Source organism: Anas platyrhynchos, chromosome 17, assembly GCF_047663525.1.
Source record: "Anas platyrhynchos isolate ZD024472 breed Pekin duck chromosome 17, IASCAAS_PekinDuck_T2T, whole genome shotgun sequence".
In the NCBI taxonomy this organism is placed as follows: domain Eukaryota; kingdom Metazoa; phylum Chordata; class Aves; order Anseriformes; family Anatidae; genus Anas; species Anas platyrhynchos.
The window spans coordinates 535,590-605,768 of record NC_092603.1 but is presented as its reverse complement, the minus strand read 5'-3'; the positions used below and the strand labels follow the sequence as shown (position 1 = coordinate 605,768).

Here is a 70,179-nt window from a genome sequence, read left to right as displayed (position 1 = left end):
AGTTTGGGAGGCCTGGGGGAGGGCTTCCGGGGGGAAGTTAGATTGGGGATTTCTCTCTCCCCTCAGGGGATCCTCTCTCCCACCTCCAGATCCTTCCCACCTCCACGGGACCCCTCCCACCCCCACCGGACCCCCCCCACTCCCGGGACCCCTACATCACGGGACCCCTTCCCGGGACCCCCCCCCCCCATCTCCACGGGACCCCCCCCACTCCCATGCATTCCATTCCATTCGAGTCCTCTCCATTCCGTACCATTCCATTCCATTCCATTCCATTCCGGATTCCATTCCATGGAATGCCCCCCCCACGCGACCCCCCCATTCCAACCCCCCCCATTCCACCCCATTCCATGGATTCTCTCCATTACTGCACTCCATTCCATGGATTCCATTCCACACGGATTCCATTCCATCCCCATCCATCCCATCTCCAGCCCCCCCCCCATCCCCCCCCCACCCTACTCCCCCCTCCCCCTCCCTCCCCACCCCACTCCCCTCCCTCCCCCGCCTCCCATCTCTCTGGGTCAGGCTTCTTCCGGCGCAGCCCTCGGGCGGGGGGGCTGCGGCGGCCCCGGGGCCGGCCGGGGCTCTTCGCGCCGTCACCTCTTCTCGGGCAGGAGGAGGCGGAAGCCGGAGCGGCAGGGCTGCGGCGTCTGGCAGCATGGACCTGGGCCGACCCCCCCCCACAGCCCTGATAGAGGTTTGGGGAGTTTTGGGTTTTGGGAAATTGGGGGATTTGGGGATTTGGAAGAAATTGGGGGGTTTTGGGGATTTAGGTTTTTTGGGGGATTTGGGGTATTTTGGGGATTTGGGGATTTTAGGGTTTTGGGGATTTGGGGTTTTGGGGATTTGGGGATTTTGAGGGGTTTGGGATTTGGGGATTTTTAGTTTTTTGGGATTTTGGGTATTTTAGGGGATTTGGGGTTTTGGGGATTTGGAGAAGGGTTATGGATTTGGGGATTTAGGGGTTTTGGGTATTTGGGGGTTTTGGGGTTTGGGGATTTTAGTTTTTTGGGATATTGGGGTATTTGGGGATCCGGGGTTTAGGGGTTTTGGGGATTTGGGGGTTTTGGGGATTCGGGGGATTAGGTTTTGGGGATTCGGGGATTCAGGGATTTGGGGGTTTTGGGGATTTGGGGGATTTGGGGGGATTTTAGGGGTTTGGGGATTTGGGGGATTTGGGGGAATTTTGGGGGAAATTTGGGGAATTGGGGGGGTTGGGGGATTGGGGGGTTGGGGGATATTGGGGGTTTGGGGGTTTGGGGGAAATTGGGGGTTTTAGGGGTTTGGGGGATTTGGGGGATTTGGGGATTGGGGGTTTGGGCAATTGGGGGTTAGGGGATTTGGGGGATTTGGGGAATTTTAGGGGTTTTTGGGAATTTGGGGATTTTGGGGATTTGGGGATTTGGGGGATTTGGGGGATTTTAGGGGTTTTTGGGATTTGGGGTATTTGGGGATTTGGGGAAATTGGGGGTTTTAGGGTTCGGGGAATTTGGGGGTTTGGGGGATTTGGGGGTGTGGGGAAATTGGGGGATTTGGGGGGGTTTGGGGGGATTGGGGAAATTGGGAGGTTTGGGGGATTTGGGGGGATTTGGGGGGATTTGGGGGGGTTTGGGGGGATTTGGGGGGATTTGGGGAAATTGGGGGTTTTAGGGGTTTTGGGGGATTTGGGGGATTCGGGAAATTGGGGGATTTGGGGATTTGGGGTTTCGGGTCCGGGGATTTGGGGATTTCGGGTTTTGGGGATTCGGGGTATTCAGGGGATTTGGGGGTTCGGGGATCTGGGATCTGGGACTCCAGGGGTTCTGGATCCGGACCGGGATCTGGGGTTCGGGGGGGATTTGGGGGGTTTTAGGGGGTTTTGGGGGGGATCGAGGGGGATTTAGGGGGGATTCTGGGGTTCGGGGGATTTGGGATTTGGGGGAATTGGGGGATTTGAAGGATTCGGGGATTTAGGGGTTTTGGGGATTTGGGGTATTTGGGGATTTTGGGGATTTAGGGGTTTTGGGGATTTGGGGGATTTGGGGATTGAGGGGGTTCGGGGGATTTGGGGCTGCGGCGTGGCACCGACCGGGCCCTTACCCCCTCTACAGCCCCGACGCAGGAGAAGGTTTGGGGGAAATCGGGGGGTTTTGGGGTTTTTGGGAGTTTGGGGGATTTGGGGGATTTGGAGAAATTGGGGGGTTTTGGGGGATTTTGAGTTTTTTGGGGGATTTGGGGTATTTTGGGGGATTTTGGGGATTTTAGGGATTTTGGGGGATTTGGGGGTTTTGGGGAATTTGGGGGATTTTAGGGGTTTTGGGGGATTTGGGGAATTTAGTTTTTTTGGGATTTGGGGTATTTAGGGGATTTTGGGGTTTTGGGGATTTTGGAGGGTTTTGGATGGATTGGGGATTTTAGGGGTTTTGGGTATTTGGGGGGTTTTGGGGGTTTGGGGGATTTTAGTTTTTGGGGGATTTGGGGGATTTGGGGGATTTGGGGAATTTTAGGGGGTTTGGGGATTTGGGGGTTTGGGGGATTTGGGGATTTTTAGGGGTTTTGGGGATTTGGGGTATTAGGGGGATTTGGGGGTTTGGGATTTGGGGGATTTGGGGAATTGGGGAATTGGGGATCGGGGGTGGGGGATTTGGGGGTTGGGGAATTGGGGGTTTGGGGGTTGGGGGTTTGGGGATTTGGGGGTTCGGGGATTTGGGGGATTTGGGGTTTTGGGGATTTGGGGGTTTGGGGATTTGGGGATTTGGGGGATTGGGGCATTTGGAGAAATTGGGGGATTTGGGGAAATTGGGGAATTTGGGGGTTTGAGGGGATTTGGAGGGTTTGGGGAAATTGGAGGATTTTAGGGGGTTTGGGGATTCGGGGATTTGGGGAGTTTTGGGGGAAATGGGGGATTTGGGGGAATTGGGGAAATAGGGGAATCGGGGGTATTTTAGGGATTTGGGGATTCGGGGGTTCGGGGGATTGGGGGATTTGGGGGGTATAACCCTGTGCCCCCAAGACCCATAACCCTTCGGGGGTCCCCCCAACCCCATAACCACTACCTCCTCATCCCATAACCCCGGGGTCTCTATGGTCCCAGGTTCTCTCTACCCCATAACCCTTGGGGTCCCCCTGACCCCTATAACCCCTGTGACCCCCCCTGACCCCATAACCCCTGGGGTCCCCCCGACCCCATAACCCTTGGGGTCCCCCCCGACCCCATAACCCTGTGGTCCCACCGGGGTCGCTGTGCCCCCCCCCTGACCCTGTAACCCCCCAGGGGCTGCTCTAGCCGGCACCAGGGGGCGCCCCCACCACTGGGGTGGGGCTGTGCTGGGGACCCCCAGAGGGGCTGGAAGCTGGGCCGAACGGCCTCCGGAGCTCCTGGTGAGTGGGGGGAGGAGGAGGAGGAGGAGGAGGAGGAGGAGGAGGAGGAGGGAGGGAAGATGAGGGTGGGGAAGGGAGGAAGATGAGGGAGGGAAGAGGAAGAGAGGGAGGGAGAGGAGGAGGGAGGGAGGAAGATGAGGGAGGAGGAGGAGGGAGAGAAGGAGGAGGAGGATGAGGAGGAGGAGGAGGAGGGGATGAAGGAGGAGGAGGAGGAGGAAGGGGAGGAAGATGAGGGAGGGAGGGAGGGATGAAGGAGGAGGAGGAGGGGGAGGGATGAAGGAGGAGGAGGAGGATGAGGAGGAGGAGGGAGGAGGAGGAGGGAGGGAGGAAGATGAGGAGGGAGAGGGAAGGAGGAGGAAGGAAGGAGGAGGAGGAGGAGGAGAGGAGGAGGAGGGAGGAGGGAGGAAGAGGAGGAAGGAGGAGGAGGAGGGAGGAAGATGAGGGGGTGGGAGGCGAGAGGGAGGATGAGGAGGAGAAGGAAGGAGGGGAGGAAGGATGGGGAGGGAGGGAGGAGGAGGAGGAGGAAGGGGAGGAGGAAGATGAGGGCGGGGAGGAGGAGGAGGATGAGGAGGAGGAGGAGGAGGAGGAGGAGGAGGAGGAAGGAGGATGAGGAGGGGGAGGGGAGGAAGGATGGGGAGGAAGGAGGAGGAGGAGAGGGAGGAAGATGAGGGAGGGAGGAAGGAGGAGGAGGAGGAGGAGGAGGAGGATGAGGAGGGGGAGGGAGGAGATCAGGGTGGGAGGAAGGAGGAGGATGAGGAGGGAGAGGAGGAAGGAAGGAGGAGGGAGGGAGGAAGATGAGGAGGGCGGGAGGAGAGAGGAGGAGGGAGAGGACGGGAGGAGGGAGAAAGGAGGAGGAGGATGGAGGAGGATGAGGACGGAGGATGAAAGGCTGGAGGATGAAGGCTGGAGGCCAAGGGGGATGGAGGCCGAGGGAGAGAGAGGAGGATGAGGAGGGCTGGGGATGAAGGCTGAAGGAGGAGGAAGGCTGAGGAGGGCTGGAGGATGAAGGCTGAGGCTGAAGGCCGAGGAGGATGAGGAGGAGGAGGATGAGGAGGAGGAGGATGAGGAGGAGGAGGCCGAGGAGGCTGGGGGTCCGGAGGCCAAGGAGGAGGAGGATGAGGAGGGACTCAGAGGCTGAAGGCTGCAAGAAGGACCTGGAGCCCAAGGACCGGGAGGCCGAGGGTGGAGGCGAGGCGGAGGAGGATGAGGAGGATGAGGAGGAGGAGGATGAGGAGGATGAAGGCCGCCCCACCCCCTTCTCCGCCCCAGGTTCCAGGTGCGGGGCCAGGCCGAGGGCGCCCACCCTGGGGGCGGGGGAGGTGGGCACGGGCCAGCTGCGCCTGCGACAGTTGGTGGATCTGCGCCAGACCGGCAGGCCAACGCCGGCCCATGGGGCCGGCACCAGGTGCCCACGCCATAAGCACCGACCCATAGAGGTCAATCTAATAGAGACCACCCACAGAGAGACCATTAATAGAGACCACCCCAGTGGGAGTGCACCCATCACAAGGTTGAACCCATCAGAGTTGACTCATTAGAAAAGTTAATCCTAATGGAGGTCAAATCCAGAATAATATTTTACCTCATTAGAGGGTTCACCCTATTAGAAGAGTTAAATCCTGAATAGAGATTTTTAATCTTATTAGAGGTCACCCCAATAAGGGGCCTTCAACTAGTTTTTTAATCCCATCAGAGGGTGCACCCATATCAGAGATGCACCCTATAATAACTCACCCTAATGGAGATGATCCCATAGTAGGCGACCCATATTAGAGTCGGCCCATAAGAGCGGACCCCTATAGCCGACCCACGTTGACCCATAATACGGCCCATAAATATTTACCCATAGTATTAAAGGACCCATAATAGATTAGCCCATAGACCACCCATAATAGGATCAATCCTAATAGGGGATCAACCCTAATAGGGACGGTCCCATAAAAGGTTGACCCCATAGAGGTCGGCCCCATAAGAGTTCACCCCATGGGTAAGGGTCGACCCCACAGAGGATGACCCCATAGAGGATCAATCCCATAAAGGTTGATCCATAGAGGTTGATCCCATAGAGCCTAACCCTGATAGAGGATTATCTAATGGAGAGTTTCTGATAAAGCTTTATCCCATAGAGGGTTGATCTGATGGAGGCTTTAACTCATAAAGGCTTGACCCATGGAGGACGCACCCTAATAGGGGATGGGTCTGATGGAGGATTGACCCTATAGAGGCCGACCCCATAGAGGATGCACCCATAGAGGTTGATCCCATAGAGGCTGCACCCCATAGAGGTTCAATCCCCTATGGAGGCTGACCCCATAGAGGTCTACCCATGGGCTACCCCATAGAGGTGCAAACCCCATAGAGGTTCAACCCCATAGAGGGATGGGTCCCGAATGGAGGCTGACCCCATTAAGAGGCCGACCCCATTAGAGGCCGACCCCATTGGAGGCCGACCCCATTAGAGGTTTAGACCCCATTAGAGGCCAACCCCAATAGAAGTCTACCCCAATGGAGGCGGCCCCCTAATGGAGGCCAACCCCATTAGAGGTGAAACCCCAAGAGGGTGCAACCCCAATGGAGACCGACCCCAAGAGAGTCCACCCCATTAGAAGTCTTGACCCCATTGGGGCTGACCCCAATGGAGGCTCACCCATAGAGGCCGACCCAATAGAGTCGACCCCATAAGACCACTGGATAGTAGACTTGACAACCCAATGGGAGGCCAACCCATTAGAGCCGACCCATTAAGTCGAACCCATTAGAGTCCAACTCCACCGGAGGCTTTATCCTAAGCAGACTTTAATCCATTAAGAAGCCTACCCCAATAAGAACATTCACCCCATAGCACAATTCACCTGCACACAGAGACTTGAACTCCTGAATATAATAGACTTCAGACTGAGCAAGGACACCTATTAGAGGCTTGAACCCAATATAGATGGACCCAAATATTCAATCTAATAGAGACCAAACCCCAATGGACTATTGGGAGGCTTGGCCCCCATTAGAGGGTTAATACCCAATAAGAAGCTTTTACCCTAATGGACACTAACTGCATAGAGCTTCTGCCCCCATTGGGAGTCTGCACCCATTAGAGAATCTAACCCATTAGAAGAGTTTTAATCTAATAGAGAATTTTACCCCATTAGAGGCTTAATCCTAATAGAGTCTGACCCCAATAGAAGCTGACCCTAATGGAATCTGACCCCATAGAAGCTTTAACCCCATTAGAAGGTGAACCCATTAGAGGCTGACCCCATTAGAGACCAGTCCAATAGAAGCCGACCCCAATAGACTTGATCCCAGAATACTATCCTAAGATACCACCCCACACACACCACCAACAGAGTCGACCCCATCAGACCATCCTATACTGATGGAGTTGACCCCATACAGAGAACTTCCACTCTATACCAACCCCATAGAGTCCGAACCCAATAGAGTCTGGAACCCATTAAGTAGACTCTAAACCCAATAGAGACTTGAACCCATTAGAGGTGTTAATCCCTAATAAGGGCTTTTCAATGAGTTTTCACCCATTAGAGGCTTTTACCCATTAGAGGCTGCTAAAACCCCAATAAGAGCTACTATACAGAGTCGACTGCAGATAGTTTACTGATAGGTGACTGAATATAGATTCACCCATCAGAGGCCAATCTAATACAGAAGTGAACCCTGAGATAGTTTATACCTAATACAGAGTCGACTGATACAGGTGATCCTATATAGATGACCCCATCAGAGGCTGACCCCAATGGGAGGCCACCCCCATGAAGACCAACCCCAGCACAGAGACCACCCGACCAGACCACCCAATACAGACCACCCATCAGCAGGTGACTGAACCGACCCAATAGAGCCACCCAATGGAATCTGACCCCATAGAGCAATCAACCCAGTAGTAGATTTACCCATAAGAGATCGATCCTGAGACAGACTTGAACTGACAGAGTTGAATCTGAGTAGGCTACTGAATAGAGCAGGCCAACCCCATCAGAGACCAGTGTGAAGAGGCTGACCCTAATGTACAATTGACCCATAGAGACCAGACCCGAATAGAATATACCACCCTAATAGACGGACCCCAACAAAAGATTCACTCATAGAGACTATCTTATAGAGACTATCCTATATATCTCATCTATAGAGACTATCCTATATAAGATTTACTCATGCATAGATTTACCCCAATAGAGCCGACCCCTTATAAGAGCCGCCCCCATCGGGGGTGATCCATTGGAGTTTTACCCCATAGAGACTCACCCCATAGAGGCTGACCCATAGAGGACCGACCCCATAGAGTTTGACCCCTTAGAGGCTGACCCATTAGAGACCACAAACCCTAATAGAGTCTAACCCTAATGGAGACCGACCCCATAGAGTTTGACCCCATAAGAGCCTGACCCCATAGAGCTGGACCCCATAGAACCGGCCCCATATGAGGAGGGCGTCCCCTGCGGCAGTTCACCGGAGCCCGGCCCCGCAGCTCTCCAGCGCCGTGCGCCCGCCGCCTCCAAACCCACAGCCGCCGGGGCCCTGGGCCCGGCGCTGACCCGGCCTGCGGGACAACGGGGTCGGGGTGGCCATTAGGACCCAAATGGGGGGACCCAGCAGCGGGGTGCTAAGGGTGGGGAAGGGAGCTGAAATGGGGAGGGAGGGGGAAATCTGAAATGGGGGAGGGGAAATCCTAAAGGTGGGGGGGGAAATCTAAAAGGTGGGGGGGAAATCTGAAATGGGGGAGGGAAATCTTAAAGGTGGGGGGGAATCCTAAATGGGGTGGTCCTAAATGGGGGGGTACTGAAATAGGGGGGGGTGCTAAAAGGGTGGGGTAGGGGGTAATCCTAAATGGGAGGAGGGGGTACCCAAAAGGTGGGGGGGAGTCTAAATATGGGGGAACTGAAATGGGGGGGAAGCCCAAAGGTGGGGGGGGAGTTCTAAATGGGAGGGCTGAAAGGTGGGGGGAATCCTAAAGGTGGGGAAGGGAAATCCGGAAGATGGGGGGGGGTATCCGAAGGGTGGGGGGGAGTCTAAAGGTGGGGGGTATCTGAATGGGAGGGGGGATCCGAATGGGGAGGGGGTATCTAATTGGGGGGGAATCTAATGGGGGGGATGTGGCGAGGGTGGGAGGGGGAACTGAATAGAGGGGAGGGGGAAATCCTAATGTGGGGGAGGGGGATCCTAATGGGGGGGCCTAATATGGAAGCCTACCCAATGCGGGGAGGGTAAACCCAAAGGTGGGGGGTACCCAGTTAACAAGGAAATGGGGTGAAGCCCAAAGGGTGGGGAAGGGGACCCAAATTGGGGACCGAATGGTTGGGAGGGAAAACCTTAAAGGGTGGGGAGGGAAACCTAAAAGTGGGGAGGGAAATAAGATGGGGAGGGAAACCTAAGATGGGGAGGAAACCCTAAAGGTGGGGAAGGGGATCCTAATGGGGGGGGGGACCCCAAATTGGGGACCTAAATGGGGAAGGGGATCCTAAGGGTGGGGGAGGGAAACCCTAAGGCTGGGGGAGGGAGACCCTAAAGGATGGGGGAGGAAACCTAAAGGCTGGGGGAGGAGACCCTAAGGGCTGGGGGAGGGGATCCTACAAATTGGGGGACCCCAATGGTTGGGAGGGAAACCCTAAGGGTGGGAGGGAAACCCTAAAGATGGGGAGAAAAACCCTAAATATGGGAGGGAAACCCAAAGGCTGGGGGAGGAAACTCCTAAAAAGGCCCCCACCCAAAAAAAAACCCCCAAACTATGGGGCTTGCGGGAGCCGTCGTCAGGCCAGAGCCAGGGGCGTGGGCTGAGCGGAGCCCCGAGCCAGGGTTGGGGGTCGCGCTTGTCACCCCCTCCAGGAACCCTAAAAAAAAATTAAAATGGGGGAAAAAGACCATGGGAGTGCTGGTATATACAAGGCCCTAAAATGAACTGGGGGCGGCCAGACCTCTGTGAAGGGCGCGGGTCCCAGACCCATGCCTGAAATCGTCCCAGACGGGTCTTCCGGGCGTGGTCAAACGCCTCAAATCCCAAATCAAGCCCACATTCGATTCTATTCTATCCCTCTAATATCTCTTAATTCCCCCAATCCACCCAACATCCCCCAAATCCCCTGAATTATCCCACACCCCCACCCCCCCCACCCCCCCACACCCCCCCACCCATCCCCCCAACCCCCCAAATATCCCCCCAAATCATCTAACTACCCCCACTCCCCAAATCCCTAAATCCCTCCCAAAATCCCACAAATCCCTTACATTCCATTCCATTCCATTCCTCTCTATTCCATTCCATTCCATTCCATTCCTCTCCATTCCATTCCTCTCCATTCCATTCCATTCCATTCCATTCCTCTCCATTCCATTCCATCCCCACACCCCCACACCCCCAATTCTCAATTCCAAATCTCCACACCCCCAAATCCCCCAAATCTCCAAATCTCTAAATCTCTAATTCTCCGAAATCCTCAAAATCCTCAAATCTCCTAAAATCCTCAAATTCTCAAAATACTGGACCCCCCCCCCACTCCTATGACCTTGTGGGACCCCCCCCCCCCCATTAATCCAGGAGTTGTGGGACCCCCCTCAGCCCCTCCCCCCACCCCACACGCGTGGGTGTCCTCTCATCCCTGGGACCTCCCTTCAATCAGGACCGTGGGACCTCCCCCCCCCATTAATCAGGACACGGCGTGGGGATTCCCCTAGCCCCCTCTACCCCCCAAACACGTGTGGGTGTCCCCCCACCGTAACCCCCCAAACACGCGTGGGTGCCCCTCCCACCCCCCCAAACCCCCCAACCCCCTCACGCCCCCCGAGCCCCCCTCCACCCGTCTTCTCCAGGTACGGGGGCGCACGCAGCGCCCCTTCTTGCAGATCCGGTCGGCTCCGTCCCACCCCGGTGGTCGGTCGCGGGACAGGAGGTACAGGAGCCCCCGGGGGTCGGAACCGGGGGGCAGAGCCGCAGGGCCCCCCCGGCCCCCCCCGGGAAAGCCCCCCCTCAGCGCTCCGCCGCCAGCTCCGCGGCGCTCCCCGTCCCAGCCCCCGCGGGGGCACGAGCCTGAATCCCCGGGGGGCGGCGGGGGGCTTAAATCGAACCCGGGCACGGACAGAGCAGGGGTTAGACCCCCCCCCCAAAAGCCCCCCCCCCAGTTTTTACCCTTTTTCACCAATTTTCCCATTTTTTCCCCCATTCGTCCCCCGACAATTTTGTGCTTTCTTACCCATTTTCGTGTTTTTACACCATTTTGCGCTCTTCTAACCCATTTTGCGCTCTCTCAACCCCATTTCGCCCTCTTTCTACCCCATTTCGCCCTTTTACCCCATTTCGCGCTTTTACCCCATTTTTGCTCTTTTTACCCCATTTCGCCCGTTTTACCCCATTTCCCCAGCCTTGCCCCATTTTCACCATTTTCTCCATTCCACCAACTTCTCCCCCTTCTTCCCCATTTCACTTCCTTTTGCCCCTTTTCCCCGTTTTAAACAATTCGTCCCCTCCACCCATTCGCCGTTTTTACCCCATTCGTGCTTTTACCCCGTTTTGCCTCTTTTTCCCCATTCGTCCCTTTTTTCCCCTATTTTCGCCCTTTTCTCCCCCATTTTGCCCTTTTTACCCCATTCCACCATCCTTCTCCCCTATTTTCACCCATTTCACCCTTTTTACCCATTCGCCCTTTTCTAACCCATTCGACCCATTTTCCTCTCCCTCTTTTCCCCATTTTCCCTATTTCTCTTTCTCTTCCCCATCCATCCCATTCTCCCCAAACCTCCCACCCACCCCCCCCACCTCCTCCTTCCTCCTATCCTCCCCTCTCCCCTCCCTCCACCCATTCGCCCTCTTTCTAACCCCATTCGCCTGTCTCTTTCTCCATTTTACCCTTTTTTAACCCCATTCGCCCTTTTTAACCCCATTTTTACCAACTGATTCTAACCCATTCCACCCCTTTTTCCATTCCTCCATTCTCTTCATCCCATCCCTCCCACTCTCCACCTCATCTCCACCATCTCCCACCCAATTCCGCCCTCATCTCCCCCACCTCCCCCCACCCCCCCCCGCCCCCCCTCCACCCACCCCCACTCCCACTCTCCCCTGTCACCTCCTCCCTCTCCCCTGTCACCCACCGCCCCCTCCCACTCATTCGCCCATTTTCCCTCTCCATCCCTCCCTCGTTTTCACTCATCTTCCCATCTCCCTCCTTTCACCTATCATCCCATTCCCCCAAAATTCTCTCTTTCTCCCCATTTCACCCCTTTTCACCCATTTCCCCCATTTCTCTCCATTCTCCCATTTCACCCCATTCCACCACTTTCCTTCTTTCTCCCCCATTCCACCTCCCTCCCCCCACCCTCCCCATTCCCCCACTTCCCTCTCTCCCTCCCTCTCCCTCCTCCCTCTCTCCCCCACCTCCCTCCTTCCCCCACCTCCCTCCCTTCCCCCTCCCTCCCACCTCCTCCCCTTCCTCCCACTCCCCCTCCCTCTCCATCTTCCCTCCCCCCATCCCCTCCCCTCAGCCCCACTCCGGGAGCCCCCGCAGGCGCCAAAGGGTGCCGCGACCTTCTCCGCGGCGGCGTCTGGAAACCGTGATCAGGGCCGAATGGGCGCCCGCAGGGACCCTCCGACCTTCACAGGATTTCCCCCCAAACCACCCCCACACTCTCACAGGATTCCCCCAACCCCCCCCCCCCCCCCAATTTCCATAGGATTCCCCCAAAACCCCCCCAAACCCCCCTCAATTTTATAGGATTCCCCCAAAACCCCCCCAAATGCCCCTAATTTATAGGATTCCCCCAAACCCCTGACCCCCAGACCCCCCCCCCAATTCATAGGATTCCCCCAACCCCAATTCATAGGATTCCCCCAAACCCCCCCCCAACCCCCCCAATTCATAGGATTTCCTCGAGTCCCCCCAGGACCCCCAATTCCAATAGGATTTCCTAGAGCCCCCCAATTCATAGGATTTCTCTAAACCTCGAGACCCCCAATTCATAGGATTCTACTCTTGAACTCCAATTCATAGGATTCGAGTCCAACTCCAATTGATAGGATTTCCCCCAATTCTCTGAGTCCTCTCAATTCATAGGATTTCCTCTAAACTCCCCCAACCCCCCCAATTCATAGGATTTCCCTCAAATCCTCTCAAATCCCCAATTTATAGGATTTCCCTGAAATCCTCTAAATCCTCTAATCATAGGATTTCCCTGAAATCCCCCCAAACCCCCCCAAATTATAGGATTTCCCCGAAACCCCCCAAATCCCCCCATTTTATAGGATTTCCCCCAAACCCCCACCAAAAACCACCAATTTTATAGGATTTCCCCCAACCCCCCTAAATGCCCCTTTATAGGATATTTCCCCCAAACCTAATTTTATAGGGATTTCCCCCAAACCCCCCAATTCTATAGGATCTCCCCCTATACCCCCACTAAACCCCCCAATTCATAGGAGGATTTCCCCGAAACCCCCAATTCTATAGGATTTCCCTAAACCCCCCAAAACCCCCAATTCTACAGGATTTCCCCGAAACCCCCTTTCTAGAGGACCTCCCCCAAACCCCCCCATAACCCCTCCTTCCCACAAAACTCCCCCAGAACCCCCCCCTCATCCCCCCCAATCCTGATACCCCTCCCATCCCCCCACCAGCACTGAGTGCTCCCAGTGCTCCAGCACGCTCCCAGGCCACCGCCAGAGCCAGGGGCGGGTGGGGCAGCGGGTGCGCGGGGGGGTGGGGGGTGAGGGGGGTGAGGGGGGCGCCGGCAACCCCCGGCCCTTCACTCCCTTTTTCTTTCTCCCCCCAAACCTGGGGGCCGGGGGTCGGGGACCCCCAGTCTCCGTGCAGCACGACGGCTCCCCCCCTTGGTGTCCCCCCCCCTGGTGTCACCCCCCCCCAATTTGTCACCCCCCCCATGTGTCACCCCCCCATGTGTCACCCCCCCAATTTGTCACCCCCCCCCAATTTGTCACCCCCCCCCCCCAATTTGTCACCTCCACCCCCCCCCGGTGAATCACAGTCCCCAAAACCAGGGGGATTTACCCCAAAACGGCCGTTTCGCACCTTTCCACCCCAAAATAAAGGAAGGGGGGGTGGGGGGGGGGGGGGGGGTGAGTCACAGCCACGGGGCTTTAATTAACCGTTAGGGGTTAATTAGCTGCTGGGGGGGGGGTTAATTAAGTATTTGGGGGGCTTAATTAAGCATTAGGGGGCTTAATTAACAAATTTGGGGCTTAATTAAGTGCTCTGGGGGGCTTAATTAACAAATTTGGGGCTTAATTAACAATTTGGGGGCTTAATTAACAAATTTGGGGCTTAATTAACTACTCTAGGGGAGCTTAATTAACCATTTGGGGGTGATTAACCATTTTGGGGTGCTTAATTAACCATTGGGGGCTTAATTAACAAATTTGGGCTTAATTAACTGCTTTAGGGGGGCTTAATTAACCATTGGGGGGGTAATTAACCATTTGGGGCTTAATTAACCATTTGGGGGGCTTAATGAGCTATTTGGGGGGCTTAACTGCTTGGGGGGGGTGTTAATTAACAATTTGGGGGCTTAATTAACTGTTTTAGGGGGTCTTAATTAACTGCTTTGGGAGAGCTTAATTAACTGCTTTAGGGGGGCTTAATTAGCAGGGTTTTGGGGACATTTTAGGGGCTTTGGGGCACTTTTAGGGCCCCTTGGGGACACTTTTGGGGCCTTAGGGGCACTTTTGGGGGTTTTTGGGCACTTTTAGGGCACTTTGGGGACAATTTTAGGGCCTTAGGGACACTTTTAGGGCCTTTTGGGGACATTTTGGGGCCTTGGGGACACATTTAGGGCCCCTTGAGGACACTTTTGGGGGCTTTTGGGGCACTTTTTAGGGCCATTTGGGAACATTTTGGGCTTCAGGACACTTTTAGGGCACCTTGGGGACACTTTTGGGGTTATGGGGACACTTTTGGGGCCTTGGGGATAATTTTGGGGCCTTAGGGGCAATTTGGGGGCTTTTGGAGCACTTTTAGGGCCCCTTGGGACACTTTTGGGGCCTTAGGGTCACTTTTGGGGCCCTTTGGGGACACTTTTGGGGACTTAGGGGCACTTTTAGGGCCCTTTGGGGACATTTTGGGGCCTTGGGGACACATTTAGGGCCTTGGGGGCACATTTAGGGCTTTGGGACACTTTTGGGGCCTTAGGGGCACTTTTAGGGCCCTTTGGGGACACTTTTGGGGCCTTGGGGACACTTTTGGGGCCTAAGGGGCGCTTTTAGGGCCCCTTGGGGACAATTTTGGGGTTGTGGGGACACTTTTGGGGGCTTTAGGGGCACTTTTGGGGCCTTGGGGACACTTTTGGGGCCTTGGGGACAGATTTAGGGGCCTGGGGACACTTTCGGGGCCTTAAGGGCATTTTAGGGCACTTTTGGGGCCTTAGGGCACTTTTGGGGGCTTTTGGAGCACTTTTAGGGCCCTTTGGGGACATTTTGGGGCCCTAAGGGCACTTTTGGGGCCTTGGGGACACATTTAGGGCCCTTTGGGGACACTTTTGGGGGCTTTGGGGCACTTTTAGGGCCATTTGGGAACATTTTGGGGCCTTCAGGACACTTTTAGGGCCCCTTGGGGACACTTTTGTGGTTGTGGGGACACATTTGGGGCCCCTGGGGGACACATTTAGGGCTTTGGGGACACTTTTGGGGCCTTAGGGGCACTTTTAGGGCCCTTTGGGGACATTTTGGGGCCTTGGGGACACATTTAGGGCCTTAGGGACGCTTTTAGGGCCCCTTGGGGACAATTTTGGGGTTGTGGGGACACATTTGGGGCTTTAGGGGCACTTTTGGGGCCTTGGGGATACTTTTGGGGCCCTTTGGGGACACTTTTGGGGCCCTAAGGGCACTTTTGGGGCCTTGGGGATAATTTTGGGGCCTTAGGGCACTTTTGGGGGCTTTTGGAGCACTTTTAGGGCCCTTTGGGGACATTTTGGGGCCTTGGGGACACTTTTGGGGCCTTAGGGGCACTTTTAGGGCCTTTTGGGGACATTTGGGGCCTTGGGGACACATTTAGGGCCCCTTGGGGACACATTTAGGGCTTTGTGGACACTTTGGGGTTATGGGGACATTTTGGGGCCACCTCCTGCCCCCTCAGCCCCTGGGGTCTCCCCGTGTCCCCCCCACCCCAAATACCCCAAACGACCCCAAAAAAAAACACCGGGACCACGTCCGATCCTTTTTGTCACCAATTTATTGTCACCTGTGGGGGCAAAAAAACGGCAAAAAGGTTGAGCCGAGACCCCAAAATCCCCTTTTCTCACCCCAAAACGGCGTCCCCGTGTCGGGACGTCACCCCAAACGGGGGGGGGGCTGCGTTTTGGGGTCGCGGCCGTCCCCAAAATGGGGGTGTCCCCGGGGTCCCTCTGCCTCCGGCTCTTACGTGGGGGGCCACGGGGGGGGCGCCCACGCCTTTGTGGTGGGGGGGGGGCCCAAAATGTCCCCAAATCACCCCAAAATGTCCCAATCCCCCCCAATATCCCAAAATCCCCAAAATATCCCCAAATCCCCACCAAAACGCCCCAAATCCCCCCCAAAGGACCCCAAACCCATCACCGATGCCCCCAACCCCCCCAAAACATCCCAAATCCCCCCCAAAATGTCCAAATCCCCACCAAAACGCCCCAAATCCCCCCTAAAATGACCCCAAATCCCCACTGATGGCCCAAACCCCCCCAAAACAATCCCAAATCCCCCCAAAATGACCCCAATACCCCAAAAGACCCCAAATCCCACCCCAAATCCTCCCCCAATGTCCCCAAATCCCCCCCAAAATGACCCCAAACCCACAACCGATGCCCTCAAACCCCCCAAAAATGCTCCCAAACCCCCCAAAATGTCCCCAAATCCCCCAAAATTACCCCAAATCCCCCAAAATTACCCCAAACCCCCCAAAATGTCCCCCAAACCCCTCAAAATGTCCCCAAATCCCCCCAAAATTACCCCAAATGACCCCAAATCCCCCCCAAATATGACCCCAAATCCCCCCAAATGACCCCCAACCCCCCAAACATCCCCAACACCCCAAAAATCCCCCAAACCCCCAAAATTGTCCCCAAATTGTCCCCAAATCCCCCCACAACATCCCCAAATCCCCCCAAAATATCCCCAACCCCCCCCAAAATGTCCCAAAACCCCCCAAAAATGTCCCCAAATCCCCCCTGAAATGACCCAACCCCCCCACAACACCCTCAAATCCCCCCAAAATATCCCCAACCCCCCCGAAATGACCCCAAACCCCCCAAAATGTCCCAAAACCCCCCAAAATCCCCCCAAAACCCCCACCCCATAACCAGCCCGACCCCATAACCCCCCCCCCGAAGACCCCCCCCAATTTACCTGCCCCCAGCTCCGCTTCCCCCGGCACCTATAGGGGCAAAACCAAACCCATATGGGGAGGGGGCCCTATAGGGCGGGGGGGGGGGCCCTATAGGGGACGCCCCCACCCTATAGGGGCTGTGGGGGCTGTCGTATACCGGGGGGGGGGGCAGGGGGGCGCCCCCCCCCGGCCGTAGGTCGCCCCCTCCTCGCTCTGGCCCCGGCCCCCCATGGGGGGGGCGCATGGGGGGGCGCCGCCCCGGGGGGGGGGAGAGGGGCTCTATAGGGTCCGTCCCCTATATATATCCCCTATATAACCCCCCAGACGCCCCTATACGCCCCCAAATCCCCCCCAGACGCCCCCATACCCACCAAGCCCCCTATATAACACCCCAAGACACCCCATCCCCTATAGATCCCCCCTTTTCCCCTATAGATCCCCCAATTTCCCTATAGATCCCCCAATTTCCCCTATAGATCCCCTATATTTCCCCTATAGATCCCCTATTTTCCCCTATATTTCCCCAAATTCCCCCCCAGCCGCCCCTATATACCCCCATACCCCCCTATATAACCCCCCATCCCCTATAGATCCCATGTATTTCCCCTATAGATCCCCTTTTTCCCTATAGATCCCCTTTTTCCCTATAGATCCCATATATTTCCCCTATAGATCCCTTTTTCCCCTATAGATCCCCCATTTTCCCCTATATTTCCCCAAATTCCCCCCATCCACCCCTATACACCCCCATACCCCCCATATAACCCCCATCCCCTATAGATCCCCTATATTTCCCCTATAGATCCCTTTTTCCCCTATAGATCCCCCTTTTCCCCTATAGATCCCCTTTTTCCCCTATAGATCCCATATATTTCCCTATAGATCCCCCATTTTCCCTATAGATCCCCCATTTTCCCCTATAGATCCCCCCTTTCCCCTATAGATCCCCCCTTTCCCCCTATAGATCCCTTTTTCCCCTATAGATCCCCCTTTTCCCCTATAGATCCCCCTTTCCCCCTATAGATCCCCCTTTTTCCCCTATAGATCCCCATTTTCCCTATAGATCCCCCTTTTTCCTATATCTCCCCCTTTTTACCCTATAGATCCCCTTTTTCCCCTATAGATCCCTTTTTTCCCCTATAGATCCCCCATTTTCCCTTATAGATCCCTCTTTTTCCCCTATAGATCCCCCCTTTTCCCCTATAGATCCCCTTTTTCCCCTATAGATCCCATATATTTCCCCTATAGATCCCTTTTTTCCCCTATAGATCCCCCATTTCCCCCTATATTTCCCCAAATTCCCCCCCATCCACCCCTATACACCGCCAATTCCCCCCATCCACCCTATATACCCTATACACCCCCCTATACCCCCCATCCCCTATAGATCCCCTATAGATCCCCTATATTTCCCCTATAGATCCCCCATTTTCCCCTATAGATCCCCCATTTTCCCCTATATCTCCCCAATTTCTCCCCCATTTTCCCCTAAACACCCCCAAATTTCCCCCCCAGCCCCCCTATATCCCCCCACACCCCCCTATACCCCCCATCCCCTATAGATCCCCTATAGATCCCCTATAGATCCCCCATTTTCCCCTATATTTCCCCCAATTTCCCCTATTTTTCCCCCAAAATTCCCCCCCATCCACCCCTAAACACCCCCAAATTTCCCCCCAGCCCCCCCATATCCCCCCCACACCCCCCTATACCCCCCATCCCCTATAGATCCCCTATAGATCCCCTATAGATCCCATACATTTCCCCTATATTTCCCCCATTTTCCCCTGTTTTTCCCCCAAATTCCCCCCAGCCGCCCTATACCCCCCAGTTCCCCCCCAGTTCCTCCCCACGCCCCCATTTCCCCCATTTTTGCCCGATTTTCCCCCTATTTCCCCCATATTTCCCCTACAGCCCCCCCCTCACCTGCCCCTGCCCGCTCCCAAGATGGCGGCGGCCGCGAGGCGGCCAGGCACGCCCCCGCCCTAATCCCCGCCCACCGGCGCCTCCCATTGGCTGAGCGGAGAGAGATTGACAAGGAGAGGGGTGGGGCTTGGGGATTGGGGGGCGGGGCTTGGGGGAGGGGGCGTGGTCTGGAGGTAATGGGGTGAAAGTGGGCGAAATTGGTTAATGATGGGGTTAATTAATTAGGGTTAGTAATGGGGAATAATGGGAATAATGGGGGAATGATGGGGGAAAAATGGGGAAAAATGGAGAAAAACGGGGAAAATGGTGAAAAATCAGGAAAAAATGGGGAAATAAAAAATGGGGGAAAAATGGGGAAAAAATGGGGGAAATTGGGAAAAATGGGGAAAAATGGGGAAAGATGGGGAAAAATGGGGGAAAAATGGGGAAAGATGGGGAAAAAATGGGAGGAAAGATGGGGAAAAACTGGGGGAAAATGGGGGATAAATGGGGGAAAAATGGGGAAAAATCGGGAAAAATGGGGAAATAATGGGAAAAATGGGAAAAAATGGGGGAAAATTGGGAAAAGATGGGGAAAAATGGGGAAAGATGGGGAAAAATGGGGGAAAATGGGGGAAAAATGGGGGAAAAATGGGGAAATAATGGGAAAATAATGGGAAAATGGGGAAATAATGGGAAAAATGGGAAAAATGGGGAAAAAATGGGGAAATAAAGGGGAAATAAGGGGGAAAATGGGGAAATAATGGGGAAATAAATAAAAAACTACTAATAATGTGGAAATATAAGCTAATAATGGGCAAAAACTGCTAATAATGGGCAAAAACAGCTAATAACTGGGAAATAACTGCTAATAATGGACAAAAACTGCTAATAATAGATAAAAACTGCTAATAATGGACAAAAACCTGCTAATAATGGGGAAATTGAAGCTAATAATGGGGAATAACTGCTAATAATGGGCAAATAACTGCAAATAATGTAGAAATAGAAGCTAATAATGGGCAAAAACTGCAAATAATGGGGAAAAATAAGCTAAGAATGATCAAAAACTGCTAATAACAGGCAAATAACTGCAAATAATGCACCAAAAGCACCCAAAAAGCGTTGAAATTAGGGCAAACGGTCGGGAACCTGACTCCAAAATCTGGAATTTCCCCCCCCCCCGCCTCCCATCCCCCCCCCCAGCTGTTCCCCCCCCTGCAGCTGTTGCCCCCCCCCCCCCCCGACAGCTGTTGGGGGGGGGGGGACAAAAAAGGGGGGGGGGGGCACAAAAAGGGGGGGGGACACAAAAGGGGGGGGGGTGACAAAAAAGGGGGGGGGGCACAAAAAGGGGGGGGGCACATCCTAATTGTCCCCCCCCCCCGGGTATTTTTAGCCCCCCCCCAGACGTGCGCTCATCGCTCAGCCACGCGAAAAGGGGGGGGGGGGGAGGCGCCTGGAGCCCCCCCCCCCCAAAAAAAATTTTTGGTCCCCACCCACCCACTCCCAAAAAGGAGCCCCCCCCCCCCCCCCCCCAGGCAGCTGCTTAAGGGGGGGGGGCAAAAGGGATTTTCCAGGGGCCCCCAAAAAGGCGGTTTCGAGGGGCCCCAAAAAGGGCGGTTTCAGGATTTCCCCAAAAAAAAGCAGTTTCCAGACCCCCCCAAAAAAGGTATTTTCAAGGGGATTGCCCCAAAAATAGCAGTTTTAAGCCCCCCCAAAAAAATAAAGTTGTTTCAAGGGGACCCCAAAAATGAGGGGTTTCCCCTGAAAAAAGTGGTTTCAGGGTGCGCCCAAAAAGCTCAATATCCCCCCAAAAAATTGGGTTTTGAGGGAGTTTTGGGGGAACCCCAAAAAAGAGTTTCAAGGTACCCCAAAAAAGCACAATATCCCCCCCAAAAAATCGGTTTTTGGGGAGTTTGGGGGGAACCCCAAAAAGAAGGGTTTCCCCTGAAAAAGGTGGTTTCAAGGCGCCCCAAAAAAGCTCAATATCCCCCCAAAAATAGGGTTTTGGGGGAATTTTGGGGGGAACCCCAAAATGAGGGGTTCCCCATGAAAAAGGTGGTTTCAAGGCGCCCCAAAAAAGTACAATATCCCCCCAAAAATAGGGTTTTGAAAGAATTTGGGGGGGGAACCCCAAAAATGAGGGGTTTCCCCTGAAAAAGGTGGTTTCAAGTTGCCCCAAAAAAGCTCAATATCCCCCCCAAAAATTGGATTTTGAGGAGTTTTGGGGGGAACCCCAAAAAAGAAGGGTTTCCCCTGAAAAAGGTGGTTTCAAGGTGCCCCAAAAAAGCTCAATATCCCCCCAAAAATTGAGTTTTTTGGCAAATTTTGGGGGGAACCCAAAAATGAGGGGTTTCCCCTGAAAAAAGTGGTTTCAAGGTGCCCCAAAAAAGCACAATATCCCCCCAAAATATTGGGTTTTGAGGGAGTTTTGGGGGGAACCCCAAAAAGGTGGTTTCAAGTTGCCCCAAAAAAGGGCTATATCCCCCCAAAAATAGGGTTTTCGGGGAGTTTTGGGAGGAACCCCAAAAAGGTGGTTTCAAGATGCTCCAAAAAAGCTCAATATCCCCCCCAAAAATAGGGTTTTGGGCAAATTTTGGGGGAACCCCAAAAATGAGGGATTCACCCAGAAAAAGGTGGGTTCAAGGTGCCCCAAAAAAGCTCAATATCCCCCCAAAAAATTGGGTTTTCAGGGAGTTTTGGGGGGAACCCCAAAAAAGAGTTTCAAGGTGCCCCAAAAAAGCACAATATCCCCCCCAAAAAATCGGTTTTTGGGGAGTTTTGGGGGAACCCCAAAAAGGTGGTTTCAAGTTGCCCCAAAAAAGGGCTATATCCCCCCAAAAATAGGGTTTTGAAAGAATTTTGGGGGGGAACCCCAAAAATGAGGGGTTTCCCTGAAAAAGGTGGTTTCAAGGCGCCCCTAAAAGCACAATTTCCCCCCAAAATAGGGTTTTGGGGGAATTTTGGGGGGAACCCCAAAAATGAGGAATTCACCCAAAAAAAGGTGGTTTCAAGGTGCCCCAAAAAAGCGCAATATCCCCCCAAAAATATGGTTTTGAGGAAGTTTTTTGGGGAACCCCAAAAAAAGAGTTTCAAGGGCGCCCCCAAATTGCGGAGAATTAAACCCAGCAATTTTCAGGATTCCTCCCCAAAAAATTGGTCCCCGAAAGAGGGGCGCCCCCAAAATTTTGGGGCTGAGGGGTGCAAAAATTGGGGTGAAACGTCCCCAAAAAGGTGTTTTCAGCCCCCTCCCCCCAAAAAAAGGTTTTTAGGGTCCCCAAAATCGCAGCTTTTAGGGTTTTAAGGGGATTTTTGAGGCGCACCCCAAAAAAAGGCAGTTTCAAGGCCCCCCAAAAAAGCCAGAAAAGGGATTTTGGAGGCAATCCCAAACGGGCTTTTTTTGAGGGGCTCCCCCCAAAAAAGAGGAGATTTTGGGGACCCCAAAATTCACTTTTTTTTAGGGGGGGCGCTTCGGGGCTCCTAAAAACTGAAAAAAAATCCGTTTCGAGGCCCCCCAAAAATGGGATTTTTTGTAAGGGGCGGGGGGGGGGAGTTTTGGGGACCCCCCCCCGAAATTTTGGGGGGGTCCCCATGGGGGTCGCCCCCCCCCCCCATAGGGCACCCACGCGCCGGGCTCCCGAGCCCCCTTTTGGGACCCCCGCCCCCTGGGGGGGGGGAGGGGAGGGGGAAGGGGGAGGGGGGGGGGAGGGTCCAGGAGCCGGGGGCTGCGGCGAGGAGGAGGCGAGGAGAGAGGTGGGAACTGGGAGGCACTGGGAGGGACTGGGAGGGCACTGGGGGGGACTGGGGGGCAACTGGGAGGCACTGGGAGAGACTGGGAGGTCACTGGGAGAGACTGGGGGGCACTGGGGGGTACTGGGAGGGCACTGGGGGGGGACTGGGGGCGACTGGGGGCAACTGGGAGGCACTGGGGGGCAACTGGGAGGGACTGGGGGGACTGGGGGGCACTGGGAGGCACTGGGGGGCAACTGGGAGGGACTGGGGGGACTGGGGGGCAACTGGGAGGCACTGGGGAGGCACTGGGGGGAAATGGGAAGTACGGTAGGAGGCACTGGGAGGGACTGGGGGCAACTGGGAGGCACTGGGGGGCAACTTGGAAGCACTGCGGGGGACTGGGGGGCAACTGGGATGGACTGGGGGAAATGGGAGGGTACTGGGGGAGACTGGGAGGGCACTGGGAGGGACTGGGGGGCAACTGGGAGGCATTGGGAAGGCACTGGGGGGAAATGGGAGGGTACTGGAAGCCACTGGGGGAGACTGGGAGGCACTGGGAGGGACTGGGAGGCACTGGGAGGGACTGGGGGGCACTGGGAGGGACTGGGGGGAAATGGGAGGGTACTGGGAGTCACTGGGGGAGACTGGGAGGGACTGGGAGCGACTGTTAGGCACTGGGAAGCAACTTGGAAGCACTGGGGGAGGGACTGCGGGGGACTGGGGGGCAACTGGGAGGCACTGGGGGAAACTGGGGGGGCAACTGGGAGGCAGTGGGGGTGTACTGGGGGGAACTGGGAGGCACTGATGGACACTGGGTCACACTGGTGGGCAACTGGGAGGCAACTGGGAGGACTGGGAGGGGCACTGGGGGCATTTTGGGGTGGCTTCAGGGGATTTGGGGTCATTTTGGGGTGGTTTTGGGAGCCCCTTATAGGGAGCCCCTTCCCCCCCACACCCCTCCCAGTTCCCTCCCAGTGCTCCCAGTAACACCTCCCAGTGCCCCCAGTCCCCTCCCAGTGCTTCCAGTCCCCTCCCAGTGCCCCCAGTCCCCTCCCAGTCCTCCCAGTTCCATCCCAGTCCCCCTCCCAGTGCTCCCAGTGCCCCTCCCAAAGCCCCCACTCCCCCTCCCAGTACTCCCAGTGCTCCCAGTGCCCCTCCCATTGCTCCCAGTCCCCCTCCCAGTGCTCCCAGTCCCCCTCCCAAAGCCCCCAGCCCCCTTCCCAGTGCTCCCAGTGCCCCTCCCAGTGCTCCCAGTAACCCCAGTTGTCCCCCCCCCAGGTGCCGGGGGGCCATGGGGGGCTTCCCGCTGCCCCTCCCCCTCCTGCTGCTGGCGGCGGGGGTCCGGGCGGGGGCTGGGCTGCACCTGGACCTGGGTGAGACCCCGACCCTATAGGGGCTATAGGGGGCGGGGGGGGGGCTATAGGGGGCGGGGGGCGCTATAGGGGGCGGGGGGCGCTATAGGGGGCGGGGGGGCGCTGGGCCCTATGGGGTGTGTGGGGACGGGGGGGGTTTTGGGGGTGGGAGGGGGTCCCGTGGGCTGTGGGGTCCCCTATAGGGTCCCTATAGGGTGGGGGGGCTCCTATAGGGTCCCTATAGGGTGGGGGGGCTCCTATAGGGGTACAGGGGCTGTGGGGTCCCCTATAGGGTCCCTATAGGGTGGGGGGGCTCCTATAGGGTCCCTATAGGGTGGGGGGCTCCTATAGGGTTACAGGGGGGCCGTGGGTCCCCTATAGGGTCCCTATAGGGTGGGGGGGCCCCTATAGGGGTACAGGGGGCTGTGGGTCCCCTATAGGGTCCCTATAGGGTGGGGGGGCTCCTATAGGGGTACAAGGGCTGTGGGGTCCCCTATAGGGTCCCTATAGGGTGGGGGGGCCCCTATAGGGTCCCTATAGGGTGGGGGTCTCCTATAGGGGTACAGGGGGTGTGAGGCCCCTATAGGTTCCCTATAGGGTGGGGGGGCTCCTATAGGGGTACAGGGGGCTGTGGGGTCCCCTATAGGGTCCCTATAGGGTGGGGGGGCTCCTATAGGGGTACAGGGGGGCCGTGGGTCCCCTATAGGGTGGGGGGGCTCCTGTAGGGGTACAGGGGGGCCGTGGGTCCCCTATAGGGTCCCTATAGGGTGGGGGGGCTATAGGGGGGCTATAGGGGCACCGTGGGACCCACGCAGGGCAGGAGCCCTATGGGGGATATAGGGGGGCTATAGGGGGCCTATAGGGGATGTGTAAGTCCTATATAGGGGCCGCATGGGTGTCCCCTCTGACTGTTGTCTGGGTGTCCCTCTGTCCCCATATGTCCCCTATATGTTCCCATGTCCCCTATATGTCCCCATATGTCCCCATGTCCCCTATACGTCCCTATATGTCCCCTATACATCCCCTATATGTCCCCTATATGTCCCTGTGTTCTCTATGTGTCCCCTATACGTCCCCTATATGTCCCCCATACGTTCCCATGTCCCCTGTACGTCCCCTATACGTCCCCTATACATCCCCTATACATCCCCTATATGTCCCCCATACGTTCCCATGTCCCCTATACGTCCTCCATATGTCACCGTGTCCCCTATATGTCCCCTATACGTCCCCTCTACATCCCTATACATCCCCTATATGTCCCCGTGTCCCCTATATGTCCCCCATACGTCCCCATGTCCCCTATATTTCCCTATACTTCCCCTATACATCCCCTATACGTCCCCTATACGTCCCCATACGTCCCCTATATGTCCCTGTGTCCCCCATACGTCCCCTATACGTCCCCATGTCCCCTATACATCCCCTATATGTCCCCTATATGTCCCCCATACGTCCCCATGTCCGCTATACGTCCCCTATACGTCCCTATACATCCCCTATATGTCCCCTATATGTCCCCTATATGTCCCCGTGTCCCCTATACGTCCCTTATACATCCCCTATACGTCCCCTATATGTCCCTGTGTCCCCTATACATCCCCTATATGTCCCCTATACTTCCCCTATACGTCCCCTATATGTCCCCATGTCACCTATATGTCCCCTATACGTCCCCATGTCCCCTATATGTCCCCTATACATCCCCTATATGTCCCCGTGTCCCCTATACGTCCCCTATACATCCCCTATACATCCCCTATATGTCCCTGTGTCCCCTATATGTCCCCTATACGTCCCTATATGTCCCCATACGTCCCCTATATGTCCCTATACATCCCCTATATGTCCCCTATACATCCCCATATGTCCCCTATATGTCCCCCATACGTCCCCATGTCCCCCATATGTCCCCTATACGTCCCCTATATGTCCCCTATATGTCCCCCATACGTCCCCATGTCCCCTATACGTCCCCTATACATCCCCAGCCCGCTGCCGCTTCGCGCTGGGCATGGAGGACGGCTCCATCCCCGACAGCCGCCTCTCGGCCTCCAGCGCCTGGTCCGACTCCACCGCCGCCCGCCACGGCCGGTGAGCCCAGTATGCACCAGTACAGACCAGTATGGCCCAGTACAGCCCCATGTCCCCCCCCCTGGCAGCCCCTCCCCATGTCCCCAGTGTCCCCATAGGGTCCCCAGCGTCACCGCTGGGTCCCCGTCCTGGAGCTGTTGCTGCTCACCTCTAGCCAGGGAGCCCCAGTATGGACCAGTACGGACCAGTATGGACCAGTGTGGCCCAGTGCACACACCCAGCGCTGCCCCGTGATGCCCTGGGTGTCCCCATGTCCCCGGGTGACCCCACAATGTCCCCAAATGTCCCCAAGGTGTCCCCACGCCCCCCAAATGCCCCCAAGAGGTCCCCATGTCCCCAAGGTGTCCCCACGCCCCCCAAATGCCCCCAAGATGTCCCCATGTCCCCAAGGTGTCCCCACACCCCCCACATGTCCCCATCCCCAATGTCCCCAACACATCCCCGTGTCCCCAAGCCCTCCCCATCCCCAATGTCCCCATGTCCCCACGAGGTTCCTGTGTCCCCAAGGTGTCCCCATGTCCCCAAGATGTCCCCAGGAGGTCCCCATGTCCCCAGGACATCCCCATGTCCCCAAGGTGTCCCCATGCCCCCCAAATGTCCCCAAGAGGTCCCTGTGTCCCCAAGCCCTCCCCATCCCTGGTGTCCCCATGTCCCCAAGGTGTCCCCACGCCCTCCCCATGTCCCCAGGATGTCCCCAGGAGGTCCCCATGTCCCCAAGACCTCCCCATCCCCAGTGTCCCCATGTCCCCCACATGTCCCCAGGACATCCCCATGTCCCCATGGTGTCCCCAAGTCCCCCACATGTCCCCAAGAGGTCTCCGTGTCCCCAAGACCTCCCCATCCCCAGTGTCCCCATGTCCCCAAGACGTCCCCAAGAGGTCCCCGTGTCCCCAGAACATCCCCATGTCCCCAAGATGTCCCCAGGAGGTCCCCATGTCCCCAAGGTGCCCCCATCCCCGACGTCCCCACGATGTCCCCACGATGTCCCCAGGCTGGGTCGCAGCGACGGGGACGGCGCCTGGTGCCCGGCGGGCCCGGTGTTCCCGGCCGAGGAGGAGTTCCTGGAGGTGGACCTGGGCCACCTGCACCTGGTGACACTGGTGGGGACACAGGGACGTCACGCGGGGGGACACGGCCGGGAGTTCGCCCGCGCCTACCGCCTGCGCTACAGCCGCGACCGGCGCCGCTGGATCAGGTGGCGCGACCGCTGGGGCACCGAGGTGACACTGGGGACATCGGGGACATCGGGGGTGTTGGGGGCATTTGGGGATATAGAGGATATTGGGGACATTAGGGACATTGGGGATGTCGGGGACATTTGGGGACATCGGGGGCATTGGGGGTGTTGGGGACATTTGGGGACATTGGGGGAGTTGGGGACATTTGGGGATATTGGGGACATTGGGGACGTTGGGGACATTGGGGGTGTTGGGGACATTGGGGACATTGGGGGTGTTGGGGACGTTGAGGGTATTGGGGACATTTGGGGGTGTTGGGGACATTTGGGGGCATTAGGGACATTGGGGACGTTGGGGACATTTGGGGATATTGGGGATAGAGGGGATATTGGGGACATTGGGGATGTCGGGGACATTTGGGGACATCGGGGGCATTGGGGACATTGGGGGCATTGGGGATGTTGGGGACATTGGGGACATCAGGGACATTGGGGACACCTTTGGGATTTGGGGATATTGGGGACATTTGGGGGCGTTGGGGACATTTGGGGGTATTGGGGATGTTGGGGACACCTTGGGGACCTTGGGGCTACCTTTGGGATTTAGGGGCACGTTTGGGGGATGGGGACACCTTGGGGTTTTGGGGACACTCTGGGGGTCTTGGGGAACATCTCGGGGGACTTGGGGATGTGTTGGGGATTTGGGGACACCTTGGGGACATCTTGAGGGTCTTGGGGACACCATTAGGGTTTTGGGGCCACCTTTGGGTTTTGGGGTCACCTTTGGGATTTGGGACCACGTTGGGGCATTTGGGGGCTTTTGGGGCCACCGTGGGGGTCTTGGGGCCACCTTGGGGACCTTGGGGACATCTTTGGGATTTGGGGTCACCTTTGGGTTTTGGGGCCACCTTTGGGTTTGGGGACCACATTGGGGCATTTGGGGGGTCTTGAGGCCACCGTGGGGTCTTGTGGCCACCTTGGGGTCTTTGGGGCCACCTTGGGGACATCTTTGGGATTTGGGGACACTTTGGGATTTGGGGCCACCTTTGGGTTTTGGGGACACCTTTGGGTTTTGGGACCACATTGGGGCATTTGGGGGGTCTTGAGGCCACCGTGGGGGTCTTGGGGCCACCTCGGGGTCTTTGGGGGCACCTTGGGGACATCTTTGGGATTTGGGGACACTTTGGGTTTTGGGGCCACCTTTGGGTTTTGGGGCCACCTTTGGGATTTGGGGCCACCTTTGGGTTTTGGGACCACATTGGGGCATTTGGGGGGTCTTGAGGCCACCGTGGGGTCTTGTGGCCACCTCGGGGCCTTTGTGGCCACCTTGGGGACCTTGGGGACATCTTTGGGGTTTGGGGCCACCTTGAGGGTCTTGGGGACACCATTAGGGTTTGGGGACACCTTTGGGATTTGGGGCCACCTTTGGGTTTTGGGACCACATTGGGGCATTTGGGGGGTCTTGAGGCCACCGTGGGGTCTTGTGGCCACCTTGGGGACCTTGGGGCCACCTTGGGGACCTTGGGGTCATATTTGGGATTTGGGGACACTTTGGGTTTTGGGGCCACCTTTGGGATCTGGGACCACATTGGGGCATTTGGGGGGTCTTGGGACCACCATGGGGGTCTTGAGGCCACCTCGGGGTCTTTGGGGCCACCTTGAGGGTCTTGGGGCCACCTTTGGGATTTGGGGCCACCTTTGGGTTTTGGGACCATATTGGGGCATTTGGGGGGTCTTGAGGCCACCGTGGGGGTCTTGGGGCCACCTTGGGGGTCTTGAGGCCACCTTGGGGACCTTGGGGCCACCGCAGGAGATCGGGGGCAATGAGGACCCGGCGGGGGTGGTGCTGAAGGACCTGGCGCCCCCCCCGGTGGCGCGGGCGCTGCGCGTGTACCCCCGCGCCCCCCGCGCCATGAGCGTCTGCCTGCGCCTCGAGCTCTACGGCTGCCCCTGGGACGGTCAGTGTCACCTGGGGGCACCTCGGGTCACCTCATGTCACCATGGGTCATCTCGGGTCACTTCGGGTCACTTCGGGTCATCCCAGGTCACCTTGGGTCAACTTGGGTCACCTTGGGTCATCTTGGGTCACCTCGGGTCACCTCATGTCACCTCATGTCACCTTGGGTCATCTTGGGTCACCTTATGTCATCTGGGGTCATCCCAGGTCAACTTGGGTCACCTCATGTCACCTCATGTCACCACGGGTCACCTTGGGTCACCTCATGTCACCTCATGTCACCTCGGGTCACTTCGGGTCATCTTGGGTCACCTTGGGTCACCTCGGGTCACCTCATGTCACCTCATGTCACCTCGGGTCATCCCAGGTCAACTTGGGTCATCTTGGGTCACTTTGGGTCACCACGGGTCACCTCATGTCACCTTGGGTCATCTTGGGTCACCTTGGGTCACCTCATGTCACCATGGGTCACCTTGGGTCACCCCGGGTCATCTTGGGTCACCTTGGGTCACCTCGGGTCACCTCATGTCACCTCATGTCACCTTGGGTCATCCCAGTTCAACTTGGGTCACCTTGGGTCATCTTGGGTCACCTCATGTCACTTCATGTCACCTCATGTCACCTCGGGTCATCTTGGGTCACCTTGGGTCATCTTGGGTCATCTTGGGTCACCTCATGTCACCTTGGGTCACCTCATGTCACCATGGGTCACCTTGGGTCACCTTGGGTCATCTTGGGTCATCCCAGTTCAACTTGGGTCACCCCAGGTCATCTTGGGTCACCCCGGGTCACCTTGGGTCACCTCATGTCACCACGGGTCATCCCAGTTCAACTTGGGTCACCTCGGGTCACCTCATGTCACCTCGGGTCATCTTGGGTCATCTTGGGTCACTTTGGGTCACTTTGGGTCACCTCATGTCACCATGGGTCACCTTGGGTCACCTCAGGTCACTTCATGTCATCCTGGGTCATCCCAGGTCAACTTGGGTCATCTTGGGTCACTTTGGGTCACCCCGGGTCACCTCATGTCACTTCATGTCACCTTGGGTCATCTTGGGTCATCTTGGGTCACCTCATGTCATCTTGGGTCATTTTGGGTCACCTCGGGTCACCTCATGTCACCTCATGTCACCTCGGGTCACTTCGGGTCATCTTGGGTCACCTTGGGTCACCTCGGGTCACCTCATGTCACCTCATGTCACCTCGGGTCATCTTGGGTCACCTTGGGTCATCTTGGGTCATCTTGGGTCACCTTATGTCACCTTGGGTCATCCCAGTTCAATTTGGGTCACCTCATGTCACCTCGGGTCACCATGGGTCACCCCGGGTCACCTCATGTCACCTCGGGTCATCTCAGGTCAACTTGGGTCACCTCATGTCACCTTGGGTCATCCCAGTTCAACTTGGGTCACCTCGGGTCACCTTGGGTCACCTCATGTCACTTCATGTCACCTCATGTCACCTCGGGTCACCTCATGTCACCTCGGGTCACTTCGGGTCATCTTGGGTCACCTCATGTCATCTTGGGTCATCCCAGGTCAACTTGGGTCACCCCGGGTCACCTCATGTCACCTCATGTCACCCCGGGCCACCCCATGTCACCCTGTGTCACCCCAAGTCCCCCTGTGTCGCCCCATGCCACCCCGTGTCACCCCGTGTCACCTCATGTCACCCCGTGTCACCCCACGTCACCTCAGGTCACCTCGGGTGTCCCCAGACCACCCCCCCGCGGTGTCCCCCCCTTGGTGGCCCCGCGGTGACAATGTCCCCGTCCCCAGCCGGGCTCCTGTCCTACGCGGCGCCGCGGGGACACGTCATGGCCCTGGGCCCCGCGCCCGTCGTCCTCAACGACTCCACCTACGACGGGGACAGCGCCGGCCCGTGAGTCCCCAAATGTCCCCAAATGTCCCCAAATGTCCCCAAATGTCCCCAAGGACCTCCACCCTACCCCGGTCCCATAAATCTGGCCCCAAAGTGGCCCCAAAGTGGCCCCGGGTCCCCTCCCGGTGGCCCAAGTGGTCTTCGAGTCGTCCTCAGTGTCCCCAAATTGTCCCCAAATTGTCCCCAAGTGTCCCCAAATTGTCCCCAAATGTCCCCAAGGACCTCCACCCTACCCCGGTCCCATAAATCTGGCCCCAAAGTGGCCCCAAAGTGGCCCCGGGTCCCCTCCCGGTGGCCCAAGTGGTCCTCAAGTCATCCCCAAATTGTCCCCAAGTGTCCCCAAATTGTCCCCAAGTGTCCCCAAACTGTCCCCAAGGGTCCCCAAATTGTCCACAGTGTCCCCAAATTGTCCACAATATCCCCAGATTGTCCCCATGTGTCCCCAAAACATCCCCAGTTGTCCCCAGATTGTCCCCAAATTGTCCCCAAGTTGTCCCCAAATTGTCCCCAAGTGTCCCCAAACTGTCCCCAGAGGTCCCCAAATGGTCCCCACTGTCCCCAAATTTTCCCCAAGGGGCCCCAAAACATCACCAAGGGGCCCCAGATTGTCCCCAATGACTCCAAATTGTCCCCAAGGGTCCCCCAAATTGTTCCCAGTGTCCCCAAATTATCCTCAGGTGTCCCCAAACTGTCCCCAAACCAACCACAAGGGTCCCCAAAACACCCCCCAGTGTCCCCAAACTGTCCCCAGACGTCCCTGACCGTCCCCAGTTGCCCCAGTCACCTCCAGGCAGGCTCCAACTGGGTGGGATGGGGGCACCCCACATCTGGGTGTCCCTTTTGGGGTCCCCAAATGTCCCTTTTGGGGTCCCAATGGACATAATGGGGTCACCCCCACATCTGGGTGTCCCTTTTGGGGTCCCCAAATGTCCCTTTTGGGGTCCCAATGGGCAGAATGGGGTCACCCCCATATCTGGGTGTCCCTTTTGGGGTCCCCAAATGTCCCTTTTGGGGTCCCAATGGATGTTATGGGGTCACCCCCATATCTGGGTGTCCCTTTTGGGGTCCCCAAATGTCCCTTTTGGGGTCCCAATGGGTGTTATGGGGTCACCCCCCTATCCGTGTGTCCCTTTTGGGGTCCCACCGCCTGTCCGGGAATCCCCCCCACCCCGGGGTTCCCTGGGGGTGACGGGGTGCCCCCCCCCCCCCGGTGTCCCCAGGTTGCTTTTTGGGGGCTGGGGCAGCTGGCGGACGGGATTTTGGGGCTGGACGACTTCACCCGCAGCCGGGAGCGGCGCCTGTGGCCCGGCTACGACTACGTGGGCTGGCGGCGCCCCCCGGCCCCCGCCCCAAAATGGAGCTCGAGTTCGAATTCGAGCGGCCCCGAAACTTCCACGCCATGCAGGTGGCCGGGAGGGGTGGGATTAGGGGGTGGGGGGCGGGATTAGGGTGAGGAGGGGTGGGATTAGGGTGGGATTAGGGCTGGGGGGGTGGGATTAGGGCTGGGGGAGTGGTATTAGGGCGGGGAGGGGTGGGATTAGGGGGTGGGGGGTGGGATTAGGATGGGATTAGGGCTGGGGGAGTGGGATTATGGTGGGGAAGGGTGGGATTAGGGTGGGATTAGGGCTGGGGTGATGGGATTAGGGCTGGGGAGTGGGATTAGGGTGGGGAGGGGGCGGTATTAGGGTGAGGAGGGGTGGGATTAGGGTGATATTAGGGCTGGGGGGGTGGGATTAGGGCTGGGGGAGTGGTATTAGGGCGGGAGGGGTGGGATTAGGGGGTGGGGGGTGGGATTAGGGTGGGATTAGGGCTGGGGGGGTGGTATTAGGGCTGGGGAGTGGGATTAGGGTGGGGAGGGGGCGGGATTAGGGGTTGGGGGGCGGGATTAGGATGGGATTAGGGCTGGGGGGGTGGGATTAGGGTGGGATTAGGGCTAGGGGAGTGGTATTAGGGTGGGGAGGGGCGGGATTAGGGGTTGGGGGGCAGGATTAGGGTGAGGGGTGGTGGGATTAGGGCTGGGGGAGTGGGATTAGGGCGGGGAGTGGGCGGGATTAGGGGTTGGGGGGTGGGATTAGGGTGGTATTAGGGCTGGGGAGTGGGATTAGGGTGGGGAGGGGGCGGGATTAGGGGTTGGGGGGCGGGATTAGGGTGGGATTAAGGCTGGGGTCTTGGGATTAGGGTGGGATTAGGGCTGGGGGGGTGGGATTAGGGCTGGGGAGTGGGATTAGGGTGGGGAGGGGGCGGGATTAGGGGTTGGGGGGTGGGATTAGGGTGGGATTAGGGCTGGGGGGACGGGATTAGGGTGGGATTAGGGCTGGGGGGTGGGATTAGGGCTGGGGAGTGGGATTAGGGTGGGGAGGGGGCGGGATTAGGGGTTGGGGGGTGGGATTAGGGTGGGATTAGGGCTGGGGGTGGTGGTATTAGGGTGGGATTAGGGCTGGGGGTGGTGGGATTAGGGCTGGGGAGTGGGATTAGGGTGGGGAGGGGGCGGGATTAGGGGTTGGGGGGTTGGATTAGGGTGGGATTAGGGCTGGGGGGATGGGATCAGGGTGGGATTAGGGCTGGGGGGACGGGATTAGGGCAAAGGGTGGTGGGATTAGGTCCGGATTGGGGCAGGATTATGGGATTGGGGCAGGATATATGGGATTAAATCAGGAGATTATGGGATTAAGGCAGGAGATTATGGGATTAAATCAGGAGATTATGGGATCAGAGCCACGGCGCCGCGGTTACCTTTAATCCAGGCCTATTCCTGGGGGGTTGGGTGGGATTACGGGGCGCCCCCGCCCCTCGGGGACCCCCGGGTGCCCCCCCGGGACCCCGTGGGACCCCCCCAAATCCCCCCTCCAGGTGCACTGCAACAACATGCCGGGGCGGGGGGTGAGCGTCTTCGCCGAGGCGTCGTGTCGCTTCAAGCCCACCCGGGACGCCCCCTGGGACCCCACCCCCGTCACCCACAAACCCGGGGGGGTCTTCGGGGACCCCCGGGCCCGTTGGGTCAGCGTCCCCCTGGGGGGGCGCCGCGCCCGTTTAATCCGGTGTCACTTCGTTTTCGGGGGGGAGTGGCTGCTCTTCAGCGAGGTCGCCTTCGTTTCGGGTGGGTTCATTTTTTTTTGGGGTGGGGGGGTTAATCCCAGAAGGTTGTGGGGTGGGTGGGTGGATTATGGGGTCATTGGTTGGTTTTGGGGTTGTTGGGTGGGTTTTGGGGTCGTTGGGTGGGTTATGGGGTTGTTGGGTGGGTTTTGGGTCATTGGTTGGGTTTTGGGGTCATCAGTTGGGTTTTGGGGTCATTGGGTGGGTTTTGGGGTCATTGGTTGGGTTTTGGGGTCCTTGGGTGGGTTTTGGGGATGTTGGGTGGGTTTTGGGGATGTTGGGTGGGTTATGGGGTCCTTGGGTGGGTGGTGGGGTCATTGGTTGGGTTTTGGGGTCATTGGTTGGGTTTTGGGGTCATTGGGTGGGTTTTGGGGTCATTGGTTGGGTTTTGGGGTCGTTGGTTGGGTTTTGGGGATGTTGGGTGGGTTATGGGGTCATCGGTTGGGTTTTGGGGTCATTGTTTGGGTTTTGGGGTCATTGGGTGGGTTTTGGGGTCATTGGGTGGGTTTTGGGGTCGTTGGGTGGGTTTTGGGGTCGTTGGGTGGGTTTTGGGGTCATTGGTTGGGTGTTGGGGTCATCGCTTGGGTTTTGGGGTCATCAGTTGAGTTTTGGGGTCATCGGTTGGGTTTTGGGGTCATTGTTTGGGTTTTGGGGTCATCGTTTGGATTTTGGTGTCATCGGTTGGGTTTTGGGGTCGTTTTTTTGGGTTTTGGGGTCATCGGTTGGGTTTTGGGGTCATCAGTTGAGTTTTAGGGTCATCAGTTGGGTTTTCAGGTCATTGGTTGGGTTTTGGAGTCATTGGTTGGGTTTTGGGGTCATTGTTTGGGTTTTAGGGGTCATTGGTTGGGTTCTGGGGTCATTGGTTGGGTTTTGGGGTCATTGGTTGGGTTTTGGGGTCATCGGTTTGGGTTTTGGGGTCATTGTTTGGGTTTCGGGGTCATCGCTTGGGTTTTGGGGTCATTGTTTGGATTTTGGGGTCGTTGGTTGGGTTTTGGGGTCAGTGGTTGGGTTTTGGGGTCATCGGTTGAGTTTTGGGGTCATCGGTTGGGTTTTGGGGTCGTTTTTTGGGTTTTGGGGTCATCGGTTGGGTTTTGGGGTCATTGTTTGGGTTTTGAGGTCATCGGTTGGGTTTTTGGGTCATCGGTTGGATTTTGGGGTCATCGGTTGGGTTTTGGGGTCGTTTTTTGGGTTTTGGGGTCATCGGTTGGGTTTTGGGGTCATTGGTTGGGTTTTGGGGTCATTGTTGGGGTTTTGGGGTCATCGGTTGGCCCCCCCCGTTGACGCCCCACGGGGTTTTGCCCCCGCAGAGGTGGTGGAGGAGGGGGTGGGCGCCAGCGGGTGGCCCCCGGCCGCCCCCCCGGACCCCTCCCTGGAGGCGGGGGGCGACCCCGAAGACCCCTGGGGTGAGGCCACCAACGTCACCACCCCAGGTAGGACCGGGGATTAAGTGGGCGGGGCTTAAATGGGCTGGGATTAAGAGGGTAGGGATTAAGGGGGTGGGGATTAAGGGGGTGGGGATTAAGGGGGGTGGGATTAAGGGGGGATTAAGAGGGTAGGGATTAAGAGGATTGAGATTAAGGGAGTGGGGATTAAGGGGGGATTAAGAGGATGGGGATTAAAGGGGTGGGATTAAAGGGGGTAGGGATTAAGGGTGGATTAAGGGGGTCGGGATTAAGGAGGGTGGGGATTAAGAGGGGGATTAATGGGGTGGGATTAAGGGGGTGGGGATTAAGGGGGTAGGGATTAAGGGGGGTGGGATTAAGGGGGGATTAAGAGGGTAGGGATTAAGAGGATTGAGATTAAGGGGGTGGGGATTAAGGGGGTAGGGATTAAGGGGGTGGGGATTAAGGGGGGATTAAGGAGGGTGGGATTAAAGGGGGTAGGGATTAAATGGGGTGGGGATTAAAGGGGTAGGGATTAAGGGTGGATTAAGGGGGTCGGGATTAAGGAGGGTGGGGATTAAGAGGGGGATTAATGGGGTGGGATTAAGGGGGTGGGGATTAAGGGGGGATTAAGGGGTGGGGATTAAGGGGGTGGGGATTAAAGGGGGGATTAAGAGGGTAGGGATTAAGAGGATGGGATTAATGGGGCGGGGATTAAGGGGGCTGGGATTAAGGTGGGATTAAGTGGGGTGGGGATTAAAGGGGTAGGGATTAAGGGGCTGGGATTAAGGGGGAGGGGATTATGGGGGGTGGGATTAAGGGGGTGGGTAAGGGGGCGGGGATTAGAGGGGGCGGGGATTAGGGGGCGCTGCTCCGGCCCCGCCCCCCGCAGGGTCCCGGCTGGTCCAGGCCAGTGACGGCCCCGCCTCCGCCTGATTGTGGCTGCCTGCTGGGGATCATCCTGCCCGCATTTTCCGCTGTCATCGCCGTCATTCTCTCTGGCGTGAGCGCTGCAGGAGGACACCGGGAAGGTGGGGGCAACTGGGCGAACCGGGAGGGGGCTGGAGGGGATTGGGAGGGGACTGGAGGGGATTGGGAGGGACTGGGGGGGACTGGGAGGGGACTGGGAAGGACTGGGAGGGGACTGGGAGGGCATTGGGGGGCAACTGGGAGGGACCGGGAGCAACTGGGAGGGCACTGTGGGGTACTGGGAGGGACTGGGAGGGACTGGGAGGATTGGTGGGACTGGAGGGATCGACTGCAGGGACGGGACCGGAGGGACTGGGAGGGACTGGGAGGGACTGACGGGAGGGACTGCAGGGTTGGGACCGGGAACTGGGAGGGGGACTGCAGGGAATTGACTGGGAGGGATCTGACTGGGGATTGGGGGGATCGGGAAGGAATGGGAGGAACTGGGGGGTACTGGGAGGAAATGGGGGGACTGGAGGAAATGGGGAGGGACTGGGAGTACTGGGAGGAACTGGGGGATACTGGGAGGGACTGAGGGATACTGGGGTGGTACTGGGAGGGACAGGGAGGCACTGGGAGGGACCAGGAAGAAGAACGGGAGGGACTGGGAGGGACTGTAAGGACTGGAAGAACTGGGAAGAATGGGAAGGAATGGGAGGGACTGGGAGGGACTGACTGGGGTAACTGGAGGCACTGGGAGGCACTGGAGCAACTGGAGGCTGCCCCAGGTCAGTGGCGCCCCGGCTACCAGCTGCGGGTGCAGCTTGGTGCCGGGCACCGTGGTCATCAACAACGCCACGGGGGAGGGGGAGGGGGGGGGAGGGGGGAGGGGCGGGGGGAGGTGTATGAGCGCATCCCCCCCCCGGCAGGGGGAGTACCAGGAATCCTACCCGGAAGGGGGCACGGTGAGGAGGAGGGGGAGAGGGAGGGGGTGGGGGAGAGGGTGGGGAGAGGGAGGAGGTGGGGGAGGGTGGGGTGGGGAGAGGGAGGGGGAGGAATGGGCGGGGGAGGGGGTGGGGAGAGGGAGGAGGGCGGTGGGAGGATGGGGGAGATGGGGAGATGGGAAGAGAATGGGGAGATGGTGGGGAGTTGGATGAGGATGGTGGGGGGTATGGGAGGTGGTGGGAGATGGGAGGTGGTGGGAGATGGTGGGGAGATGGGAAGAAGGTGGGGAGATGGTGGAGGTGGGTGGGGAGGCGGGAGGACGGGTAGGGAGATGTGGGGTGGGGCGGGGAGATGGTGGGAGATGGGAGGATGATGGGGAGGTGGGCTGGGAGGTGGGAGGATGGTGGGGAGATGGGGGAGGTGCGGGAGGTGGGAGGATGGGCGGGGAGATGACGGGAGGTGGCGGGGAGATGGGCGGGAAAGGCGGGGCAGATGCGGGAGGCGGCGGGAGGCGGGAGGATGGGTAGGGAGATGGCGGGGTGGGGTGGTGGGAAGATGCGGGAGGCGGCGGGGAGATGGGAGGTGGACGGGAGGTGGGGTGGGAGGTGGGAGGATGGGATGGGAGATGGTGGGAGGTGGTGGGGAAATGGGAGGATGGTGGGAGATGGTGGTTGGGGTGGGGAGATGGTGGGAGGTGGTGGGGAGATGGGAAAGGTGGGATGGCAGATGGTGGGAGATGGGAGGATGGGGTGGGGAGATGGTGGGGAGGTGTTGGGGAGGTGGGTGGTGGGATGGGGAGGAGGTGGGGAGATGGTGGGGATATGGGAGGATGGTGGGGAGATGGTTGGGGATGGATGGGGAGACGGTGGGGAGGTGGGATAGCGGGTGGGGGAGATGGGGCAGGCGGGAGGATGGATAGGGCAAGATGGCGGTGGCAGACAAAGTGGGGAGACTGTGGGGAGATGGGGGGAGGACGACGGGGAGATGGTGCGCGGCGGAGGATAAAGTACTGGGAAGATGGGAGGATGGACGGGTGGATGGGTGGGGAGACGGGCGGGGAGGTGGGAGGATGGTGGGGAAGAGGGGAAAGTGGATGGGAGACGGTCGGGTGGAGATGGTGGGATGAACGGGAGGATGGATAGGGAGCGACGGGAGGACGGGCGGGGGAGACGGTGGGATGGATGGGAGGTGGGAGGACGACGGGAGAGGGAAGGTGGGACGGGAAGATACGGGAGGTGGTAGGGAGATGGGAAGGTGGGACGGGGAGATGGTGGTGGGAGGATGGGTGGGGGAGATGGTGGGGAGGTGGTGGGAGAGGATGGTGGGGAGAGGGAAGGTGGATGGGGGAGAAGGTGGGGAGATGGTGGATGAATGAGGATGGATGGGGAGATGGGAGGATGGGTGGGGAGATGGTGGGAGGTGGTGGTTGAGGTGGTGGGGAGATGGTGGGAGATGGTAGGATGGCTGGGAGGTGGGAGGATGGATGGGGAGGTGGGATGGTGGAGATCATGGGGAGATGGATGGTGGGATGGGGAGATGGTGGGAGATGGTAGGATGGTGGGGAGACGGCGGGGAGATGGGGGAGGTGGGGTAGGGAGATGGGAGGATGGGTGGGGAGAGGATGGGGGAGATGGGAGGCGGGGAGCTGGGAGGCGGTGGAGGATGGGGTGGGGAGATGATGGGGTGGGGTGGGTAGATGGTGGGTAGATGGGTGGGGAGATGGGGATGTGGGAGGATGGATAGGGGGAGATGGGTGGGTCGGGTGGGAGTAATGGATGGTGGATGGGTAGATGGTCGGAGATGGTGGGATGAATGGGAGGGATGGATAGGGAGATGGGAGGATGGTGGGATGAGTGGGGAGATGGTGGGAAGACGGGAGGATGCGTGGGGCAGACGGTGGGGAGGGTGGTGGGAAGATGGGAGGTGGGGTGGGGAGGTGGGAGGATGGATGGGAAGATGGTGGGGGAGGTGGGGTGGGAATGGTAGGATGGTGGGAGAGGGAAGTGGGATGGGGAGAGGTGGGGGAGATGTGGGATGAATGGGAGGATGGATAGGGAGATGGGAGGATGGGTGGGGAGATGGTGGGGAAGGGTGGTGGGTAGATGGGAGGTGGCTGGGGAGATGGGTGGGGAGGTGGTGGGTAATGGATGGTGGGGGGATGGGGAGATGGTGGGGATGGATGGGGGAGGTGGGAGGATGGTAGTGGGGGAGGTGGTGGGGTATGGATGGGGGAGGATGGGGATAGGGAGATGGGAGGATGGTGGGGAGATGGTGGGAGGTGGGGCGGAGGATGGTGGGGAGATGGTGGGAGATGGGAGGACGGGCGGGAGGTGATGGGGGGAGATGGTGAAGAGGCAGGAGGATGGGCGGGAGATGGTGGGAGATGGTGGGGAGATGGTGGGATGGGGTGGGGGATGGGAGGATGGTGGGGTAGAGAGGGAAGTGGGGGGATGGGGAGATGGTCGGGAGAAAGGTGGGAATGATGGGAGGATGGATGGGGAGATGGTGGGGGAGAGATGGGAGGGGTGGGGAAGGATGGGGGTGGGGAGAGGGACGGGGGCGGGGACGGGGTAGGGGTAGATGGAGGAGGGGGAGGGGACCCCGAAAGGAGGGGGAGGGGGAGATGGACGGGGGGGAGGGGAGGGACCAGGGAGGAGGGGGAGGAAGGGGAGGGGAGAGGAACCACATGGCCTGGTTCTCTCCCCGTGGCCCTTGTCCTTCCCCGCTGGCCTGGCCTCTTTCGATGTGGCCCCGCCCCTCTGCAGCCCTGTGCCCGGCCAGATCCGCCTGCCGCTGGCCCCGCTGCAGCAATGGGCAGGCCTCGCCCGCGCCCCGCCCGACGGCGCCAAGCCAATCAACACCGACGGCGTCAGGCCACGCCCCACGCCCACCCCCGTGGCGACGCCCACGACCCCCTTGCAGGCCACGCCCCTCTCCTGGGAAGCCACGCCCCCCTCCTGGCTAAGCCACGCCCCACGGGGAGGCCACGCCCCCGCACGGGGAAGCCACGCCCCCCGGGAGGCCACGCCCCTGACGGCCCCGCCCCCTTCAGGAATGGGCGTGGCCGGGGCCACGCCGAGGCCCACGTCACCGGAGGCCCCGCCCACTCCCCGCCTGGCCCCGCCCCGGCCCTGCCCCCAGCCCCCCCCTGCCCTCCCCTTGTCGCCGCCTGCCGCTTCGGGAGAAGCTGGGGGAGGGGGAGTCGGGAGAGGTAGTGGCCCCGCCCCCTCGGGGCAAGCCACGACCCTCTGGGGCTCTGACCACGCCCCCTTCGGGTCCTGACCACGCCCCCTTCCTGGCTCTGGCCACGACCCTCTGGCTCTGACCACGCCCCTCTGGCTCTGACCACGCCCCCCTTCTGGCTCTGACCACGCCCCCTTTGGCTCTGGCCACGCCCCTTTGGCTCTGGCCACGCCCCCCTTTGGCTCTGGCCTTTGGCTGGCCACGCCCCCAGGGCCTCACCATGTCCTCTTTGCCCAAAGCCACGCCCCCTTTTGAAGCCACGCCCCCTGTGCCACGTGCAGGACCCCCTTTAAGACCACGCCCCACTTTAAGCCACGCCCCTTTTAAGGCCACGCCCCCTTAGGTGATGCCCGACTCCAGCCGCACGCCCCCCAAAATTAGGTGATGCCCCCCTAGGCGGACTCAAGCTGGCGCCCCCAGGGGCTGTCCCACCCCCATCAGGCCCCGCCCACCCCCCATCCCCCGCCCCCCGGCCTCTTTCCCACCCCAGGCCACGCCCCCCCCCCCACCACGCCCCCACCCCAGGCCACGCCCCCACGTGGCCACGCCCCCAGCAGCAGCCGCCCCCCCCCCCCACCCCACCAGCCCCCGCCCACCCCTCCCAGCCCCCGCCCCCCCTTTAAGGCCCCCTCCCACCCTTTGGGCCACGCCCATTTAGACCATGCCCACTTTAAGCCATGCCCCCAGAATTCAGGCCATGCCCCCTGAGGTCCTACCTGCTCCAAGGCTGTTCTGTCCTCCCCCACCAGGCCCTTCCCACCCCACCGCCTCCCGCCCACCCCTCCAGCCTCTGCCCCCTCCTCCAGACCCCGCCACCATGAGGCCACGCCCCCCACCTCAGGCCACGCCCCTCGCCCCCAGGCCACGCCCCTGAGGGTCCTACACCCCTGCTCAGTGGCGCCTCTGAGGGCCCCGCCCCTCCCACCCCCATCTCAGGGCTGGTCAGCCCCGCCCCCTCAGACCCCTCCCACCCGGGCCACGCCCCCAACCGCGATGCCCCCCACTCAGGCCACGCCCCCAGGTTCTGTACCCCAGCTGGCCGTCTCTCAGGGCCTGTCTTTCTCCTCTCCCACCCCCATCTCCCAGGTGACTGCTCCCACCCTCAGCCCTGCCCCCCTTTGGCGATGCCCACCCTGAGGTGACGCCCCCTCACACGATGCCCCCAGCACCATGGATGCCCCCTCACTCAGGCGACGCCCCCACAGCCGCCCCCGCCCACACCCAGCCCCCGCCCCACCCCCTCCAGCCCCGCCCCCTTCAGGCCACGCCCCCGCCCTCAGGCCACGCCCCCAGCCCAGCCCCGGCCCCCAGGTGCCCGTGGCGCGAGGTCGAGGACCCCCAGGCGCCGCCCCGCCTCTCCAGCCTGCCCCGGGGGCGCCCCCTGGCTGGTGGCTGGTCAGGTGCGAGGGAGGGGCCACGAGTTGCTAGGTGGGGGGGTACGGGGGCGTGGGGGTGGGGGTCGTGGGGGATGGGGACGGGGTGGGGGATGGGGGTAGGGATAATGGGGTGTTTGGGGGGATGGGGGAAATGGGGGCATGGGGGAGCTTGCGGGGTGAATGGGTGGGGCAATGGGGGCTAATGGGGTTAATGGGGTTAATGGGGGGAAATGGGGGGGAATGGGGGGAAATGGGGGGAAAGGGGGGCAATGGGGGTATTTGGGGTAAATGGGGGGTAATGGGGGGAATGGGGATGTTTGGGGTAAATGGGGGTCAATGGGGGTATTGGGGGTATTGGGGGGATAATGGGGGGCAATGGGGGGTACTCGGGGATAATGGGGGGTAATGGGGGGCAATGGGGGATAATGGGGGGCAATGGGGTAATGGGGGTAATGGGGGGTATTGGGGTTAATGGGGGGCAATGGGGGGCAATGGGGGGTATTGGGTAATGGTGTTAATGGGGGTAATGGGGGTAATGGAGGGTAATGGGGGTAATGGGGGATGGGTGTATGGGGGTAATGGGGGTAATGGGGGATAATGGGGTATGGGGTATATTGGGGTACGGGGTAATGGGGATAATGGGATAATGGGGATAATGGGGTATGGAATGGAATGGAATGGAATGGAATGGAATGGAATGGAATGGAATGGAATGGAATGGAAGGGTAATGGAATGGGGTTATGGGGATTGGGAATGGGGTGAATGGAATGGAATAATGGGGGGCAATGGAATAATGGGGGGCAATGGAATGGGTATTGGGGCATATGGGGTAGAATGGGGTATTCTGGATAATGGGGCACGGGATCCGGGGGTAATGGGGTAATGGGCCCGGGTAATGGGGGGTAGGGGGTATACGGGTATAATGGGGTACATGGGGTACGGGGTATGGGGTACGGGGTAATGGGGTAATGGGGTACGGGTACGGGGATATGGGGTACAATGGGGGGCGCAGTGGGGGTTGATGTGGGTAATGGTGTTTCGGTTGCTATGCCTGTGTGTGTCTCTTTGGGGTCTCCAGGCGGGACTGCAGGAGGCGCGCGCACCTGGGGCGCTGCGGGACTCATCGTGCGGGCTGGTGGCTGTGGCTTCTCCACATCATCACCATACATGAAGGATTGGCGACTTGGACCGCTTCCTGGGGGGCGCGCCCCCTTGGGGACGACATGCCGCCCCCAAAAAAAGACACGCCCCCCCCCCCCAAAAAAAAGACACCCCCCCCAAAAAAAAGACACGCCCCCCCCAAAAGCCCCCCCCCGTGGCGGCGCCCCCAGGCCAGGCCCCCGTCCTCTACCAGCCCCGCCCCCTCCCTCAAGCCCCGCCCCCTCTCCTTAAGCCCCGCCCCCTCCATAAGCCCCGCCCCCTCTCCATCAGCCCCTCCCCCTCCATGAGCCCCGCCCCCTCCATCAACTCTCTCCCCCTTAAGTCTTTTCCCTCCATTAAAGCTCCTTCCCTCATCCATTAGTCTCTCTCCTTCCTCTAGCTCTTTCCCTCCCTTAAAGCTTCCTCCCCTCTCCATCAGCCCCTCCCCTCCACCCAGCTCCTCCCCTTCCCCTCAGCCCCCTCCCCTCCCTCAGCCTCGTCCCCTCCCCTCAGCCCCTCCCCTCCAGTAAGCCCCTCCCCTCATGTCCCCAATTGGCCCCACCCCTTTTGACCACGCCCCCTTTAGCCCCTCCCACCTCCGACCACGCCCCCCTTAGCCCTCCCAAATTAACCACGCCCCCCTTTGGCCCCTCCCACTCTGACCACGCCCCTTTATGACCACGCCCCCCAATTGACCACACCCCCTTTCCCATGACCCCAATTGACCCCACGCCCCCAATTGACCCCACCCTTTGACCACGCCCCCTTTAGCCCCTCCCACTTTGACCACGCCCCCTCCAACCACACCCCTCCCTCCGTTCCCACGCCCCCCATTGACCCCACCCTTGGACCACGCCCCCTTTAGCCCCTCCCACCTCTGACCACGCCCCCTTTGGCCCCTCCCACTTTGACCACGCCCCCTTTTGACCACGCCCCCTCCAACCACACCTCTCCATGACCCCTTCCCATGACCCCAATTGACCCCACCCCCTTATGACCCCACCCCCTTTGACCACGCCCCCTTTGGCCCCTCCCACCCCCAAACCACGCCCCCTTTTGACCACACCCACTCTGACCACGCCCCCTTTGACCACGCCCCCTCTCCCTGACCCCTTCCCATGACCCCAATTGACCACACGCCCCCAATTGACCCCACCCCTGGACCACACCCCCTTTAGCCCCTCCCTCTTTGACCACGCCCCCTTTGACCACGCCCCAATTGGCCACGCCCCCTTTCCATGACCCCAATTGACCCACCCTTCGACCACGCCCCCTCCCCTTAGACCACGCCCCCTTTGGCCCCTCCCACTTCAGACCACGCCCCCTTTGGCCCCTCCCAGTTTAACCACGCCCCCTTTTGACCACGCCCCCTCCAACCACCCCTCTCCCTTTCCCATGACCCCAATTGACCCCACCCTTGGACCACGCCCCTCCCAAATTAACCACGCCCAATTTGACCACGCCCACTCTGACCACGCCCCCCTTTGGCCCCTCCCAATTTAACCACGCCCCCTTTGGCCCCTCCCACCCCTGACCACGCCCACTTTTTGACCACGCCCCCTCCAACCACACCTCTCCCTTTCCCATGACCCCAAATGACCCCACCCCCTTACCCACGCCCCCTCCCAAATTAACCACGCCCACTCTGACCACGCCCACTTTAACCACGCCCCCTTTTTTGACCACGCCCCCTTTTTTGACCCCGCCCCCCCCCCCCAGGCTGGGCACCCTGCTGCACGTGGGGGCTCAGATCGCCTCGGGGATGCGTTTCCTGGCCGGGCTGACCACGCCTATATGACCACGCCCTATGAGACCACGCCCACTCTATGACCACGCCCCTTTCTGACCACACCCACTCTGGCCACGCCCCCTCCAACTCCCCCTCTTCCTTTCCCATGACCCCAATTGCCCCCACCCTTTGACCACGCCCCCTTTAGCCCCTCCCACTTCAGACCACGCCCCCTTTGGCCCCTCCCACTTTAACCACGCCCCCTTTTGGCCACGCCCCCTCCAATTACCCTCTCCCGACTGACCCTCTCCCTCCGTTCCCACGCCCCCCATTGACCCCACCCTTGGACCACGCCCCCTTTGGCCCCTCCCACCTCTGACCACGCCCCCTTTGGCCCCTCCCAAATTAACCACGCCCCTTTCTGACCACGCCCACTTTAACCACGCCCCCTTTTTGACCCCGCCCCCCCCAGGCTGGGCACCCTGCTGCACGTGGGGGCTCAGATCGCCTCGGGGATGCGTTTCCTGGCCGGGTTGAATTTCGTGCACCGGGACCTGGCCACCCGCAACTGCCTGGTGGGCGACGGCTTCCGGGTGAAGGTGGCGGATTTCGGGATGAGCCGCCAGCTCTACGCCGCCGACTACTACCGGGTGCGCGGCCGCGCCCTGCTGCCCATCCGCTGGATGGCCTGGGAGTGCATCCTCATGGTGAGCCCGGGGGCGCCGGGAGATAAAGGGTTAATGGGGGTTAGTGGGGGTAATGGGGGTAATGGGGGGTAATGGGGGTAATGGGGGTAATGGGGGTAATGGGGTTCATGGGTTAATGGGGTTTGGGGGGAAGAAAATGGGGATTTGGGTAATTTTGGGGGGAGTTAAGAGGGTTTTGGGGTAGATAAGGGGGGTTTGGAAGGGTAAAGGGGGTTTGGGGACAGATAATGGGGGTTGGGTAATTTTGGGGGGAGTTAAGGGGTTTGGGGTCTGGGAGTGCATCCTCATGGTGAGTCTTGGGGGGGGGTTAATGGGGGTAATGGGGGTAATGGGGTTAATGGGGGTGAGGGGGTTAATGGGGGTAATGGGGGTAATGGGGTTCATGGGGTTAAAGGGGTCTGGGGTTAATGGGGGTAATGGGGTTAAAGGGGTTAATGGGGGTAATGGGGTTTGGGGGAGGTAATGGGGTCTGGGGGTGAGGGGGGCACTGGGAGGGAAGGGGTTAATGGGGTTAATGGGGGTAATGGGGGTAATGGGGTAATGGGGTTTGGGGGAGGGAAGGGGTTAATGGGGTTAATGGGGTTAATGGGGTTAATGGGGTTAATGGGGTTAATGGGGTTTGGGGGAAGAAAATGGGGATTTGGGTAATTTTGGGGGAGTTAAGGGGAGTTAAGGGGGTTTTGGGGACAGATAATGGGGGTCTGGGAGTGCATCCTCATGGTGAGCCTGGGGGGGGGGTTAATGGGGTAATGGGGGTAATGGGGGTAATGGGGTTAATGGGGTTTGGGGGAAGAAAATGGGGTTTGGGTAATTTTGGGGGGAGTTAAGGGGGTTTGGGGTCTGGGAGTGCATCCTCATGGTGAGTCTTGGGGGGCAACAAGGGTTAATGGGGGTATGGTTTGGGGTCTTTTTCCTTTTTTTCCTTTTTTTTTCCTTTTTTTCCTTTTTTCTTTCATTTTTCCCCTTTTTTTCCTTTTTTATTCATTTTTTCTTTCATTTTTTTCCTTTTTTTCCTTTTTTCCCTTTTTTCCTTTTTTTTTTCCTTTTTTTCTTTTTTCCCTTTTTTCTTTTTTTTTTGCTTTTTTCCCTTTTTTCCTTTTTTTCCTTTTTTTTTTCCTTTTTTCCCTTTTTTCCTTTTTTCCCTTTTTTTCCTTTTTTTCCATTTTTTTCCTTTTTCCCTTTTTTTCATTTTTTTTTCTTTTTTCCTTTTTTTTCTTTTTTTCTTTTTTTTCCCTTTTTTCTTTTTTTCCCCTTTTTCCCTTTTTTCCCCCTTTTTTCCTTTTTTTCCCTTTTCCCTTTCTTTTCCTTTTTTCCCTTTTCCTTTTATCCCTTTTTTTCCCTTTTTTCCTTTTTTCCTTTTTTTTTTTCCTTTTCCCTTTTTTCCTTTTTTCCCCTTTTTTATTCATTTTTTCCCTTTTTTCCCCTTTTTTCCTTTCTTTCCTTTCTTTCCTTTTTTCCCTTTTTCCCCTTTTTCCCTTTTTCCCTTTTTTATCGCCTTTTTCCCCCTTTTTCCCTTTTTCCCCTTTTTTACCTTTTTTACCCTTTTTCCTTTTTTCCCTTTTTCATTTTCCCCTTTTTCCCCTTTTTCCCCTTTTTTTCCCTTTTTACCCTTTTTTCCCTTTTTTTTTTCCTTTTTTCTTTTTTTCCTTTTTCCCCTTTTTTCCTTTTTTCCCTTGTTTCCCTTTTTTTTCCTTTTTCATTTTTTTTTCATTTTTTTTCTTTTTTTTCCTTTTTTCCTTTTTTTCCCTTTTTTCCTTTTTCCCTTTTTCTCCCTTTTTTTTCCCTTTTTCCCATTTTTTTCCCCTTTTTCCCCATTTTTTCCTTTTTTAGGGGACTTTCACCCCGGCCAGCGACGCCTGGGCTTTTGGGTGACGCTGTGGGAGGTGCTGACGCGGTGCCGGGAGCAGCCCTACGGGGCCCTGAGCGACGAGCAGGTCATCGCCAACGCCGGCCACCACTTCCGAGCGCAGGGCCGCCAGGTGGGGGCACTGGGAGGCACTGGGAGGAGGCTGGAGGGCACTGGGAGGGACTGGGAGGCACTGGGAGGGGCTGGGAGGAGGCTGGGAGGGGGATAGAGGGGACTGGAAGGCACTGGGAGGGACTGGGAGGGGATGGGAGGGGGCTGGGAGGGGGATAGAGGGGACTGGGAGGCACTGGGGGCACTGGGAGGACACTGGGGGTTACTGGGAGGACACTGGGGGGAATGAAGGGCTACTGGGAGGGACCGGGAAGCAAATGGGATGTACTGGGAGGATACTGGGAGGTACTGGGGGAAACGAAGGGCTACTGGGATGGTCTGGGAAGCAACTGGGGCATACTGGGAGACACTGGGAGGATACTGGGAGGTACTGGGAGGACACTGGTGGGAACAAAGGTCTACTGGGCAGGACTGGGAAGCCACTGGGGCGTACTGGGAGACACTGGGAGGATACTGGGAGGTACTGGGAGGACACTTGGAGCTACTGGGAGGACACTGGGGGGAACAAAGGACTACTGGGCAGGACCGGGAAGCAACTGGGGCATACTGGGAGGCACTGGGAGTATACTGGGAGGCACTGGGAGTCCCCAGAAGCACCCCCCAGCCTCCCCATGCCCCCTGATGACCCTAATGACCCTTAATGACCTTTGATGACCCCTGACGATGACCTTTGACCCCTGATGATGACCTTTGACCCCCCGGGTGACCTTTGACCCCCCCCCCTTGATGACCTTTGACCCTCCCCACGCCTTCTGGTGCCCCTCACCCCTTGCGACCCCTAACCCCTGACGCCCCCTGATGACCCCTATTGACCCCTGATGATGACCTTTGACCCCCCGGGTGACCTTTGACCCCCACTTGATGACCTTTGACCCTCCCCACGCCTCCCAGTGCCCCCTCACCCCCCCTCACCCCTTGTGACCCCCTAACCCCTGACGCCCCCTGATGACCCCTATTGACCCCTGATGATGACCTTTGACCCCTGATGATGACCTTTGACCCCCGGATGACCTTTGACCCCCCCTTGATGACCTTTGACCCTCCCCACGCCCCCTCACCCCCCCTCACCCCCCCTCGCCCCTTGCGACCCCTAACCCCTGATGCCCCCTAATGACCCCTAATGACCCCTAATGATGACCTTTGACCCCTGACGATGACCTTTGACCCCCTGGATGACCTTTGACCCCCCCCTTGATGATCTTTGACCCTCCCCACGCCCCCTCACCCCCCCTCGCCCCCCCTCACCCCCCCTCACCCCTTGCGACCCTTAACCCCTGACGCCCCCTAATGACCCTTAATGACCTTTGATGACCCCTGACGATGACCTTTGACCCCTGATGATGACCTTTGACCCCCCGGGTGACCTTTGACCCCCCCCCTTGATGACCTTTGACCCTCCCCACGCCTTCTGGTGCCCCCTCACCCCTTGCGACCCCTAACCCCTGACGCCCCCTGATGACCCCTATTGACCCCTGATGATGACCTTTGACCCCCCGGATGACCTTTGACCCCCCCCTTGATGACCTTTGACCCTCCCCACGCCCCCTCACCCCCCCTCACCCCCCCCTCACCCCTTGCGACCCCTAACCCCTGATGCCCCCTGACGACCCCTAATGACCCCTAATGGTGACCTTTGACCCCTAATGATGACCTTTGACCCCTGATGATGACCTTTGACCCCCCGGATGACCTCTGACCCCCCCGTGACCCCCCAGGAGTACCTACCCCGCCCCCCCGGCTGCCCCCCGGCGCTGCACGGGGTGATGCTGCGCTGCTGGGCCCGCGACGCCGCCGACCGCCCGACCTTCGGCCTCCTCCACCGCCTCCTCCGCCACCACGCCGGCCTCGCCTGAGACCCCCCCAAAGACCCCCCCCGAGACCCCCCGGGTCTCCTCAGCCTCCCCCCGGCCTTCCTCCCGCAGCCTCCTCTTCCTCTCCACGGCCTCTGTTGCCTTCATCTGCCTCCCGCAGCCTCCTCTTCCTCCTTCGGCCTCCTCTTCCTCGCCTGGCCTCCTCTTCCTCGGCCTCGTTTTCCAGTTTTGGCCTCCTCCTTCAGCCTCCTCTTCCTCCATCTTCCTCATCTTCCTCCCACAGCCTCATCTTCCTCACCTGGCCTCATCTTCCTCACCTGGTCTCCTTCATCAGCCTCCTCTTCCTCCATCTTCCTCATCTTCCTCCCTCAGCCTCCTCTTCCTCACCTGGCCTTCATCTTCCTCAGCCTCATCTGCATTTTTTGGCCTCCTCCTTCAGCCTCCTCTTTCTCCATCTTCCTCCTCTTCCTCCTTCAGCCTCATCTTCCTCATCTGGCCTTCTTCATCAGCCTCCTCTTCCTCCCTCAGCCTCCTCTTCCTCCTTCAGCCTCCTCTTCCTCCCTTCTTCCTCCCTCCTCCAGCCTCCTCCTCCTCCTCTTCCTCCTCCTCCTTGGCCTTCATCACCATCCTCTTCCTCCATCCTCCTTCATCCTCCTCCTTCCTCCTCTTCCTCCTTGTCCTTCATCCTCTCCTCGGCCTCCATCCTCCTCCTCCTCCTCTTCCTCCTCCTCCTCGGCCTTCATCACCATCCTCTTCCTCCAGCCTTCATCCTCCTCCTCCTCCTCCTCCTCCTCGTCCTTCATCCTCTTCTCAGCCTCCTTCATCCTCGTCCTTCATCACCATCCTCTTCCTCCAGCCTCCTCCTCCTCCTCCTCCTTCATCACCATCCTCTTCCTCCAGCCTTCATCCTCATTGCCCTTCATCCTCCTCCTCCTCTTCCTCCTCCTCCCCTCCCCACGGGACTCAGGGGGCCCTGGGGGCGTTAATTAACCCCCCCCCCCCGCCTCGTTAATTATTATTCCTGTAATTATCGGCCGCCCCGCGAGGATTCGGACGCGAATACACGGCAGGATCGGGGCTGCCGCTCTCTGCCTCCTCGGGGGAAAATTTGGGGACATTTTGGGTCATTTTGGGGTCATTTCGGGTCTCTTGGGGACATTTGGGGTCTCTTGGGGATATTTGGGGTCATTTGGGGGCGCCCGGGGACATTTGGGGTCATCTGGGGGCACTTGGGGACATTTGGGGTCCATTTGGGGACATTTTGGGGTTATTTTGGGGTCCTTTTGGGGCCCTTTGGGGACATTTTGGGGCCATTTGGGTCCCTTTTGGGCCATTTGGGGGCATTTTGGGGCCATTTGGGTCCCTTTTGGGCCATTTGGGGGCATTTTGGGGCCATTTTGGGTGCCTTTGGGGCCATTTAGGGTCCCCTGGGGCCATTTGGGCCCTTTGGGGTCCCTTTGGGGACATTTGGGGTCATTTTCAGGCCCTTTGAAGTCATTTTGGGTCCCTTTGGGGCCTTCTGGGGCCATTTGGGTCCCTTTTGGGTCATTTGGGGGCTATTTGGTCCCTTTGGGGCCATTTTGGGGCCCTTTGAGGTCATTTTGGGGTCCCTTTGGTGACATTTGGGTCCTTTTGGGGCCCCTTTGGAGTTATTTTGGGGCCATTTGGGGCAATTTGGGTCCTTTTGGGGCCCTTTGGGGACATTTTGGGGCCATTTAGGGTTCCCTGGGGCCATTTGGGGCTATTTGGGTCCCTTTGGGGACATTTTGGGGACATTTGGGGTCATTTTGGGGTCCCTTTGGGGACATTTTGGGGACCCTTTGGGGACATTTGGGGTCCCCTGGGTCCCTCTGGGGCCATTTGGGTCCCTTTGGGGCCATTTTGGGGGCATTTGGGTTCCTTTGGGGTCATTTTGGGGTCCCCTGGGTCCCTCTGGGGCCATTTGGGTCCCTTTGGGGCCATTTTGGGGGCATTTTGGGAGCATTTGGGTTCCTTTGGGGATATTTGGGGTCCCCTGCGGCCCTTTGGAGCCATTTTGGGTCATTTTGGGGTACCTTTGGGGCCTTCTGGGGCCCCTTTGGGATCATTTGGGGCCATTTGGGTCCCTTTGGGGGTCCTTTGGGTTATTTTGGGGCCCTTTGGTACATTTTGGGGTCCCTTTGGGGCTAGTTGGGTCCTTTTGGGGCCCCTTTGGGGTCATTTTGGGGCCATTTGGAGTCTCCTGTGGCCCTTTGAGGCCATTTTAGGGGCGTTTTGGGAGCATTTGGGTCCCTTTGGGTTCATTTTGGGGTCCCCTGGGTCCCTTTGGGGCCATTTTGGGTCATTTTGGGGTACCTTTGGGGGCATTTGGGGTCCATTTGGGGTCATTTTGGGGCCATTTGGGTCCCTTTGGGGGTCCTTTGGGTTATTTTGGGGCCCTTTGGTACATTTTGGGGTCCCTTTGGGGCTAGTTGGGTCCTTTTGGGGCCCCTTTGGGGTCATTTTGGGGCCATTTGGGGTCTCCTGTGGCCCTTTGAGGCCATTTTAGGGGCGTTTTGGGAGCATTTGGGTCCCTTTGGGGTCATTTTGGGGTCTCCTGGGTCCCTCTGGGGCCATTTGGGTCCCTTTGGGGCTATTTGGGCCTTTTTGGGGTCATTTTGGGGTCCCTTTGGGGCCATTTGGGTCCCTTTGGGGACATTTGGGGTCATTTTGGGTCCCTTTGGGTTCATTTTGGGGTCCCCTGGGTCCCTCTGGGGCCATTTGGGTCCCTTTGGGGCCATTTTGGGGGCATTTGGGTCCCTTTGGGGACATTTGGGGTCCCCTGCGGCCCTTTGGGGCCATTTTGGGTCATTTTGGGGTCCCTTTGGGGCCATTTTGGGGTCCATTTGGGGTCATTTTGGGGCCCTTTAGGGACATTTTGGGTCCCTTTGGGGCAATTTGGAGTAATTTGGGGTCCGTTTGGGTCCCTTTGGGGTCATTTGGGGCCATTTTGGGCCATTTGGGGTCCCTTTGGGGCCATTTTAGGGCCTTTTGGGGTCATTTGGGGCCCCCCCCGCGTGACGCAGGGCTCAGGAACGCGCCCCCCCCCCTCCCCTCCCCCCCCTCCCCTCCCCCCCCCCCATTGCGCAAGGCGGGAAAATCCCGGCCGTGACGTCACACGGGGGGGGGGGGGGGGGACAGGAAACGGGGGGGGGTATGGGGGCTATAGGGGAAGGGGGATGGGGGGGGGCTGCGCCCCTATAACCCCCCCAGGCAGCCCCTATGGGCTCCCCCCTGCCCTATATGGCCCCTATATGTGCCCCTATAGCCCCCCTATAGCCCCTATAGCCCCCCCCGGCCCCTATAGCCCCCCCCCCCGGCCCCTATATATTCCCCTATAGCCCCTATAGCCCCCCCCGGCCCCTATATGGCCCCTATAGCCCCCCTATAGCCCCTATAGCCCCCCCCGGCCCCTATAGCCCCCCCCCCCGGCCCCTATATATTCCCCTATAGCCCCTATAGCCCCCCCCGGCCCCTATATGTGCCCCTATAGCCCCCCTATAGCCCCTATAGCCCCCCCCGGCCCCTATAGCCCCCCCCCCCCCGGCCCCTATATATTCCCCTATAGCCCCTATACCCCCCCTCACGGACCCTATATATGCCCCTATAGCCCCTATAGCCCCCCCCGGCCCCTATATGTGCCCCTATAGCCCCCCCCGCGCACCCCCTATAGCCCCCCATGCACCCCTATAGCCCCCTCGCCCCCTATAGACCCTATATAGACCCTATATAGACCCTATAACCCCCATATACCCCCCCGTACACCCCCTATAGCCCCCGACATCGTTCCTATAGCCCCCTATTAGCCCCTATAGCCCCCCATACACCCCCTATAGCCCCCTATATAGCCCCCATGCGCCCTATATAGACCCTATATAGACCCTATATAGACCCCATATACCCCCTATAGACCCCCATACACCCCCTATAACCCCCTATATAGCCCCCATGCACCCCATAGACCCTATATAGACCCCATACACCCCCTATAGCCCCTATATAGACCCCATAGACCCCCATACGCCCCCTATATAGCCCCCATATCCCCTATAGACCCTATATAGCCCCTATACAGCCCCCATAGCCCCCCATACACCCCCTATAGCCCCCTATATAGCCCCTATAGCCCCTATACACCCCCTATATAGCCCCCCTGCCCCCTATAGACCCTATATAGACCCCCTATAGCCCCTATAGCCCCCCATACACCCCCCTATATAGCCCCCATAGCCCCTATAGCCCCTATATAGACCCCATAGCCCCCCATACACCCCCTATAGCCCCCTCTATAGCCCCCTATATAGCCCCCCTGCCCCCTATAGACCCTATACAGCCCCCTATAGCCCCTATACAGCCTCCATAGACCCCCATACGCCCCCTATAGCCTTCTATATAGCCCTCATGCCCCCTATAGACCCTATATAGACCCCATATAGACCCCATAGCCCCCCATACACCCCCTATAGCCCCCTACGTGGCCCCTATAGCCCCTATACACCCCCTATAGCCCCTATACAGACCCCATAGACCCCCATACGCCCCCCTATATAGCCCCCATATCCCCTATAGACCCTATATAGCCCCTATACAGCCCCCATAGCCCCCCATACACCCCCTATAGCCCCCTATATAGCCCCCATGCGACGTATAGACCCTATATAGACCCCATATACCCCCCCATACACCCCATATAGCCCCTATAGCCCCCCATACACCCCCTATATAGCCCCCATATCCCCTATAGACCCTATATAGACCCTATATAGACCCTATACAGCCCCCATAGCCCCCCATACACCCCCTATAGCCCCCTATACAGCCCCCCTGCCCCCTATAGACCCCATACAGACCCCCTATAGCCCCCCATATGCCCCCTATATGCCCCCTATATGCCCCCCATACCCCCTACAGCCCCCCTATAGCCCCCTATATAGCCCCCTATATTGCCCCCCTGCCCCCTATAGATCCTATATAGACCCCCCCTATAGCCCCCTATATCCCCCCCATACCCCCCCTATAGCCCCCTATAGCCCCCCTATAGCCCCCCCTCCCCTCCCCATACAGGCGGGAAATTCCCCACCAGGCCACGCCCCCAACCCCCTTAACCACGCCCCCAAACCCCTTAACCACGCCCACCACCCCGCCCATTCGCCCCCTCTTCCTGGAGGCCACGCCCCCTCCTCTCCCCTCACCCAATAGGATCCTCCTCCTGGGTGGGCGTGGCCTCCCCTCCCCTATAAAAGCGGCGGCGGGGGCCGGCGGCCGCCATTTTGTGCCATGGCGGCGACGGCTCCGGCGGCGGCGGCTCCGTTCCCCAGCGGGGGGGTCTGGGGGGCTCCGGGGGGGCTGGCGCCGACCCCCCCCCGCTATTTCACCTTCGAGCCCCCCTCCGGGCCCAGCGGAGCCCCCAGGCCCCGCCGCAGGCACCGCCGCGTCCTCTACCCGCCCGCTGTGAGTACCTCGGCCTGGCTCTGAGGGGGGTTTTTGGGGGGCTGGGGGGGGCCCCCCCCCCTTTTTATACCCCCGGGGAGCCCAAATTTGGGCTGGGGGGGGGGCAGGAAGCGGCTCATTTCCGGGGGGGGGGGTGAGTCACAATCCGGGTGACTCAGCCCCGCGTGGAGCCACGGGGGGGGGAAGGAAGGGGTGGGGGGGGTCAAGGGGGTGATTATTGCCCCCCCCCAGGGCAGTATTGCCCCCCCCGGGGCAATTAATTAGGCTTAATTAGGGGTTAATACCCTTAGATCATTTTGGAAGCTAAGCAGGGTCCGCCCGGGTTTGCTCTTGGATGGGTTCCCTAACATGAGTTCTATGGGGTTGTAACCAGGAGGGGGATTTTTACCCAAATATTGTTTTTTTTTTCCCCAAAAAATTTCTAACCCATATGCAGGGGGGTCAAGGGGTTAATTATTGCCCCCCCAGGGCAATTAATTGCAATTAATTAGGGGTTAATACCCTTGGATCGTTTTGGAAGCTAAGCAGGGTCCGCCCGGGTTTCCTCTTGGATGGGTTCCCCAACGCGATCTCCATGGGGTTGTAACCAGGAGGGGGATTTTTACCCAAATCGTGTTTTTTTTCCACAAAAAATTTCTAACCCATGTGCTGTGTGGTTATAGGGGTTAATTATTGCCCTCCCAGGGCAGCATTCCTCCCCCAGGGGCAATTAATTAGACTTAATTAAGGGTTAGTACCCCCGGATCGTTTTGGAAGCTAAGCAGGGTCCGCCCGGGTTTCCTCTTGGATGGGTTCCCCAACGCGATCTCCATGGGGTTGTAACCAGGAGGGGGATTTTTCCCCAAATATTGTTTTTTTTTTCCCCAAAAATTGCTAACCCATATGCAGGGGGGTGTAGGGGTTAATTATTGCCCCCCAGGGCAATTAATTGCAATTAATTAGGGGTTATTACCCCCGGATCGTTTTGGAAGCTAAGCAGGGTCCGCCCGGGTTTGCTCTTGGATGGGTTCCCTCACGGGAGCTCCATGGGGTTGTAACCAGGAGGAGGATTTTTCCCCAAATCGCGTTTTTTTTTCCCCAAAAATTTCTAACCAATATGCAGGGGGGTGTAGGGGTTAATTATTGCCCCCCAGGGCAATTAATTGCTATTAATTAGGGGTTATTACCCCCCGACTGTCTTGGAAGCTAAGCAGGGTCCGCCCCGGTTTCCTCTTGGATGGGTTCCCTAACATGAGTTATACGGGGTTGTAACCAGGAGGGGGATTTTTCCCCAAAACTACATTTTTTTTCCCCAAAAACTTCTAACCAGTATGCAGGGGGGTGTAGGGGTTAATTATTGCCCCCCAGGGCAATTAATTGCAATTAATTAGGGGTTATTACCCCCGGATCGTTTTGGAAGCTAAGCAGGGTCCGCCCGGGTTTCCTCTTGGATGGGTTCCCTAATATGAGTTCTATGGGGTTGTAACCAGGAGGGGGATTTTTACCCAAATCATGTTTTTTTTTCCCCAAAAATTTCTAATCCATGTGCGGGGGGGATGTAGGGATTAATTATTGCCCCCCAGGGCAATTAATTGCAATTAATTAGGGGTTATTACCCCCCGACTGTCTTGGAAGCTAAGCAGGGTCCGCCCGGGTTTGCTCTTGGATGGGTTCCCTAATGCAAACTCTATGGGGTTGTAACCAAGAGGGGGATTTTTCCCCAAATTGCGTTTTTTTTTCCAAAAAACTTCTAAACCATGTTCGGGGGGGGTGTAGGGGTTAATTATTGCCCCCCCAGGGCAATTAATTGCAATTAATTAGGGGTTAATACCCTTGGATTGTTTAGGAAGCTAAGCAGGGTCTGCCCGGGTTTCCTCTTGGATGGGTTCCCTAACATGAGTTATACGGGGTTGTAACCAGGAGGGGGATTTTTACCCAAATCATGTTTTTTTTTCCCCAAAAATTTCTAACCAATATGCAGGGGGGGTGTAGGGGTTAATTATTGCCCCCCAGGGCAATTAATTGCAATTAATTGCAATTAATTAGGGGTTATTGCCCCTGGATCGTCTTGGAAGCTAAGCAGGGTCCGCCCGGGTTTGCTCTTGGATGGGTTCCCTAATGAAAACCCCATGGGGTTGTAACCAGGAGGGGGATTTTTCCCCAAATCATGCTTTTTTTTCCCCAAAAATTTCTAATATATGTGCTGTGGGGTTATAGGGGTTAATTATTGCCCTCCCAGGGCAGCATTCCTCCCCCGGGGGCAATTAATTAGACTTAATTAGGGATTATTACCCCTGGATCGTTTTGGAAGCTAAGCAGGGTCCGCCCCGGTTTCCTCTTGGATGGGTTCCCCAACGCGATCTCTACTGGGTTGTAACCGGGGCTTGGAACTTCACCAAAAAATGCCTTTTTTCCCCCAAAAATGAATTTCTAACCCAATTTTTTTTAATTTTTTACCTCTTTTAGGTGCGAAGGCCGCCCCCGACGGAGGAACCGAGCGCGGCCAAGCGCCTGCTGATCCTGCTGCTGGCCGTGGTGGGCGCCCAGGTCTACAGCGCGCCGGGGGACGCGGCACCCATGGTGGCACCCGAGGCGGCCGTGACCCCCCCGGTGACACCCGACACGGCCGTGACCCCCCCGGTGACACCCGACGTGACCTTGAACCCCCCCTCTGTGACCCAGGAGCTGCCCAGGACGGCGGTGACAACGTGCCCACCCAACGGGACCCTCGTAAGGACGCACTTGGGGGCACCCATGGGTGCCTCCTGCCCGCTGCTGCTGTCGCCCACCCTGGACCCCCAAAATGGCACGGCCGGGGGGGCTGCCCGCTGATGGGACCACCCGGGACCCTCCCCACCTTTTGGGGTGACCCTCCAAGACGTCACCAGCACCCCGGGGTGGCACCCGTTGGACTAATGGGAGCGACGCCCAGCACCCATGGGTGCCCCCCGCCTGGCCCTCGGGGTGGCACCCAGCACCCCAATAACGTTTTGGGGTCAAACACTACGATATCAGGACTTTGATGGTACTCAGCACCCATGGGTGCCCCTACCTCACCCTCGGGGCCGTGAGCCTCGGGGCTTCCCCTCCCCTCCCCCCCCCCACTATTTATTTATTGTATTTATTTTTCGGTTATTTAATTGGGGGGGAATTATTTAATTTGCGGGTTATTTAAGGCTATTTAATTCGGGGTTATTTAACGTGATTTCGGGGTTATTTATACAATAACTTATTTAACACGAGTCGCTGCTGTGTCGTCATTCGGGCTTTGCGTCACACCACAACCCCCAAAAAAAGAGAAATTTCACGTTTTCTGCCCCAAATTCCCAATTTGGGGGGGCAGAAGACCCTAAAAGAAAGCACCGTTTGGGGTAAAAAGCACCATTTTGGGTAGAAAACGCGGTTTTGGGTAGAAAGCACCACTTTTCATCGCGAGTCGGCCGTTTATTGAACCGACCCGGGATACAAAGTCACACCAGAAAAGAACAACAAAAAAAGGCAAATTCTATCATTTTTTTAAAAAAAGGGGCTGAAATCAGCCCGGTTTGCTCCCGTTTTGGGTGTAGAAAGCGGGGAATTGGGCAAACCCAGCGCTGCGGCTCCGCACAAGGTAACAAATCGAGTCCAAAACGTGATTTTCAGTGCTGGTTTCTTGTGCAGATGGCCCGAATCTGGGCTTTTTTCCCCCAAATCCAGCGGGAGCATCGCTGCGTGGCCACGGGAGGGCCAAAACTTTGTGAACAAGACACAAAAAAACGGTATAAAATAACCCAAAATTGCAATTATCGTCTGCTGATGGCAGACGGGCCTGCCACCCCCCACCCACCCCCTAAAATAAATCCACGTTGGGGCAGAAAAAGGGGGAAAAACCCCAAAAAAGCCCTTTTTCTGCTTCAGTTTTTGAACGTTCCCGAGCGCCGCCCTTTGGGGACAGTCCTGGGAGATTTGGTAAATCCACAGGAGGAGGAAAAACGGGGGGCAAACGGGTCAAAAAAGGGAGTGGGGTGGCCCCATAAAATGGGGGGGACCCCAAAAAAGGGGGACTCCAAGAGGTGCCCCAGGGTGGGAACAGCCCAAGTCCTGCTGGAAATGTGCATTTTGGCTGGTTTTTACCCAAAAAAAGGGCAACGGGAGGGGAGGGGGGCGGGTGGGTGGGTGGGGAGGATGAGGATGGTGGGGGTGGGGATGAAGGGGATGAAGATGATGGGGATGAAGATGATGGTGGTGGTGAAGATGGGATGAAGATGATGAGGATGAAGATGGGATGAAGATGATGGGGATGAAGATGATGTCAACAGCGATGGCTCTGGAGGTGAGGATGATGATGGTGGGGATGAAGATGGGGATGGAGACGCTGATAATGATGGAGGTGAGGAAGATGATGGTGAGGATGATGAAGATGAGGATGGGCGTGTTGATAGCGATGGAGGTGAGGATGATGATGGTGAGGACGATGATGGTTGGGGCTGATTGTGATGAAGATGAGGATGATGATGGGGATGGAGACGCTGATAATGATGGAGGTGAGGAAGATGATGGTGAGGATGATGAAGATGAGGATGGGAGTGTTGATAGCGATGGAGGTGAGGATGATGATGGTGAGGATGATGAAGATGGTTGGGGCTGACGGTGATGAAGATGATGATGGTGAGGCTCAGGGCAATGAGGATGAGGATGGAGAGGATGAAGATGGGGATGGAGGGCGTGATGATGATGAAGGGGATGAAGATGCTGATATGGCGGTGAGGATGATGATGGTGATGATGGTGAGGACGAAGATGATTGGGGCTGATGATGAAGATGATGATGGCGAGGATGACGAAGATGATGATGAAGAGGATGAAGATGATGACGGTGAGGATGATGATGATGGTAGGGGCCATCGATGATGGTGAGGATGATGGTGAAGATGATGATGGTGAGGATGAAGATGACGGTTGGGGCTGATGATGATGAAGATGATGATGGTGAGGATGATGAAGATGATGATGGTGAGGATGACGATGGGGCCGGAGGGGCCAATCCCAGGCCCCCTTGTACCCGAGACCCCTCCGCACCCCCCTCTGGGCTCTCCTGAGGGGGGGTCCCGCGACCCCCACCCCCCCCCCACTCAATTGATGAGGGAGGAGGCCGGGGGTGCCCCGGGGGGGGACGCGGCCGGGGGGAAGGCGGGGGGGGGGAAGGCGCGGGTTGGGAACGGGAGGGCCCAGGGCAGCTCCAGGGGGGGCAGGGGCAGGGCGGCGGGGGCGGCGGGGAAGGGGGGCAGCGGGGGGGCGGGGAAGGCGCCGGGGGGCAGCGGCGGGGCCGGGGCGGCGTTGGAGATGCCGTTGGCCATGGCGTTGACGTTGGTGATGACATTGGCGTTGGAGTTGACGTTGGAGTTGGCGTTGATGTTGGCCATGGCGTTGGCGTTGATTTTGGCGTTGGTGATGACGTTGGCCATGGCGTTGACGCTACCGTTGACGTTGGCCATGGTGATGGCGTTGGTGTTGACGTTGGAGTTGATGTTGGCGTTGGTGATGGCGTTGACGTTGGAGTTGACGTCGGATTTGGTGTTGACGTTGACGTTGGCGTTGGCCATGGTGATGGCGTTGGAGTTGACGTTGACGTTGGCCATGGTGTTGATGTTGGCGTTGATTTTGGCGTTGGTGATGGTGTTGGCCATGGTGTTGACGTTGGAGTTGGCCATGGCATTGACGCTACCGTTGACGTTGGCGTTGACGTTGGCCATGGTGATGGTGTTGACGTTGGAGTTGACGTTGGATTTGGTGTTGACGTTGACGTTGGCATTGGCCATGGTGATGGCGTTGGAGTTGACGTTGGCATTGGCGTTGATTTTGGCGTTGGTGATGACGTTGGCCATGGCATTGACGCCACCGTTGACGTTGGCGTTGACGTTGGCCATGGAGTTGGCGTTGATGTTGGCCATGGCGTTGACGTTGGTGTTGACGTTGGCCATGGAGTTGACATTGGGGTTGGAGTTGACGTTGGTGTTGACATTGGCGTTAATTTTGGCATTGGTGATGCCGTTGGCCATGGCGTTGACGTCGGTCATGGCGTTGACGTTGGGGTTGACGTTGGGGTTGGTGATGGCCATGGCGTTGACCTTGGCCATGGCGTTGGCGTTGACGTTACCATTGACGTAGGCGTTGACGTTGGCGTTGGGGTTGGCCATGACGTTGACGTTGGCGTTGATTTTGGCGTTGGCGTTGCCGTTGGCCATGACGTTGCCGCCGGCGTTGCCGTTGGCCGCGGCGTTGGCCTTGCCCTTGTCCCCGGCGTGGGTGCGCTGGTGCCGGTTGAGGTGGGAGCTGCGGCTGAAGCACTTGGCGCACTCGGGGCACTTGTAGGGCTTCTCCCCGGTGTGCACGCGCCGGTGGATGGTGAGCTCGGAGCGCTGGATGAAGCTCTTGCCGCACTCGGGGCAGCCGTAGGGCTTCTCGCCGAGATGGGTGCGCCGGTGGGTCAGGAGGTTGGAGGAGACGCTGAAGCACTTGGAGCACTCGGGGCACTTGTAGGGCTTCTCCCCGGTGTGCATGCGCCGGTGGATGGTGAGGTCGGATTTTTGGATGAAGCCCTTGCCGCAATCACCGCAAGCGTAGGGCTTCTCCCCGGTGTGGATGCGCCGGTGCTTGACCAACGCCGAGCGTTGCCCGAAGCCCTTCCCGCACTCGCCACACTTGTAGGGTTTTTCGGGTGCCACCACCACGCTCCCACCTTCCTCCTCATCCTCCTCCTCCTCCTCACCGCAATCGGGGCACCGCGGCGGGGGGCGCCCCCCGGCGTGCGCCCGCTGGTGCTTGAGCAACGCCGCGCCGTGCCCGAAACACCGCCCGCACTCCCGGCACTTGGAGAGCCTCCCGCGGCGCTGCTGGGCGGCCAAAAAACCTTCCGAATGTTTTTGGGCGGCCAAAAACCCTTCCGAATGTTTCGGGCAGCGCTCGGCGGCGGCGGCGTGGATTTTGCGGTGCCGCTCCAGGTGGGAGCTGACGCTGAAGCTTTTGCCGCACTCGCCGCACCGGTACGGCCGCTCGCCGGTGTGGACGCGGTGGTGGCGCTCCAGGTCGGATTTTTGGATAAATCCTTTACCGCAATCCCCGCAGGCGAAGGGGCGCTCCCCGGTGTGAATTCGGCGATGCTGGGTGAGGTTGGACCCGCGGCTGAAGCTCTTGCCGCAATCCCCGCACCGGTGCGGCTTTTCGGCGCCGTGCGTCTTGCGGTGCTTGCCGAGCGCCGCGCGCTGCCCGAACCCCTTCCCGCACTCCCCGCACCGAAACGGGGCGCCGGCGGGTGCCAAAACCCCAATTTCCCCCCCCGGCTCCACCGAACGCCCGCGGGGTTGGACCCCCGACCTCCCGGCGACGCCGGCGTGGGTTCGGCGGTGCCGGTCCAGGTGGGAGCTGACGCTGAAGCGTTTGCCGCAATCACCGCACGGGTACGGCCGCTCGCCGGTGTGGACGCGCCGGTGCCGCTCGAGGTCGGATTTTTGGATAAACCCCTTACCGCAATCCCCGCACCGGTGCGGCCGCTCCCCGCTGTGGATCCGCCGGTGCTGGGCCAGGTTGGAGCCGCGGCTGAAGCCCTTGCCGCACTCGGCGCACCGGTGCGGCTTTTCGGGGACCACGGTGACGGCACCGCCGCGGCACCGCCGGGATTTGGTGGTGGTGGTGGCACCGCCGCGGACGCATTGGGTGCACGGGGTCGCGGTCGCCGAATTTTTTTTGGCACCTCCGCCGCGTCGTTGGGGTCTGCCGGGGGGCTCCGCCGGTGGGGACGGGGACCGCGGTGCCGCCTCCTCGGTGCCTCCTTGAGGAATTTTGGGGGGGGGGGGTGTTAAAGACCCCCCCATCACCGGGACCCCCGCGCCGGGACCCCAAAAGTTGACCCCCGGTGTTGTTTCGACCCATCGTGTCTGAATTTTGGGGGGTTTTGGGATTGTTTTGGGGGGTTTGGGGCTCGTTTTGGGGGTCTACGTTTGAATTTGGGGGGCCTGGTTTGAATTTGGGGGGGCCTGGTCTGAATTTGGGGGCCCTGGTCTGAATTTGGGGGGCCTTGGTTTGAATTTGGGGGGGCCTGGTTTGAATTTGGGGGCCTGGTTTTAATTTGGGGGGGCCTGGTCTGAATTTGGGGGGGCCTGGTCTGAATTTGGGGGACCCTGGTTTGAATTTGGGGGGGCCTGGTTTGAATTTGGGGGGGCCTGGTTTGAATTTGGGGGCCTGGTTTTAATTTGGGGGGGCCTGGTCTGAATTTGGGGGGTCCTGGTCTCAGTTTTGAGGTCCCCGCACTGAATTTGGGGTCCTAACCCTGATCCCGTGCCCAAATTTGGGGTCCCTGGCCCAAATTGGGGTCCCTGGCCTGAATTTGGGGGGCTCACACCCGAATTTGGGGGGCCCAACCCTGAATTTAGGGTCCTGTCCCTGATCCTGTGCCCAAATTGGGGTCCTAGACTTGAATTTGGGGGGCTCAGGCCCAGATTTGGGTGCCCAAGGCTGGATTTGGGGCTCTAGACCTGAATTTGGGGTCCCATTCCTGATCCTATGTCCAAATTGGGGGTCCCAGGCCTGAATTTTGGGTGCCCAGCACTGAATTTGGGGGGCCCAACGCCAAATTTGGGGTCCTATCCCTGATCCCGTGTCCAAATCGGGGTCCTGGGCCTGAATTTGGGGTCCTGGGCCTGAATTTGGGGTCCCACCCATGTCCCTGTGCCCAAATTGGGGGCCTGGGCCTAAATTTGGGGTCCTATCTGTATTCCCATGTCCAAATTGGGGGTAAAAAGCCTAAAATTGGGGTCCCACCCACGTTCCTATGCCCAAATTGGGGGTCCCAGGCCCAAAATTGGGGTCCCATCCCATTCCCATGCCCAATTTGGGGGTCCCATCCCCAATCCCATGCCCAAACTGGGGGTCCCAGTCCCCAAACAATTCCAACCCCAAACTCCAACCCCCCCCCAAATTCCAACCCCAACCCCAAATTCCACCCCCCCCAAATTCCCCACCCCAAACTCCAACCCCAACCCCAAACCCCAAATTCCAACCCCCCCAAATTCCAACCCCAACCCCAAATTCCACCCCCCCCCAAACCCCAACCCCAAACCCCAAATTCCAACCCCTCTAAATTCCCCCCCAAACTCCAACCCCTCCAAATTCCAACCCCCCCCAAACCCCAAATTCCAACCCCCCCAAATTCCAACCCCAACCCCAAATTCCAACCCCAACCCCAAATTCCAACCCCCCCTCTAAATTCCCCCCCCAAACTCCAACCCCAAATTCCAACCCCAAATTCCCCCCCCAAACTCCATCCCCCCCCCCAAATTCCACCCCCACCCCAAACTCCAACCCCAACCCCAAATTCCAACCCCAAATTCCACCCCCCCCCAAATTCCCCCCCCCAAAACTCCCCCCCCAAACTCCAATCCCCCCAACCCCCAAACTCCAACCCCAAACCCCAAAATAAAAAATTTGGGGGGATCTCCCCTAAATTTTTCGGCTCCCACCTCCATCCCGGGGGGGTCGGGGGGCTCTTTTTCGGCCCCTCTGCGCCCCCCCCTGGCCCTGCTCCCGAACCAGCTCCCGCAGCATCTGCTCCACCCGGGTGCGCCCCGCATTTTGGAGGATCAGCCCCAGCTGGCGCCGCAGGGACCCCCCCGACCCCCACCCCAAATTGGGCTGCGAGGGGGGGGCGGCCTCCGAGGGGCTGGGGTCGCGGGCGGCTTCGGCTCCTGATGGGTTTGGGGGGGGGGAAAAGGATCAGGAACCCAAAAATTTAACCCAAAAATTCAAAACCCCAAAAATTTACCCCAAAAATTTAACCCAAAAATTCAAAACTCCCAAAATTTACCCCAAAAGTTCACCCCAAAAGTTTGAAACCCCGAAAATTTACCCCAAAAGATCACCCCAAAATTCGATACCCCAAAAACTTTACCCCAAAAGTTCACCCCAAAAATTCGATACCCCAAAAGTTCACCCCAAAAATTCGATACCCCCAAAAATTTACCCCCAAAAGTTCAAAACCCCAAAAATTTACCCCAAAAGTTCACCCCAAAAGTTCGAAACCCCGAAAATTTACCCCAAAAGTTCACCCCAAAAATTCGATACCCCAAAAATTTACCCCAAAAATTCGATACCACAAAAGATCACCCAAAAATTAGATACCCCAAAATTTACCCCAAAAGTTCAGCCCCAAAATTTCACACCTAAAATTCGCCCCGGAAGTTCGATACCCCAAAAATTTACCCCAAAATTCACTACCCCCAAAAGTTCACCCCAAAAATTCAATACCCCAAAAGTTCACCCAAAAATTCGATACCCCAAAAATTTACCCCAAAAACTTCACCCCCAAAACCCGCTGCGCCCCGCATTTTGGAGGATCAGCCCCAGCTGGCGCCGCAGGGACCCCCCCGACCCCCACCCCAAATTGGGCTGCGAGGGGGGGGCGGCCTCCGAGGGGCTGGGGTCGCGGGCGGCTTCGGCTCCTGATGGGTTTGGGGGGGGGGGAAAGGATCAGGAACCCAAAAATGTACCCCAAAAATTCAAAACCCCAAAAATTTACCCCCAAAATTTAACCCAAAAGTTCAAAACCCCCAAAATTTACCCCAAAAGTTCACCCCAAAAATTTGATACCCCCAAAATTTACCCCAAAAGTTCACCCCAAAAATTCGATACCCCCAAAATTTACCCCAAAAGTTCACAACAAAAAACTCATTACCCCAAAATTTTACCCCAAAAGTTCACCCCAAAAATTCGATACCCCAAAAGTTCACCCAAAAATTCGATACCCCAAAATTTCACCCCAAAGGTTTACCCCAAAAATTCACTACCCCAAAATTTACCCCCAAAATTCAATACCCCCAAAATTTACCCCAAATGTTCACCCAAAAATTTGATACCCCAAAAATGTACCCCAAAAACCTACCCCTAAGGTTTGCCCCAAAAATTCACTACCCCAAAATTTTACCCTAAAAGTTCAGCCCCAAAAATTCCTTCGCCCCAAAATTTCACGCCTAAAATTCGCCCCGGAAGTTTGACACCCCAAAAATGTACCCCAAAAATTCAAAACCCCCAAAATTTACCCCAAAAGTTCACCCCAAAAATTTGATACCCCCAAAATTTACCCCAAAAGTTCAAAACCCCAAAAATTTACCCCAAAAGATCACCCCAAAATTCGATACCCCAAAAACTTTACCCCAAAAGTTCACCCCAAAAATTCGATACCCCAAAAGTTCACCCAAAAATTCGATACCCCAAAAGTTCACCCAAAAATTCGATACCCCAAAAGTTCACCCCAAAGGTTTACCCCAAAAATTCAAAACCCCATAAATTTACCCCAAAAATTCATCCCAAAAATTCATTCGCCCTAAAATTCGCCCCAAAACTTTGATACCCCCAAAATTTACCCCAAAAGTTCACCCAAAAAATTCGATACCTCAAAAATTTACACTAAAAGTTCAGCCCAATAATTCACTACCCCAAAAATTTACCCCAAAAGATCACCCCAAAAATTCGATACCCCAAAAATGTACCCCCAAAAATTTACCCCTAAGGTTTGCCCCAAAAATTCATTACCCCAAAATTTTACCCTAAAAGTTCAGCCCCAAAAATTCCTTTGCCCCAAAATTTCACACCTAAAATTCGCCCCGGAAGTTTGATACCCCAAAAATGTACCCCCAAAAATTCAAAACCCCCAAAATTTGCCCCAAAAGTTAACCCCAAAAATTCAATACCCCAAAAGTTCACCCCCAAAATTCAATACCCCAAAATTTACCCCAAAAGTTCACCGCAAAAATTCACTACCCCAAAATTTTACCCCAAAAGTTCACCCCAAAAAATTCAATACCCCAAAAGTTCACCCAAAAATTTGATACCCCAAAATTTACCCCAAAAGTTCACCCCAAAAATTCACTACCCAAAAATTCACCCACCCCAAAACCTCACCCCAAAAACTTACTAACCCCAAAACTTCACCCCAAAAAATCACTAACCCCAAAAACTCACCCCAAAAATTCACTAATCCCAAAAATTTCACCCCAAAAATTCACTCACCCCAAAACCTCACCCCAAAAATTTCACCCCCAAAACTCCCCCACCCCAAATCTTCACCCCCAAAATTCCCTAACCCCAAAAATTTCACCCCAAAAATTCACCCACCCCCAAAATTCACTAACCCTAAAAATATCACCCCCAAAATTCACCCACCCCAAAACCTCACCCCAAAAATTTACTAACCCCAAAATTTCGCCCCCAAAATTCATTAACCCCAAAACCACCCCAAAAATTCACCACCCCAAAACTTCGTTCCCAAAATTCATTAACCCCAAAAATTTCACCCCCAAAACTCCCCCACCCCAAAACTTCGCCCCCAAAATTCATTAACCCCAAAACCTCTCCCCAAAAATTCCCTAACCCCAAAAATTTCACCCCAAAAATGTACTAACCCCAAAACCACCCCAAAAATTCACCACCCCAAAACTTCGTTCCCAAAATTCATTAACCCCAAAAATTTCACCCCCAAAACTCCCCCACCCCAAAACTTCGCCCCCAAAATTCATTAACCCCAAAAACTCTCCCCAAAAATTCCCTAACCCCAAAAATTTCACCCCAAAAATGTACTAACCCCAAAACCACCCCAAAAATTCACCACCCCAAAACTTCGTTCCCAAAATTCATTAACCCCAAAAATTTCACCCCCCAAATTCACCCACCCCAAAACTTCACCCCAAAAATTTCACCCCCAAAACTCCCCCACCCCAAATCTTCACCCCCAAAATTCATAACCCCAAAAATTTCACCCCAAAAATTCACCCACCCCAAAAATTCACTAACCCTAAAAATATCACCCCCAAAATTCACCCACCCCAAAACCTCACCCCAAAAATTTACTAACCCCAAAATTTCGCCCCCAAAATTCATTAACCCCAAAACCACCCCAAAAATTCACCACCCCAAAACTTCGTTCCCAAAATTCATTAACCCCAAAAATTTCACCCCCAAAACTCCCCCACCCCAAAACTTCGCCCCCAAAATTCATTAACCCCAAAACCTCTCCCCAAAAATTCCCTAACCCCAAAAATTTCACCCCAAAAATGTACTAACCCCAAAACCACCCCAAAAATTCACCACCCCAAAACTTCGTTCCCAAAATTCATTAACCCCAAAAATTTCACCCCCAAAACTCCCCCACCCCAAAACTTCGCCCCCAAAATTCATTAACCCCAAAAACTCTCCCCAAAAATTCCCTAACCCCAAAAATTTCACCCCAAAAATGTACTAACCCCAAAACCACCCCAAAAATTCACCACCCCAAAACTTCGTTCCCAAAATTCATTAACCCCAAAAATTTCACCCCCCAAATTCACCCACCCCAAAACTTCACCCCAAAAATTTCACCCCCAAAACTCCCCCACCCCAAATCTTCACCCCCAAAATTCATAACCCCAAAAATTTCACCCCAAAAATTCACCCACCCCAAAAATTCACTAACCCTAAAAATATCACCCCCAAAATTCACCCACCCCAAAACCTCACCCCAAAAATTTACTAACCCCAAAACTTCGCCCCCAAAATTCATTAACCCCAAAAACTCTCCCCAAAAATTCCCTAACCCCAAAAATTTCACCCCAAAAATGTACTAACCCCCAAACCACCCCAAAAATTCACCACCCCAAAACTTCGTTCCCAAAATTCATTAACCCCAAAAATTTCACCCCCAAAATTCACCCACCCCAAAACTTCACCCCCAAAATTTCACCCCAACCCCCCCCCCACCCCAAAATTTTTTGGGGCCCCCCCCCCTCACCGGGCAGCATCCCGCGGCGACGCTGGGACTCGGCGAAGGCGGCGATGCGCGGCCAGCTGATGGCGATCTCCTCCGCTGGGGGGGGGGCAGCTCAGGGCAATGCCCCCCCCCCCCAAAAAAAAAACCCAAATACACCCCCAAAAAAAATCCAACACCCCCCAAAAAAACACAAGACCCAAAAAAAAAATCAAACACCCAAAAAAAATCCAAACACCCCCCCAAAAAAAAATAAATAAAATAAAAAAAAATCCAACCCCCCCCCAAAAATCCAACAACACCCAAAAAAAATCCAACACCCCCCAAAAAAAATCAAAGACCCCAAAAAAATCAAAGACCCCAAAAATAAATCAAACACCCACCAAAAATATCCAACCCCCCAAAAAAATCCAACCCCTCCCAAAAAATTCAACACCCCCAAAAAAACCCAACACCCAAAAAAAAAATCAAAGACCCCAAAAAATCCAAAACCCCCCAAAAAATCAAACACCCAAAAAAAAAATCAAATACCCCCCCAAAAAAAAACAACCCCCCCAAAAAATCCAACACCCAAAAAATCAAACATCCCCCAAAAAAATCCAACCCCCCCAAAAAACCCAAATCCCCCAAAAAATAATCCTAATCCCCCAAAAAAAATCATCCCCCCAAAAAATCAAACACCCCCAAAAAATCCAAAACCCCCGAAAAAATCCAACTCTCCAAAAAAATCTACACCCCCAAAAAAATAATACCACCAAAAATATCCAACCCCCCAAAAAATCCAGCCCCCAAAAAAATTTAGACCCCCAAAATAATTGAGCCCCCCCCCAAAAAAATTCACCCCCCTAAAAAACAGCCCCTCCAAAAAATTGAACCCCCCAAAAAAATAAATTTAACTAATTAACGGGAGTCCTAAACCCCCAAAAATTTTGGGGGTCCCCCCCCCACCCAAGGAGATGACCCACCGGGGCCCCTGTACGGCCAGGGTCCCGGGCCCTACAACAGAAACCGGAAACCAGCCCCGTCGCCACCACCCCCACATTTGGTTCATGCCCCCATCATCCGGGGTCCCGAAAAGCCCCCCATTATTGGGGTCCCCCAGGGCCCCCATCATCCGGGGAACCCAGAAATGCCCCCATCATCCGGGGACTCTCAGGGCCCCCATTATTTGGGGCCCCCACCCCCATCACAATTGCCCCCCAGGGCCCCCATTATTTGGGGACCCCAAATGACCCCATTAATTGGGACCCCCAAAAAGGTCCCCTCATAATTGGGGTACCCAAGTCCCCCCATTAATTGCCCCCCAAGGGACCCCCATTAATTGGGACCCCTCGCAGCCCCCCATTAATTGGGGTCCCCCAAATCAGCCCATTATTGGGGACCCCCCAGGGCCCCCCATTATTGGGGACCCCGAAAACCCCCCATTATTGGGGGACCCCCCAGGGCCCCCCATTATTTGGGGACCCCCCAGGATCCCCCCTGAGCCCCCCAAAACCCTTAAACCCCCCCAAGTCCCCATTCACCCCCCCCCACCACAGGATCACCCCCAAACCCCCCAAACCCCCCCCAACCCCCCCAAACCCCCTTAAACCCCCCCCAAACCCCTTAAACCCCCAAATCTGTAACCCCCCCAAATCCCCCATCAGGCCACCGCACCCCCAACCCCCCCCCCCATCCCCCCCCCCACCCCTCCCCTAATTACCCTCACCTTTGGGGGTGATTAGGATTCCGGGTGGGGGTAGGATTAGGGGTTCGGGGCTTGAAAAAAAAAAAACCCCACAAAGGGGGTCCCAGCCGGGCCCGGGGCGGTCCGCCGTGACCCGGACAAGCGGCTCCGCCCCCCGCCCCCCCCCCCACCTCCTTCCTCAGGGCCCCCCCCCGC

The 70,179-nt window shown here is 57.4% G+C and overlaps 3 protein-coding genes across 3 annotated transcripts; 2 read left to right on the top strand and 1 right to left on the bottom strand.

Annotated features, from left to right (window-relative positions):
* The first annotated feature begins 23,527 nt into the window (after positions 1-23,527).
* Positions 23,528-49,143, top strand: DDR1 (discoidin domain receptor tyrosine kinase 1). Its single transcript, XM_072024718.1, is given in 13 exon segments — positions 23,528-23,680; positions 25,651-25,753; positions 26,745-26,973; positions 28,741-28,888; positions 30,666-30,772; positions 31,989-32,097; positions 32,100-32,173; positions 33,619-33,865; positions 35,169-35,296; positions 45,039-45,293; positions 47,124-47,160; positions 47,163-47,272; positions 48,987-49,143. Coding segments are annotated over 13 exon segments (1,767 nt in total). The 5' UTR covers positions 23,528-23,598; the 3' UTR covers positions 49,125-49,143.
* Positions 49,144-54,362: 5,219 nt separating this feature from the next.
* Positions 54,363-57,772, top strand: IER3 (immediate early response 3). Its single transcript, XM_072025026.1, has 2 exons — positions 54,363-54,551; positions 56,997-57,772. Exons 1-2 carry the CDS (start codon positions 54,378-54,380, stop codon positions 57,360-57,362), a joined length of 540 nt encoding a protein of 179 aa, XP_071881127.1. The 5' UTR covers positions 54,363-54,377; the 3' UTR covers positions 57,363-57,772.
* Positions 57,773-59,506: 1,734 nt separating this feature from the next.
* LOC139998883 (uncharacterized) lies at positions 59,507-64,280 on the bottom strand. Its single transcript, XM_072024807.1, has 2 exons — positions 64,024-64,280; positions 59,507-62,336 (listed from the first exon to the last, which is right to left on the bottom strand). The coding sequence occupies exons 1-2, from the start codon at positions 64,106-64,108 to the stop codon at positions 59,641-59,643; spliced, it is 2,781 nt and encodes a 926-aa protein (XP_071880908.1). The 5' UTR covers positions 64,109-64,280; the 3' UTR covers positions 59,507-59,640.
* Between the last annotated feature and the right edge of the window lie 5,899 nt (positions 64,281-70,179).

Bases quoted from the DNA above. Each gene is read 5' to 3' on its own strand.
- LOC139998883 (XM_072024807.1), bottom strand. From the start codon at position 64,108: ATGCTGCGGGAGCTGGTTCGGGAGCAGGGCCAGGGGGGGGCGCAGAGG. The intron at 62,337-64,023 runs GTGGGAGCCGAA...AAATTCCTCAAG, and splicing joins CCGACCCCCCCGGGATGGAG to GAGGCACCGAGGAGGCGGCA.
- IER3 (XM_072025026.1), top strand. From the start codon at position 54,378: ATGGCGGCGACGGCTCCGGCGGCGGCGGCTCCGTTCCCCAGCGGGGGG. The intron at 54,552-56,996 runs GTGAGTACCTCG...TACCTCTTTTAG, and splicing joins GCGTCCTCTACCCGCCCGCT to GTGCGAAGGCCGCCCCCGAC.